The sequence below is a fragment of the Peromyscus eremicus genome, chromosome 12 (assembly GCF_949786415.1).
Source record: "Peromyscus eremicus chromosome 12, PerEre_H2_v1, whole genome shotgun sequence".
Taxonomy (NCBI): Eukaryota; Metazoa; Chordata; class Mammalia; order Rodentia; family Cricetidae; genus Peromyscus; species Peromyscus eremicus.
Genome location: NC_081428.1, coordinates 26837265 through 26909353, shown reverse-complemented (window position 1 = coordinate 26909353; position 72089 = coordinate 26837265). Strand labels below are relative to the sequence as shown.

Sequence of the window (72089 nt, the reverse complement as noted above, 5' to 3'; positions counted from 1 at the left end):
ATTTTATGAGGCCTTTCTGTGCTTTCTTTATTTACACGTCTCCCCAGTCTAAATGAATTGCATATCAAGATTCATTCAGCTGCCATGTTGACTCAGAGCCAGCATCTGCTAGGATTGAAGGGAACCCAAGTAAGGAATGGCTGTGGACTATAGCAGAAAGCAAATGGGTTGTGACACACATAAATTTTTTGCACAATTTCTGACTTAGCTATTTCTCTTGGTTTCATATTCCTTTATCCCCTTGGCATTCCCGTGCTTCAAAATGTAAAGATTTGCTGCATTCCCAGGTACATTTCTGTTCTCTATCCCTTTCCATTTAGTTCCATTCTTTTCTTTTGTACTTGGCTGACTTTATAACTATAGACAGCCCACATGTTTCTCCTGCATCATTGCCATAACTCCAAAAGTTCCTCTCCATGGCTTTTTAGGCACATCGACTCTACTGTGGACCCTCTTCTGTAAAAGTTTTGTGGACAATACTTTATACCTACCAAAGGTATCTATATGAGTAGCTTATTATCCTAGCGCAAGGCATTTGCCATCATTATGTTGCCCACTTTTCATAGTATTTACCCTCTTAAAATGTCATCCATTCCACCTATTCAAATTCAGTAAATGATAAATCTCTCTGACCAATTTATTATTAATGAGTTTATTTTATTCAGAACATTATTTTTCTAAATTAGCATTTACTTTGCCTTGTCTTTATCAAATTTCTTAAAATAGTATCTTCTATCTTTGTGAATCAGTTAATGATTCTTGCAAATCCAGTCATTATATTATTCTACTCCCCTACTTTGTACAAAACTGTAAAATAAATAATTTTTAAAGGTTGGTTTAAAAAAAAGATTTTCTTCATTATGACAAATATTGGCTTGCTATTGTTAATTTATCTTATGCAGGCAAAATGTTTACAAGATGGACATACAAAAGGACAAGGCCTCAGAACCTGTTTGAGGGGTTCTTGCTTGCTTTTTTTCCTCCACATTCCGGCTTTCTTACTCCTCCTATCTATTATATACATTGAAACAGCTTGTCATATCAGAGCATATCACCTCAATGTAAAACATTCCAGTATGGAAGTAACTGCCTTAAGATTCAGGGTGTTCTAAATAGAGGTAAAACATTCCATCCTGCAAATAAACTCATCAAATTCCGAACGCAAACAATGAAAAGGCTTCAGGAAGTCCTTGAAACTAACCAGACTACGTAGGATCCTCCCTCCCCAAGCCTGTATATGCAGTAGGGAATGCAGACAGACAGACACTCTCAGACAAGCTGCTGCCTAGAAAAAAAAAAGGTCAGACCAGACGAGCTGCCTGAAGAGATAATGACCAGCAGAGATCCCCGGAAGAGACACTCTCCAACCTGCTCAGCTGCCTGCATCTTTTGCTGTTTCCAGCTTTTGGAGCTGTCACTGGTGCTGAGGTGGACTCCTGCTGATTTGGCTATCTTTGAGTCATTTCTGTTCCTGTAAGTCAATGCTTCTCAACCTTCCTCATGCTGAGATGCTTTAATACAGTTCAAGCTCATGTGGTGGTGACCCTCGACCATAGAATTATTTCATTACTACTTCATAACTGCAACTTTGCTACTGTTATGAATTATAATGTAAATATCTGATATGCAGGATGCTTTATAGGCAACCCAAAGGGGTGGAGACCCACGGGTTGAAAACCATTGCTGTGATACTCCCATATTCTTGTAAGCTGTCTAAATAAAACTCACTGGTTCACCAAGTTGGTCTTTGTCGTCCTTTCTTTAGGGCTGTCATTAGTTCTCTTTCTAGGGTGAGTAGGTGTTTGCTCATATCTCTCATAAAATGGTGCCATGTGACATACTCTTTTCCCCAGTTTCTGTGATTTATGATTCTAGGGTATTTTTTCTTAAATGACATTTCTGTTCTTTGTTGAAAATGACAGGAGGATAAGAGGATTAGCAGCGACACTGACGGCAGAGGGTAAAAGGAGAAAGCAGCAATAATAATATTTTTTTTAAACAAGTGAGAAGCAGGTTTAAGGGAAACAATGTGTTAAAATATAAACTAGGGGGATAAGAGTTTTGTGAGCTTCTTTGATAAAGGAGGCAGGCTGATAAACTAAAAGAATGAGGTAATATTAAGTTGCTGTGTACAGCTATTATAATCAATCACAAAAGTCTAATCATTGTCCTATTTATTTCCAAAACAGAATTATATTATGATTAATAGAATGCCATTAGAAATCTCTTAGCCCATCTTTAATGCATATTCTGTAGATAAGAGTCAGCCATAAGCCAAACATACTCGTACTCACAGAGGCTTCACCCAGCAACTGACACAAGCAGATGCAGAGACTCACAGCCAAACACCAATCCCACGGAAGATGAGGAGGAAAGACTGTAGGAGCTAGAGGGGTCGAGGCTACCACAAGAACACACCCCACAGAATCAACTAAGTAGGGACTTACAGAAACTGAAGCAGCAATCATTGAGCTTGTACAGGTCTGAGCTAGGTCCTCTGCCTGTATGGTATGGTTGTGTAGCCTGGTGTTCTTGCGGAACCCTGAACAGAGGGAGTGGGGGCTATCTCTGATTCGTTTGCCTGCTCTTGGGACCCTTCTCCTCCTCCTGGGTTGCCTCACCCAGTGTTGGTATGAGAGTTTGTGCCTAATCTTACTGTAATTTGTTTTGCTATGTTCGGTTGATATCCCTGGGAGGCCTGCTCTTTTCTGAAAGGAAACAGAGGAGTGAAACTTGGGGAGAGGAGAGGTGGGGAGGAACTGGAAGGAGTAGATAGAGGAGAAACTGTGGTCAGGCTGTAATATACTAGAGAAGAATTTTAAAAGGGGGGGGGCAGCCATAGAAATAAGGGGTAAGGTTTGCTTCTTGTAATCTGCATGTGTAAGAGAGGAAACAGGATGGAGGAGCTGTCTCTTCAGTCTGCCATGTAACTTCACTTATCTCCCATCAGTCTGCCATGTAACTCCACTTATTTCCCATCTTGACCGAAACTCACCTTTTGTGCCTGAACTGTACTCAGTAAAATTCACAGTTGCATAACGTTTCTCTCTACTTGGGTACTTGTCTGTGAGCCGGTCATGGGAGACAGAACCGGAAGTGTTGATGATTTATCTTTTGATACCCTGAGCATCTAGCTTAATTTATTAAGGAATGTTTGCTCTATGGGTAGGTGAAAGGGCAAGTGAGAGAAGGAGAGGTGATACCATGAAAGATTTCATTCTTGGTTTTTCAAATTAGGAAATAACCAGACTATAATTAATAGATTGAACACTACCATTTTCATGCCAGCAGTTTTAGATTTTTGTGTGAGTCCAAGCCACAGAAGCCATGGAAGGGAACATGGAAGATGTGTACTTCGGATTGTTAAGAAAGAAAAACTCCCAGGACTGGTACTCCATTTCACTGTAATAGTAATGACAATAATTAAATAATTGCTATGGCTAGTATCTGAATGGAAATGTCCTCCCTTTCAAAATGTGTATGTTGAGATATTTAACCTCATTAGGAAGGATGTCTTTTGTGAAATAAGTTAGGTTATAGTACAAAATCTTCTAGATAAAATTAAGTCCAAAAGGAACTTGAAGAGAAGTGCCTCACCCCTTCCACTATGTAAGATCACATCAAAACATTGTCTTCTAGAAAGAAAAAAGAGAGTTTTCTAAGCTTTCTAAAAAACTAAGCTTCTAAGCACTTTGGTCTTTTACTTGCCAGCCTCTTGAAGTGTGAGATATAAATATGATGGTTTTCATGCTAAGCAGTACATAACAGTATTTGTAGCAGTTCACATACCCTCAGAAAAGAGGTAATAGTAACGTGTTCACCATATGCCTGGTGCCATCTTAAGCACCATATGGAATAGTTTATATATTTTCTCTAATTTCAACATCAAAGGCAACAAGCGTTGGCTGCCCAAGAACACAGCTAATAACTTCACTGAAAATTAATAAATGGTAAACAAACTTTACAACCGATAGATGAAATCAAAATATTACAGTGCTATGTCCCTTAATGCTCATTATACTTTGTAATTGCACCTTCTGTTTTAAAATACAATATTGTTTTGTGTCTCTCCTACCAGGTTCTGCAATTTACCAAAAAGGAGTCATGCTTGCCTTTGCTCACACAGGATCTACCACCTGATAGACACTCAGTATTTCTTGAATGAATAACAAGGTTACTAAATCTAAAGATTGCACCATATTGAGGTTGAACAGGGTATGAATAAATTCATGAAACATATTTTGAACACAAGGGATCCCAGGTGTATTATAAAAAGGTTTGAGTCTGAAAAGACATATGAAAGACATCTAGTGGTTATGATAGAACAACATGGAAATCCTCAAATATGATGAATTTGTCTTGGGCACATTCATTTTTTTAAGACACGGGTTTCCTGAGCCTTTCTCCCTTGTGTTAAATATATCAACCTCTATTTCTAGCCCATTTTCTTCTACAGCTTTACTTAATTTCCTCCCATTGTCTCCTTCTGCTGACTTGCCATAAGGTATTCGGAAACTGAAGATTTCTCAGTTTCAAATAAGTATTCTTACCTAAAGAGCTAACAAGCCTCTTTCTATAAAAGTGGTAATTATGTCCTCATTTTTGACACCTGAAATGTTGCTTATCTGCCTTTGATTTGAGTGAATTCTAAGTCATTCTCTGCTTTCTCAGCCAGTCAGGACTCCTCTACTCATCTCCCTCCCCTCACTTGTGCACACGCTATTCCCATTTTACAGCTCTTTATGCCTATAATAAAATAAGCTACGTTTTACTCTCTGAGAATTTACCATTGCATCATTTTGTCAGTCAAGCCCCTTCTTCTTTCCCTATCCACTTCCATTTCTTGAGGGATTTAATCCCGTCTATGTACAGAACATGCCCCTCAAAAGGCCCTTGGGGAGCTCATTCCTTGACTCTGCCTATGAAGAACTTATACATTCTTTTCCATGATTCAAACACCTAGAACAAAATAAAGGATAGAATGAATCCATTTACAATATGCATTAAACTAAAAATAAGAGGTAGAATAAGTCCTAGTTTACAATTCATATAAAAAAATTAAGTAAAATGAAATATCAATACAGACACAAAAACGCTTCACAATGAAGATGGCTGTCATGGAATTTAAAGGGTGTATAAGGCAAGATATGAAGGGAGAGAGAAATCCAAACAGAATGAACACCACTAGTAAATGCATGATGGCCGTGGAGTCCATGATGCGTTCAAAGCCCACTGGAAAGAAAATAAAGACAGCAGCAAGGCTGGGTACATGGACTCGAGGTAAAAACTTCAAGGCCTTCACTGTATTAGCAGAAGTTTTAGACTTTGTAAGCCATGAGAAGACATCTAAACCTTTAGGCATATTCTAATACATTTGTGGCTAATCTGTGACTGGACTACACTACCCTGAGGGGGGAAAAATGGCTTATCCTTAAATGTCAAAACTACACTTTAGTAAAATGAAATTATTTACCCCAACATAAAGGATATCTTTAACAAATACAGGAATAATGGACCTTAATGACAAACCAGCCCTGTGACAAAGGAGCTTTAAGTTCTTTTAGGTTCCTTTTCAAAAGCACTACTTTCCTAATGAAAAATGAGAGACCTTTTTCAACAAAAACCCTCTTTGGACAAGTAGAAATGTTGTCTACAGCTACATTTGCCAAGTAAAGAATAGATAATGCCCAAAACACTCATTTCCAAGCTTGTTGGGTAAAGAATAGATTTCAACTATGTTTCTGAAAAATATTCATTACAAAGCAGTCAGGCTTACATTTTTGAATTGTTAGTTGCTAAGTCACATAAAAAGTTCATATACTAAAGATTTTTGAGCTTGCTGTGAGCAAAATATTGTGTGTGTCAATTCACATTTGACACACTAAAATACTTTTTAACATATTCTGAATTGGCCTTTTAAAACAATTCAGGCATTCAACTTTAGGTGTTTGCCTCTATTCCTACTTAAATATGAACATGTGGAGAAGAAGTTCACCAGGGGATAGATAATATGCAGCAATCTGAAGCCAGGAAACATGACTTGACATCTTGTCTGGTTGACAGAAAAACCAAGTAATAGACAGCTCACAATAACAAAAATGGATGCTAGAATTGTTTCAAAGGATTACATTTGGAAAGCATAAATAAACCTTTGAATCAGTTTCTAAGATGAGATTCAGTAACCTAAGCTGTGCTTCACATCCAGTAGATTGGATAGGCAAAAAGAGAGCCTCACTGTGTTCTTTTCTAAGCCCTAATCTCCATGATGGATACGTGGAAGCACTGACCTCAGAGAGACCTAATATCTTCTAGTCTTGCTATAAGTAATCTGAGCTTGTTTTCTGTTTAGCCCAATAGTCCGCTTTTCCAAGGTGAGGTGTCTATATTGCTCTTTCCTAATTATCCGGCTTGTATTTCTTCTCACACAACTATATGCTTTATCCTATAGAACAATGAAAGTCAATAAAACTAGAGAACAGGGTATAAATGTGATTAGTATACATATATTCCAACTATGTGAAACTTTAGATTCAAAGGACATTTGTGCATATCAGAACAGATGCACTTATTTCATAGAAATTGAAGCATGTGCTAGGTCTCCAACCTTTAAAGACAGATTGCACACTCTTTTCCTACAACAAAGATGTACCCAGTAGACTACTGGTCTTAGAAGATATCTGAGTACATTCTTTATATATCATGGTTTATGATTTATATCTCAGGAAATATTACTTTATCACCTAGCGGTAATCTTTCCAACTATTGCATTTATTTTTCTTAGTATTAAACTTCGGTGCAGAAAGTAAATTCACATCTTCTATTTAAAAATCCTTTCAAGTATTTGAAAATCAAAGCATCATGCTTGCATAATTTGGTTCAGTTTTTGTTTTTGTTTGTTTGTGCTGAATTTACTGAATTTATAATAATTGTTTCCAGTTTTGCTTTCCCAGCCATTCACCATCCTGTCTCGCCTCTGGATCATCTGATTTGCCCATTTCATTCTTTGGTGTTATCAAGAAATATATGTAGTATCCCCACTGTACTTCAGTCTAATAGGAGAATCATTCTCCTGAATTTGGTTGCCACAGTTACATTTCTCAATCTATACAGCTTTGTCTTTTGTAGAATTTGAGGGTGTTTGATGCTGATGACATGTTTGCTAAATCTGAAGCTGTTTTTAAATAATGGATAAACAGATCCTAGTTGGATTCCCAATAGAAAATAATGGCTCCGCACAAAATAACTACCAAATAAAAACTAAAAGTTTCTTAAATTGATTTTTTATTTTTCTCTCATAAATAAGCAAAAATCCAAGCATAGTAGTAGGCTTGTGCTGGTACTTGTGCCCATTGGGAAATCAGAAGAGCCCACTGCTCTGTTATATTCATATTGGCTGTCTTCATCTTTACAGCCACCACCTCATTGTCACCATATAGCTGCTGCACAATACAATGTCCACAGTACAGGCAGTAATGAGAAAGAAGGACTATGAGAACTGCCAAGATAGCCCATTCATTTTTATCAGGAAAATAACAACTAGCCAAACCATATTCTACAAGGAATTGTGAATGGTCAATCCTATCCACAAAACAGCTAACAAAGATCTAGCTATATATATACACAAGGACATATTGTTTCCTCATTGGGGAGTATATTTATTCTAACTACATATGGAATATTAAAATTGTGCCAACTACTGTGGCCAACCCAGACATTCATTTTTAAAAAACCTTTAAAAATAAATTTTCTTGATATAATGGAATAAGGAAAGAACAGCTGCTATCATTTGGCTCTTCCTAAATTGGATTTTAGAGTTTATTCTATTTTATAGGTACTTCTGCCCAGACAGCCTTAGAACTATTGGCTCAGTCCATGAAAAGTATGAGGGAGTACTTAGTGAAGCCATGATTATGTTCTGTCCTTGAAAGAGCTTACAATTGTACAGGCAGTATAAGAAGAAGCAAATATTAAAAATAAAAAGAATCTTTTCTTTACAGGCCATATTTAGACTCAGATGTAATTGTATTGTCGCATGCATACACAATGTATTTCCGGAGTTGTCTGCTTCATTGTTTGCAATAGGTAGCTTTCCTCTCTCTTTTATGAATACACTGTCTTCACTCTGTTGAGTGCTTTAATAATATTTCTCTAGAAAGCTAATAATATTCCGGGAGTTCCCCAGCATTTTTCATTTTTTTCAGGGCATCAGAAGGCCTTCTGTGCAAAGCCAGATCCCTCCCCCACATTGTTAGGAATTGTGCCAGGTTTTCTGCTATGTCTTCACACATCTGCTCCTTCCACGCTTTGGGGATACCAGGAACACAGATGTTCTTGGCACCCAGCCACATTCAGCATTGTTTCCTCTGAAGGAAAATGTTTCACTGCACATTTATCAAAGCATGTCACTTCCTGTTGGTACTCATCCTCAGTGCTGGCTGAGCTGTGTTTCAGCCAATGCCCTTCGCTACTGTCCATTTCCTCTCCTCTCTTCAGTGCCTTCAGGAGTAAACAGTTACCTTCAAGTTTCAGCTCAAAAAAAAAAAATTCTGTCTAAGGAGTGGAAACTTCAGCTCTGTGATGACAAGATCCAATCAACATTATATTGATGCTCATAAAGTACAAAACATTAGGAAGAAGAGTATAGAAATAAGCAACTCAGATATTCACTTCAAAATATGGAGTCATCATTAATTTCTAAAATAATTAATATTATTCACACATAAATCACTTGAAGCCATCTAGAGATATTGAATTAATTCATTTTGAAATTACCAAGTTCAAATATTGGAGAAAAACAAAGAAACCTGTATGTTCACACAAAATTCATGGTCAGAATTTCAGGAAAGCAGTGACATTTGTATGTTCATTTGAAGCAAAGAAAAGAACAAAAACTCACACTTTTCCTCTTAAAAACAGAAGGTTGTTTTACAAACAATGAAGAGAATCTACTGTACTTAGAATTCTATGCTTGGTGGGAGTCTTAAGTTGGATTTCTTTTCTTCCCAGTTTTCATATCATATCAAATGAAAGATTGATTGGAAACACAATAAAAGGGGTAAAAGAATTCTTCATATGGGTTTTCTCAGAAAGAAAAACCCAAGGGAAAGAATGAAAATGTCCTTACCCATGAGTGAGCAATCCCTGCTGATCAATAAGCTTGTTCTAGAAGACTAAGCCTTCCCACCACAGGATGCCACACTGCAGGGGCAGGGAAACAGGACCATGCACAAAGGGTGGGGCTTCTAAGAAAGGACCACAGGTGGGATGCATGGGGAGTCAGACCCAGAGTGCGGAAATCTGCTCCTCTAATCCTTTTCAAAAACACTTTTCAGTTGAAAGCAAAAGAAAATCACAATATTTGGATCCTCCTTTCTCTTGAAATTAATAATATTATTTATTATGGCCAAAGTAAGAACTTCAGTCAAACCCTTAAATTATTTAAATGAAACTATTCCACTTGATTTGGTGCCAATGCTCAAATGGTTTTAGGAAGTAATAATAGCTATTGCAGAGATTTTAAATGCAGAGTTAGAAAAATCTCTGCTGGTATTGTGTGTTCTATTAACCAGAAGTATAGAAGCCTGCTGTCCCCATTATAACTGTAACTCACCATGAGCCATACAGTCAGTAATATCAGCTCTGCTTCCTGTGAGATTCTGGAGGAAACAAAATCCAAATATCTTCTATATAACATTAGTTGGCATATGTGTGAAGAGGATGGACTCTATTTCAGAAGTCATGGACAGATAAAAAGATGATAGAAAGGTAGATAAATACATAGAGAACATTTTAGTTATTATTTTGACATTTGACAGCCCCAGGCAAAGTATGCTTCAAATCTGTAAATTCTCCAAATCTGCTCTGAGAATCTCAAAAAAACAATTGATAGTTTGTTGATTTTTGTGTTAACAAGGTATCAGTGAAGTCTAAAAATAAGGGCAGTAATTGCTGGAGTACAGAGATCTTAAGGTACTTCTGTATTATCCATACTAAAGTACTTCATTAGTATCCATAATATTACTTATATTTATATGTATATCTGTATTGCATAGTTAGCAAATCTTATATCATTTTTGTTATAAACAACTATTTGAAACCATGATAAAAGGGCACAATTCATCACAAACAACATACCTAACTTTCGTGACTTTTTTTTTTAAACAAAATAAATATATCTGTCAGAGAATTCTTTAAACCATATCTATAAAACCATAATGGAAATGCAAGTTGTACTTAAGTAAAGGGGAGCACATGGAACAATTTTCTGTCAATATGATGAAACATTATACAATAAACCTTTTACGTATTTGAGGGATAATAAATAGGTCAAGAGGTGGTTCAGCTGGTAGATAAACTTGCAGTCAAGCCTGTCACTCTGTGGTTGATCCCTAGGACAAATATTGTGGCAGGAGAGATCTGACTCTTGCATGTTGTTCTCTGACCTCCACATGCCCAATATGTTACAAACATACTTACCTAAAAACAAAATAAATATAATAAAAATTTTAAAGAAGAACTAGTTCAATTTATCTTATCTATGCCACAGAATACAGCCAACAAGTATGTTTTTTAAAAAAAAGATAATATATTTGCACACTATGGATGGTGGTTTGAATAGGAATGGCCTCTGTAGACTCATGTCTTTTCATGCTTGGCCCATAGGGAATGGCATTATTAGGAAGTGTGGCCTTGTTGGAGGAAGTGTGTTACTGTGAAGGTCAGCTTTGAGGTCTTCTAAGCTCAAGGTAGGTCTAATATAGCAGTCTCCCCTTCTGCCTGTATATTGTGGATCAAGATGTAGTACTCTCAGCTCCTTCTCCAGCCCTATGTCTGCTTTCCTGTTTCCATGCTTTTGGTCATGGTGATAATAAACTAAACCTCTGAAACTATAAGTCAGTCCCTATTAAATGTTTTCCTTTCTAGGAGTTGCTGTGGTCATGGTGTGTTAGAAATTGTATGAGTCTCAGAAGAGACTTTGACTTTCAACTTTTAAACAACTTTGAGACTATTATAGACTATGGTGGGTTTTTTTTTTAATTTTATTGATTCTTTGTGGATTTCACATCATGCAACCTGATTTCATTCATCTCCCCATCCCTTCATCTCCACCCTCTGCCCTTGCAACTTCCCACCCAAAATAAAATAAAATTTAAAAGAAAAGAAAAAAAAGCTCTCATCACGGAAGCTGTAGTGTGACACAGTGAGTCACACACTGTACCCTTTAATCTATACATCTTTATTTGCAAGTGTTCATTACAATGCATCATTGGTCTGGTTTGAGGCCTGTGGCTTCTACTGAGCCCTCACTGGGAATCCTTTTGGATATTCTGTTATTGTCCTGTGTCACGGAGATCCTGCTGCTTTAGATCTGCAGGACTGGCCCCTTCATATTCTCCAGCAGATAATAGATAGGGTGGATGTTGGAGTGGGCCAACTCAGCCCTGGTTCTGGTCCTGTGTGGTAACTAGGTTGGTTAGCCCACCAACTCTCCCTCACCCTCATCAGGGTAAATTATCCAGCACTTCCCTGGCTAGCTCACCAAATGCAGCAGGCAGCCAGGGGCAGAGCTGGTTCTCCTGCTCACGAACTCTTAGACTGGCTTACCCACACCTACACTACCAGGGCCAGCTCTACTGTGCTGCCTAGGTGAGGTGCAGGGCCTACTCTCCCTAGTGTTGCAGCTGGTGAGGGGCAGGGTTAACTCTCTTGCCTCCTGCAAGTGACTAGGGACAATGCAGGTAGGGCTTTCTTCCTTCACCCTCACCACAACATGGTAGATGATGGGGGCAGGATCAGCGCTCCCACTGTCACACCCTCAGGACCCTTGTCAACAATGTCAGCTCTACTGTGCTGCTCAGGCGAGGTACAGGGCCCCCTTTCTGAGTGCTACAGCCGGTGAAGTGCAGGGCCAGTTCTCCCTAGTGCTGTAGCCAGCGAAGGTCAGGGCCAACTCTGTGCAGACCTATCCTCTTGACCATTGATGGTAACAGGAGCCATGGATATCAACACAGATCATGGCTGTGACAGGACCATGAAGACTTTTAAAGTTGAACTAAATGCATTTCTGCAGTATGGTATGGCTATAAGCCTATTGAGGCCAGGGAATAGAATGTGGTGGTTTAAGTAGGAATGGCCCATAGACTTATGTGTTTAAATGCTTGGACCGTAGGGAGTGGCACTATTAGGAGATGTGGCCTTGTTTTAGTAGGTGTGACCTTGTTAAAGGAAGTGAGTCACTGTGGAGGCAGGCTTTGACACCTTATATGCTCAAGATAGGCCTAGTGTGGCAGTTTCCTTCTGCTACCTGTGGATCATGGATCAAGACATAGAACTCTTAGCTCCTTCTCCACTACCATGTGTGCCTACATGCTGCCATACTTCTCTCCATCACAATAATGGATTAAACCTCTGAAACTGCAAGCCAGCCCCAATTAAATGGTTTCCTTTATAAGAGTTGCTGTGGTCATGGTATCTCTTCACAGCAATAAAACTTTAACTAAGAAACTATGAAAGGGATTAAGAAAAAAAAAATCAAATACCCAAGGAGGTATATTGGTTATATGGCTCCTGTATGCACAGAAATACATCAAGATCTATATTTGGATAAATATGGCTTTCTCCACAGGCTTTCTTACACATCCAGTTCTGTAAGGACAACAATAATCTTCATTCCTAGCCTGTCCTTTTCATCATCCAATATAGTAAAATCATCAGTCCAGGTTTGGACCATCAATAGAAAGACATGTCAGGAGAGATGAGCTTCCAACACCCTCACCATGTAACTAAGCCAAGGATAAGCATAGAACATTTCCATGGACAGATTGAGTGCTTTTCCAGAAGACTGCATGGGCAGTTAGAAAAGGGGTCTATTGTGTTTAGACTAAGGATGCTCATATCTTTATTTCCTATCACAGGAAGTGACCCTACCTGTAGCTTGAGACAATAAAGGCAACATCAAGAAAGATGCAGATACAAAACAAGGAGAGAGAATGAAAGAGGAAATGTTGAAGAGCAGAGGACAAGGAGGAGTGTCATGTGACAAAACTTTTCCTGGGGAGATGCAACACGCATATCTTCTCACCCTAGATAGAAAACCCACAACAGACCAAACTAAGTATATCACACAAAGTCCAATTTGGTGAAACAATGAGTTTTGGAGGAGTTGCATATACAGAAATATGAGTAAGGTGTTACTTACAGTATCACAAACACCTTAAAGACAGCTGTAGCACCAGAGTCCACTCCAGCAAGGCTAACACTTCACAATGCTGGGCACCTGGAGTACACTGTACATCCTACAGGCACCTCAACAGGCTGGAGAGTGTCCTTTCCAGGTTCTTCAGTTGGCCTAAGCTTCTTCCAGGCAGCGTGGCTGGTTTCTGCTTCTTCCAGGCAGGCAATCTTGTCTCAGAGTTTTCTTTGTAGCTTGGTTTGTCTGAGAGGCTTCTTGGTAGCTTAACTCCACTACCCTCAGAAGGACTCTCAGCTTTCATTGCTTACTCTAGCAGGGAGTGGCCTAGTGAATCTAGTCACTTTTAGGAACTTCCTGAAGCTATTTTGAGTTTTTTAACCATCTTGTTTGAGGAGCTTCCCTGCAGAATGGCATGTTTCAATTGAGAAAATTGTTATACAATAAGGAGTTAGCCCTCTTCTTTCTTTTTTTTTCAATTAAGAAATTTTTTTATTCATTTCACATACCAAAGATCCCCCTCTTCCCTCCTCCTGCCCCTCCAGCCTCCCCCTCCTAACCCACACCTCATTCCTGTCTACAAGAAGGTAAGGCCTCCCATGGGGAGGTACGTTCAGTAGAGGCAGGTCCAAGTCCCTCCCCCTGCCTCAAGGTTGTGCAAAACGTCCCATTATAGAAGTGGGCTCCAAAAGGCCTGCTCATGCACCAGAGGTGAATTCTAGTCTTGCTGCCATGGAGTCCCCTAAGCAGATCAAGTTACACAACTGCCTCGCCATGCAGGGGGCCTAGCTCAGTCCCATGCAGGGTCCACAGCTGTTGATTTAAATTTCATGAGTTCTCACTAGTTTGATTTGATTGTCTCTGTAGGTTTCCCCATCCTGATCTTGATGTACTTGTTCATAGAATCCCTCTTCTCTATCTTCAACTGGACTCCTGAAGCTTGGCCTTATGTTTAGCTGTGGAACTCTGCATCTGCTTCCATTAGTTACTAGAGAAGGGGTCTATGATGACAGTTAGGGTATTTATCGATGTGATTACTGGGGTAAGCCAGTTCAGGCACCCTCTCCACTATTGCTGGTAGTCTAAGTTGGGGTCATCTTGGGGATTCCTGGAAACATTCCTAGCATCTGGTTTTTCCCTATTCCCATGATGTCTCCCTCTTTCGTGGTATCTCTTTCATTGCTCTCCCACTCCATCCCTTTTCCAGCTCAACCATTCCATTCCCTTATGTTCTCATCCCCAGGTTACTCATGGGGATGTCATCTACTTCCCCTTCCCAGGGCTATTCACGCATCCCTCTTTGGGTCCTCATAGTTAGCTAGCTTCTCTAGAGCTGTGAATTGTAGTCTGGTTATCCTTTGCTTTACATCTAATATCCACTTATGAGTGTGTACATATCATGTTTGTCCTTCTAAGTCTGTTAGCCCACTTCTTTAGGTCCTGAATCCAACTAAGCCTAGAAGTGTCCTGGCTTAAGCCAGTTTGTGTCAGCCTCATTATGACAAAGATAATTTGACTAGTGCATAAAAAATCCATATCCACCTATCTATAAATAAATCTATCTGAATGAATATACTATAAAACATAAAAGTGTTTATGATCTAAAGATAGGAACGCTCTGTAGATGACACCTTAGATTTGTTTTTCTTATTTTCTTCTAAAGAAGACCTCTGGGGAGATTCTTCTCCTACATGGCTCCCTTTGCAAAGCCAAAAATTGGACTCAAAAATATATTTAAATAAAGGATGAGGTGCTAAATTTGCAGAGGGTCGCTCTCAAGGTTCTTCTGAAAGAGTGCCAAATTGCCCAGACTAGTAAAGTTATGTATCTTCCCCTTGGAAATAAAATATAAAAAAAAAAAAAAATTAGAGAAAAGAGACAGTTATCAACCATGCATACATCTCACAGCAAATGCCCCTAATTTCCCCTTTCTTTCTTCCTTAATCACTTCTTGATAAGTCAGGGAAGAGAAAGGACTGGTGTAGTGAACCAGAAACCTAAGCAGAGGAAGAGAGAGGAAGGTTAACTTTCAGGATAATTAAGTTCCTGGAGTCCTAAGGCATTTCCATGATTATGTCAAAATTAAAGTAAAAGTCACATGAAATCCCCTTCAGATCTATGTCATAATCCCTTTTGGGTGCCTGACAAACCTTGAGAAGCCAGAGTGACAGTTACTGATTTACCTTTCTGTGCTGAAAATGGAAGTTGAAAGTTAAGTGGCAACATAGAAGTAAGTACCTCAGAGACCTAACTTCAAGTCTGGACTAGACAGAAATGACAGAAAATCATTAGGAGCAGAAGGCATTGAAAGGTCAGAAATAAATTGTTATCAAGCCCCGCTTGACTATTTTATCAGTCAGGCTTCCCCCCTTTTTGCTCTCAAAAATGCAGTAACATTTCCTTATTCCTGGAGATGAATAATGATGTTATCAGGGTTGTAGGAACACACAGTCAGATTCTGGGGATGCTTTGTGTAAAAGAAAATGCTGTTTGTGGTAAAATATGGTCTTAAATAGTGGTGTTTTTTTTTTTTTAATACACAGTGGTCTTGTTTTATCTGCTGGACTGTTGCTTTATGTAGAGACATGATGAAGTTTATCCTCAGCAGAAGAGAAAGCCAGCAATGGCTTTGTGTATTTAGGTTTCAATGAGGTGTTTTGGTGGAGTAGATATTTTATCTCCAAGACAGAGTCTTTTTTTTTTCATTTTTCTTTATTAAGAAATTTTCTACTCACTCTACATACAACCCACAGATCCCATCTCCTCCCTCCTCCCACCCCCAGCCCTCTATCCCAAGCCACCCCACAACCCCACATCCCCCAAATCAAGATCTTGCATGAGGAGTCAGCAGAGTCTAGCACACTGAGCCTAGGCAGGTCCAGGCCCTCCCCACTGCACCAAGGCTGCACAAAGCGTCACACCACCAGCACTGGACTCCTAAAAGCCTACCCATGAGCTAGGGACGGATCCCTATCCCTCTATCTGGGTAAGCCCCAAACAGTTTGAGCCAAACAACCGTCTTCTGTATCCAGAGGGCCTAGTCCAGTCCCATAGGGGCTCCACAACCACTACTAAGACAGAGTCTTATGTTAAGCAAATCATTCATCATTTCCCCTCCCATACCTTATCATGACATCCTCCCTCCCCTTATCTTCTTGCCCCTCCTTCACCCTCTCCTTTCTCATCCACACCCCTCACCTTTCAACTTTTCAGTCAAGGATGGTCCTTTGCCTTCTTTGTTGCATAAGATCATAGAAACCTCATGGGAAACTCTCAGAACCAAAACTGATCTTCAACTAAATGAGCACGTTAGTGAATCAAAATTTAGGTAATCTGTATTTAAATTGTGAAAGTAGAAAACAATGGGTTAAGGGATTGAATACAGGAGAAGAAGGGGCCTTAGTCATTTCAACATTTACTGTGTAATGTCCTAAAATGATTCACTAATCGCTCCACAGCTGGTTTGTCAAACAATATAGGTTACAAAACCATGACTCAAAGGTCACATTTCATGAGAGTCAAACCTGAATCATACACTCCTCTGAAGTTACACAAGAGAATTCCAGGCTAACCTAAGTGACCTGTGGCTTAGCTCACTTTCACTGATGGTATTACATTTAAAATTAAGTTGTTTTGTATTTCATCATCTTTAAATGATAGTATGTTTGCCAAGAGGAAAACTTGTATTAAATAGTCAGATGTCATGTCTGAACCTTTAAGTTCACGATTGCAGAGGTCAGCACGGTGGCACATTTCTATACCTGCTAAATCAAAATCTATAAACTCCATTTACATACAGAGTTCTTGCTCATTTTTTGGCTTATAAACTTGACAATTTGGCATTCACACCATTGTGTGAGATATCTCTCTATCAAATCTTTTTACAGTAGCTATGCATTACTCACCTGATATAAAATAAACATTAAAGTTTAAGAAAAAAACAATTCCATCTACAAGTTAGTCATAGTTATGAATCATAACACTTAAGGTATGATACTACCTAGAAAAAATAAACCAAAAAGGAAAAGGAAAGAAAAAGACGAGGAAACAAAGAAATGAAAATAATTAAGAGATGCTTAAAAGTATCATCCAATGACTGAGGGAACTGGATGCAGAGATCCACGGCTAGGCCCCGGGTGGAGCTCTGGGAGTCCAGTTAGCAAGAAAGAGGAGGGTTTATATGAGCAAGAATTGTTGAGGCCAAGGTTGGATAAAGCACAGGGACAAATAGCCAAACAAACGGAAACACATGAAATATGAACCAATGGCTGAGGGGCCCCCAACTGGATCAAGCCCTCTGAATGGATGGCTTGATCTGTTTGGGAGGCATCCAGGCAGTGGGACCAGGTCCTGTGCTCATTGCATGAGTTGGCTGTTTGAAACCTGGGGCCTATGCAGGGTCGCTTGGCTCGGCCTGGGAGGAGGGGACTGGACCTGCCTGGACTGAGTCTACCAGGTTGATCTCAGTCCACGGGGGAGGCTTTGCCCTGAAGAAGGTGGGAATGGGGGGTATGCTGGGGGGAAGGGGAGGGGGGCAGGAGGGGAGAGAACAAGGGAATCCATGGCTGATATGTAGAACTGAATTGTATTGTAAAATAAAATTAAACTAAAAAAAAAAAAGATTCCCCCCCCTCAAAAAAAAAGAGATGCTTAAAAGTAGCATTTAAAGAAAACTGGAGTGGAGCCGGGCGGTGGTGGCGCACGCCTTTAATCCCAGCACTCGGGAGGCAGAGCCAGGCGGATCTCTGTGAGTTCGAGGACAGCCTGGTCTCCATAAGCGAGTTCCAGGAAAGGCGCAAAGCTACACAGAGAAACCCTGTCTTGAAAAACCAAAAAAAAAAAAAAAAAAAGAAAACTGGAGTGTTGATTTCATTGATCACAAACATAATATGCTTCTCAAAAGAGGAGTTGTTGGATTTTGTTTTTGTTTTTCAGTAAGAGTAATTTGAACTCATCCACAGAAAGCTTATGAAAACTGAAGTTTAGGCTAAAAATTTTCCTTGTGTTCCCCAGTATGTATAGGACGCTGAGTTTGAGTCCAGAAGCACAAATGTCGGGGATTAAATCTATCTAACTATCCCATCACATTACTATTCAAATTCCCATGTGGCGGTGCTGTGTTTGTGTGTGTGCGCACATGCACGTGTGTGATGTGTGGTGTGTATGTGTGTGTGTGTGTGTGTGTGTGTGTGTGTGTGTGTGCTATGTAGATGTGAATGGGACATGGCCAATGTGTAAAAGGACAAATTTTGGACGAATAGGTTCTCTGCTATCTCTTGGGTACTAGAGATTAATCTCGGGCCATCAGTCTTGGTGGCATCACCCTTTTCCATTGTGTCATTCTTCTGGCGTCAAGGATATTTTTAATTTTGTTATTGAACATACGGTTAGCTTACCACCATCCTCAATACATTGCTAAGTATACATGACTCTCAAAATTAAAAATAAATCTTAGTGGGGATATCTGAGAGAAGTTGGAGGAGGATAGAAGAGAATAGATATGATCAAAATAAGTATGTGAAATTCTCAAAAAATAATCATTTTTAAAAAGGAAGAAAGGAAAGGAAAATGTTGGCAAGATATTATCTATCTTGTTTTGATTTTTTTTTTTTCTAAATTTAGCGAGAAGTTTTTTGGGCCTTTCAGTCTACCTATCAGACTTGGGATCCATTTTCAAACAATTCATTCATAGCTATATTAAATTTCGAATTTGTTTATTACTTCGTAGGCAGAAAGGGAAATCGTTGTCAGGTTGTTCCCATGGACACAAGAGCCATGGTCAAACACAATGTAAAACTGATTCCTATCACCCAGAAGACCTAAAATTGTCATTGAGAGTTTTCGCATTTAGAGTCAAGGGATGACACAAAGACAGGATGTTGCATTTAGACGACATTGATTACGATGTTAACACCATAGCTAAACTGGGAGACAGCAATACGACAGAGGCTCTAAGGAGAATCAGGCCCAAGTTCAGGCCCAAGTGGCTCAATGATGGCCCTTCTTACAGAATTTAGAGGAAGGGGGAATTTATATTATGGGCTTGACAGATACTCCATGGTACATGCTGACTAATCAGGTTGTCTCTGCCCTTGGCTGCTAGGGTGGAACAGAGGAAGTCTATAGACTGGGGCCTGTTTGCTGACTCACCCGTAAAGTTGATGAGATTAAGAATCAAATTAATGGAAGAGCTTTATAAAATAATGTGACCCTGACTAACAGTAGTCCTATTAAGTCATGGATGTTTTAGTCAGTAGTTCAGAGTTCTCTGTAGGCAGAAAACGTGTGAATAGCTCATGTGAAGACATGAGTGCTACAAAATCACATCCTGATTGTTAACCATTTTTAGAAACTAACATGTGTGTTCGCCACACATTTTGCTGCCCAAAGCTGAGTGATTAATTAACGAACATATTCTTATAGGTCATTTAGCCTACAGCTCATGCCCAAGAACTAATAGAGTCTTGTAAATCTTCAGCTAATTCATTCTTCCTGTCCTCTGAAGAAATATCGTGAGTCATTTCTAGAAAGAACAATTGCTTTTCCCATCCTGTATTTATTTATTTAAGCTTTTGTTCCTGCGTTGCTTGAGAATATGCTGCAATGCCTTCACGCCCCCCAGCTCACCCCCATTACTAGATGGGAAAAAAAAGGCATTCATTCATTCTTTCCTCAATAAAAACAGAAACTCTTTCTCTGTGTATTAGGAACCACCCACCCCACCCCAGGAAATGGTTAATTTTGGCCAGAATAAGTTTAATTGGAACAAAAATAGCATTATGTCCACTGGTCTTTAGTACCATCAAAGGAAAAGAAGGCAGAAGGTAGAAACCCAGAAGTAAAAGGGGCAAGTCTCCATTCCTTGTATAGAATTTCCAGGGATTGGAGGTGAAGAGGACACAGCTGCATTTCTTAACTTTTGAATGAATAGCAATTATGCCAAGAGCCTTCGTTTCAGACTGTCAGCATGAGTCTATGTCATACCCATCCTGACACTCCCCAAATGGAGATTTTAAAGGCCTCCTGCCTTTGTCATTGAGACACCTGTCACCAACGACACTGAATCAGCATCTCTAGATGCTGGGAAATACATATTCAACATGAATCTGGGTAAGACACAACAGTAGGGAGGCTGGAATTCTTCACAATCCTTGAAGGGGAAAAAAATGAAAGGAAAATTTAAGGCTAAAAGTGAAATTGAAGTTGCAAAAGCACTTTCCATCCTATAAGAGAAAATGATAATATTTTCACATGTTTACAGTTGAAATAAACAGTGTTACATTAACAACACTGGTTTCTGCAAATATATTAAAAGTAGATTAATTTTAAAAATGACAGGAAGGAAACCTGAGGAGAGAAAAACAGACGTCTTCATGGAATTGCAGCCATTAAGGTATATTGTTACAGTTAGGAAGATTTCTCTAGATTTCATTTTTATTTTAGGATTGAATAATAATTATTACTAAGTTTGAAAGGATCTATCCATCGCACACCTATTCTTTGGGAAGTATAATGAATAATGAAGACAGACTTCCCAGAATCCAGAGGATGTGTTGATATCCTCTACATGCTAAGCCCCATTTTCAGATGCATTTATTATTTGTCCTCACCCTCTCCATCCTTGTCCTCCCACTTAGGATCACATCTACCAGGCGATTGCAAAGCGGTGCTCATTTCCCGCTTACTCAACTATATCAAGATATTCAATTGATGACTTCTGAATTCAAAAGAGAGGCATCCCCCAGAACTCCAAGTGACATTTAGAAGAATTTAGAATTTTATAGTTCACTAGCTTAAATATCTTTCTAAAGAAAGGCTAATGATTCTTTTTATACCTTATTAGTTATTTGATGACACACACAAATGCACTCAATGTAAAAAATACTGATTTTATCTAACTTGTAGAGTAACAAATTCAAAATGTGTCATATAGTATTTGCCTGCACATGAAGCTCTATATCAAAGCTCCTAAGACATAAAGTTTCATTCATTACTAAAATAGACAGATAAGAGTACATATTTTCCACTATTGTAGCATATCTTATATTGATAAATAATGACTCTCCAAAATATAAAAACATAAGATTTTTCAATTAAAAGACAATCTAATACAACCATCCAAAGGGTCTATATTTCCAGGTATATTTTAATAATCGTGACATCAAATTATATAATAAAACTTCACAATTAGACTAGAACTTCAGATAAGTTCTACTAGAATACAAAGGAAATAGAACACATCCTTTACACAACACAACCAAGGAGAAGAAATTTTTTTAGTATAAAAAATTCTTACCAGCAAGTACTAGCCAATGTGCCTTAAGATTAAAGCTAATAAACGTTACTATGTCAAATTCAGTTTTCATCTATTTTCATCTATCTATAACAACAAACTACTTGTTAAAAGATTAGATTAGTGGTTGGCATTTGGTTTACTTTTTCAACAGAATCTATTAATTGGAGACAATAATATAACTAATGTCCAGTCACCACCTGTGAGATCATAGACTTGACATACTCTAATATTTAATATTTAGTTTTGTGGGGGTTTTGGAGCAGGCGTTTGGTGCTATAATTTCTCAACAAGGAATCAAATCTTCCAATTGAAAGGCTGCCTCACCCCCAACTGCCATATTATAGTTTGTGAGAAGTAGCTTTCAAGAGAACAGTGTACCCTCTTCTCAGGACTACAGCAAGCAACTTATAAGGATTATTTATGACCAACACAAAGCTACACTGAAAAATATATACTGATTTAAGCGACAATGATTAAAACCTCAGCTCTGCCTTAATGTTAATAATTCTGAGCCAAGAAATTATAATGCTGCATGTTGATACAAAAATCAACATCAACCTTCCCAAAGAGTCCTCTGAGGAAAGCCTTCTAAGCTTATCATCCAGGTGACAAAATTGAAGATCAGAAAATTTATACTGCAAATACACAGCACTGACATGATTAAAACATAACCATTGGCCGGGCGGTGGTGGCGCACGCCTTTAATCCCAGCACTCGGGAGGCAGAGCCAGGCGGATCTCTGTGAGTTCGAGGCCAGCCTGGGCTACCAAGTAAGTCCCAGGAAAGGCGCAAAGCTACACAGAGAAACCCTGTCTCGAAAAGCCAAAAAAAAAAAAAAAAAAAAAACATAACCATTGAAAATCCACTTACTTATCACAAATCAGTATCTTTTCTCAACTTTTTATTTCTTTACTTTGGTATTGAAATGCTATTCTATACTTACACACTGAAGATATATTTTTACTTTTCATGTAGGATAACAAAAACAGTGTCCCCCTCCCTGTGAGACATTTATGTCCTAATCCCCCGAATCTCTGACTATATGACCATACATGGGGGAAAGCTTGCTTTTTCAGAGGTGACTAAGGTAAGATATGACAATGATCCTGTAGTAGATGATATATTCTAAAGATTATATCACGATGAAAAGACTCAAAATCTCTGTTCCAGGTTTAATGTCAAGGTCTATGATTAGACTTCAGGACTCAAAGATCTCTACTCCACTGGTTCTGAGGATGAAGAAAGGGGGCCCTAAGTCAAGGAATTACAGATAGCAGCACCGAGAAACTGGAGAGGTCCAGGAAACTGGTTCTTCCCTAAGCTTTCCAGAAAACTGCTTTGCTTGGCTCTTTGACCATGTGTAAGATACTGGGCTGGTACTGCTAGCCTAGAGAAGCATAGAATAATAAATTAGAGTTAAGTCACTATATTTAGGGCAGCTTTTACAACATTGGGAAATATTTACAGGATCTTCTTTCCTGTGGTCTTGACAGTAATGTAACTAACATCTTATAACATCATAATTGGAGCCAATACTCCCACTGAGGCCATGAGGGTTGAGTATCTAGTTTGGCTGTCTGTGTAGCATTTCTTTGACACTCCACTTTTATGCCATGGAGGCCACTTGTCCTCTCTGACAATACCATCCCCAGGATGTCCTATAAATTGGAATTAACGAAAAGCTTGTGCTCAGTGTATCTACTTAGATATAATTAGTGAGTGGGAAAAAGACCAGTTGTAACAGTTTTAGCTGCTTCACCTTCGGGTTAGAACAACTTTTTGCCTTATTCCTTTGGAAAGGTCATTACAATTCTATTTTAAAATCGTAAAGATCACAAAACATTTAAAATGTCTTTCTGAAAAATTTTCAAAGTTCCCCCAAGCTAGGAAGGTCAATAAAGAATTATTATTTAATGTTTGTTAAATACCCACTGTCTGAAAAATATCTCACCAGACAAAGAAAAGAGACAAACACACTAAGGTAGTTACAAGCAGTTCGTTTAAAGAAAATAACCCTCACCTGTAGGTCCTGAGAAGCAATAATTCTGATTGATCAGATGTAATGACTCTGCAACCTCATTACAACTGTGAGGCATGATGAAAAGACATATAATCTCTGTGCTTGGTTAAATGTCAAGGCCTATGATCAGACTACAGGATTCCAAGATCGGAACTATTGTCTGATCATTCTGAGAAAAGGGTCAGGGCATTAGGATATATAATTCAGTAATAGCCTTGCAAATTCTGTGAAGGTTTCCCCATCCTGTACTTACAGTTAATTTATCAACTGTTTTGAACACTGATGATGGAAATTTTGTGCCTTGTGTCATAGCAAAGGCCTTTCTATGATAGCCACCTAATAAAAGTGGCAAAAGTGTGCATGTGTTATCATGCATATGTAGGTATATATACATAAGTGCACATGCTTCTTTTATTCCTTCATTCTTTTATTATAAGACTTAGAAGAACAATGCATTATTAATGAACCTTAGCATAGGACTAATTATGCAATGACACCATAAGGTAGAATTCTATTAAGATCAGGTTGCAGGGACGAACAAATTGCTGTACCTTTTGTTTCCCACTATTGGAAGAAAAGTTAGTTTGTAAAATTGCCGTTGACTAATTATAAAACCATGTCTTAAGTTATATAACCAACCTAAGCTCAAAAACCTTTAAAGTTTAAACAAAAACAGAAGTTCTCAAAATTTAATGATCTTTTGGCTTGACTTCAAAGGAATTCCCACCTCGAAATGGTGACCGGATTGCACGACTTCTCCTTTTCATATTAGAGGAGAATCTGCATCACAGGAATGCATTTGAGACTCCAGTCATTCCCTGTCCAGCAGAGAAAGCAGCCACTTCAAGCTACTATGGTCCTTTGTGTCGATGCCAAACTGCAAGTGCTCCTCGGCACAGTGCTCAGACCCACCCGCAGAGCACATCTTCACCACTAAAAGAAACAGCCTTTCTTTAATTTAATATCAAGTCAGATTATGTTTATGATAACAAGATGATATATATGTACACATGCACATACATGCAACAAGGTCATTAATATACAGCATGTGTAGTTTGTAGCTCAATTTACTTGAGCTACCTGATAAATCAGTAAAGTTTAGCTGTTCTTACACACACACTCATACCCCACACATACAATCATTCACACTTCTTAATTGTGTTTTAATGGCCATGTTAACTTTCTCACTATAGCAACTCTATTACTTTCCATATACACCCTGCAATATCATGCAGTATATATATATATATATATATATATATATATATATATATAAATGAATTTGATTTCTGAAATATACTTATATTTCTGAGCTTTCTTAATTCACCTACCAATAAAATGCCATTATGAAGGAAGAACAGAAGCATAAAATTAATGAATCCACTTAAAACCTTCCCCATGGGATTGGAGCCTAGAGAAACTGTGGACATACATATATATATATATCACACCCAAGGTAAAGCCACATTGAAACTATGGACTCTGGAAGGACACAGACAATAAGACTTCAGCTTGTCAGGGAGGTCATCATTTTCAAGAGTAAGCATTTGGGGCTACTCTCAGATGAAAGAACTTAAAGAAATAGCAATGATCACAAAACTAAAGCCAAAATAAAGGAGATGGTAACCCCATTTCTGTTACGGGACTATTTGAAGTGCTTTTGAAAAAAAATAGAGAATCTCTTGAATCCTGCTGAGCTTAGTTTGGGGAGCTAGGGTGCCAGAAAATTGTACAAACACCAAATCCACCATAAAGCCAATGGCTTTCCAGTTCTTTTCTCCTGAATTTAAAGACTGAAATTCAGAAATCACAAAGGGTGAGTTTTACCAAGTTCATTAAGATTCATAGGTGGGAACTAGATGAGGAGAAGAGAGCAGAGGCCCTGTTCAGAAGAGAGGTCATAGAATAGTATGGAGTGCTTCACTCTAGGGCTTTTAAAAAGACATATGGAGCTAACGGGGCTGAGGTATGGGGAGTGGACCAGCTCGTCAGTACAGTAGGCACAACATGGTGGCATTCAACAGCCTCTTCTTAGTTTTCATCACATCTTCCTGTAGCCTCTACATAGGGGTGCTTATTTAGGAAGAGCGATAGAAAGGAATCAAGAACCAGAACTCTGCTCTGTCTTTCTTGGCCCCTACAAGGACATTCTCAATCCTGCTACTTTGACATCCCTGCCATACCTGATGAGTTTCTGTATCCTTATCTCAACACTTCCATTGTTCACCTTAAACAATGTGGAAAGTCCCTGCATGGTGCAATCATAAGGAAGCCCATATTCACAAGAATTCATTTTTTTTTTCTAATGCTATAACATCTCTAACCACATATACGTACACTGTGCTCTATCAGCCTTTTGGAAGATCTGTAACAGAATGCCATAAAAGTGATTTCTATCCATCCACTTCCTGTACACTGTCAAGAAAAGCCGTCAGTCTTGCCAGACACAAACACAGTCCCCAGAAGAACCTATGCAGAGACCCATAGACAAAGCAAAACATTCTGGGAGGGACATAGCAAGAGATGGTCAAGCTTAAATGTCGATATACCCAATAGAATAGGAGAATCATGCTCCTGAAAATTTAAGTTAAAATGAGGATCATGAACTCTCTGGTTTCCATGATCAAGACCCACAGTAGACTGTCAGTTTGGAACAATAACTCAAAGTCTTTTTTTTTTTTAAATTGGGGGTTGTTCATTTTTTGTCATGCTCAGTAACACCATTCAGTACATCTTCTCATAGTTAAAATTAGACTTTGAAACTGACATTTGCTCATTTAAAGGAGAGTCAAATAAGGAAAACAAAGTGTTTTCCTTCTAGGACTGGACTCCTAAAATAGACTCTTTAAGTCAAACTGGAGAAGAGCTTTGAAAGACCTCAAATTCAATTGCATGAGTCAGTTTTCTTACTAAAATTGTTTTTGGTCCTAACGTCTCTAAAATTAAAATTGATACCACAAAGGAAAGACATGATTTAGTTTTCCCACCCACAAGGATATGAAGTAAACACAGACTGGGGGAGAGGTGCTGATGTGAGTAGAGCAGAATTGTGATTTCCTTTTACAGATCTTGAAGCATCTTGCCTTAGTAGAAGCCAGTCAAGTGTGGCGGTAGATTATTGTGTGCTTTTAATGATCCCATTCATTTCTCGTATTGATAGGTTTTTCCCTTGAACTGTAGCTTGTTATTCCTTGTTTCCTTGATAATATCTGTGTTTTACTTTTGTCTTCTGATCAGTTTTCTGGATTACCTACTCTATGTTCACCAGGAATCTCAAAATAGGGTACCTCAAGGGGGAAACAACTTCAGTGTTTTGGTTTTTTTTTTTAATAATGTCAGTACTAACATAGAGATGTGGATTTCTCATTGTTGCTCTCATAAATTTTAATGCAATGGTGAGAACATTGCAACCGTAAAGGCTTATGGGTTATGGAGCTCTCCCATTAATTTCTTGTTGCCCCCAGGTACACAATTCACTTCTCAGGTTGTTGAGAAAAATGAAACATCCTTTTAATTCACTGCACTTCTTCAGATGCATTAAAAATATGGAGCCAACTCACAACACAATTGAAAATGGCTCCATCAGTAAAAGGAGGATGGCTGGTTCTGCTGCTTGGGCATTATAAAACTAGTGTACTTCAGATGTGACTTAATTCCACAATAGGATGATAGGTAGTAAGATCTTCTTAGAAACTCAAGACTTTTTGTTGTTGATTTTTGTTTTGCTGATGTTTTTGTTTTTCTTCTATCATGGATTTTTTTTTTCTCCTTGAATTTCTGCTTCATCCTAAGGTTGACCTAACTTTCCTCTTGTCACTCTATCCTGAAAACCTACGGTCATCTCTTGGAACTAGCTGCTTCCTGATCTTAGGGAATTTGGAAAATGCATTTTTTTCTAGAAACCTCCTTAGAAGGCAGTAAATGCATATCCCATGAGCTGGTCAGCAATTCTCTTCTCACATCTCATCAGGCCAGGTGAAATCATGAGCTACTTACTACTCCTGAATGAGAGACCCAAGGAAGAGCTTTAGCTTTCAAGGCAGAACCAATATCTAGAAATAAAACTAGTTGTCTCCAAAATGCAGGCTTCATGGATCTGTGAGGAGTTAAACAAAACAGATTCTGAGAGAGAACCACAAAGACTACAATATTGTGTTCTGTTTTGAAAGTCTTGTATCTCCACATCATTTCTTTCCATTTCAGATAGAATACAAGTAAAAATACCTCATAACGTAATATAAGTACTAAGTAAGAGCATAGTGCTTTTAGTATTCAAGGGATTTTTTTAATAGTATAAATAATAGAATATATGGTGAGTATAGTAAAGCACAAATCAGATTTTATTATTTCTTTAATGATCTTAAATTCAAACCTGGATTTAGGTGATTTGGGATTTTTGTTCATAATATGTGTTTACTTTATTCCACAAAATAAATAAGAAATATGCTTTAGAAATGTGTGGAGAATAAACAGTCAACAATACAAAGAGCTTTAAAAAATTAACCATAGTTTTATCTCAGGAAAAACTAACAATATTTTACTTTTTAAAGATATATTATATATAATATATTTTACTATTTAAAGATATATTTGTTTATAAGTATTTCCCTGCATATATGTATATATACTGGATGCCTGTCTGATGCATGCAAAGGTCAGTAAAGGATATCAGATGCCCTGGAACTGGAGTTATGGATGGTTATAAGCTCTATTGTAGATGCTGGAAACTGAACATGTATACTCTGTAAGAGCAGCAAGTGTGCTTAACCATCAAGCAATCTCTCTAGCCTCTGATATTTCACTGATGAGAATGAATTTGCTTCTATCACTATCACCAGAAGTGTCAGCATACAATCTACCAAAACAGAGAGTACTGTGCCTGAATTGAGGTAAAGGTTATATGGACATGTTACTTGAGAATGAATGTTATTAGAATGAACTAGCAGGATAGCCATGGGAAATGGAAGAAGCAGCAAGATTAACTCTAACATGGTTTTGTTTGGATGTTTATGCTTCAATTATTTGGTGTGAGATATACAGAGCAGGAAAAAATTGAACAACTTGTCTTGTACAAAATGTTTAAGAGGCTTAATGAAGAAATTATAAGACCATTGTCTACGCGAGTTTGGAAAAACTGAAACTAGAAACATGCAACTGAAAATTACCTACATTAAGAATTCACACTTGACACTACAGGAGAGGGTCTGCTAATAAGAAAACATATGAAGGAAAGATGGGGGACTCAGGAATGCATCTGATTCTCTGCATGACTTGAATACTTGTACAAGAAGTGTGCAAGGAGGTTCAAAAGGGCCACTACTGAAGTAAGAAGGCAATTAGGAGTGTATGAGTCAGAGCAGGAATGTAGAAATGCACTGAAAAAGAAAGAAAAACACTAACTTCTTCTGAAGGCAAGATAAGGACTTGAAACTGCACGGTAGCTGACACTAAAAGTGAAAGATAATATATTGCAATATATATGTATGCCCGGGACAATCATCCAAATAGTAACAGAGAAGTCAATACTAAAGCTAGTAAAGGACATAGGCCCTGGAAGAAAATTGCTGAGACCTTGATCCTTTTTTCTGGAAAGCATACGCTTGACCACATGACTATTTTAAAATAATTGAGTTACATTATTCCTAAAACATTTGACTTGTGCAGTCAAATTTCTGAACCAAATTTGATTTTGGATGTATTTTATTTCCTCTGATTCTATAACTGATAATTAAGAACTGAATTCTTAGCTGGGCCGTGGTGGCACATGCCTTTAATCTCAGCACTTGGGAGGCAGAGCCAGGTGGATCTCTGTGAGTTCAAGGCCAGCCTGGACTACCAAGTGAGTTCCAGGAAAGGCGCAAAGCTACACAGAGAAACCCTGTCTCGAAAAACCAAAAAAAAAAAAAAAAAAAAAGAAAAAAAAAGAACTGAACTCTTTATAGATCACCAAATTTCTATTATTCTCAGCTAAAGTACAGATAGTTGAGGCATTGACAACTGAGTTGTGGCTAAACCCTCTTGGTCAATGCACATCATATTGCCGCACAATTTCGTGTCCCAAAATAATAACAACAAAAAAGCTTAATTCTTACTTTCCTCTATAATCTTCACATGTACAAATGGACAATGAAATATATAGTCACTCCATTCAATAGTCTTTAGGACGAAGTGCTAAATGGTCTTATTAATAAAAAACCTGGAGTCAAATATTGGGGTGAAAAGCTGAGAGGTCAGAAAAGCAGAAAGAAACCAGCCACATTCTTATCCACTTGGAGAGCCTCCACCAAAGAGACCTATTTCTTATATACCCATACCTGTATGCTTTTCTGTTCTGCCAACTCATTTCCTCTCTCTGCCCAGCTACATCATTTCCTCTTCCTACCCAGCTGTCACTTCCTGTGTCTGTTCAGACCTCCAGACCTTTGTGGTTAGTGCTGGGATTAAAGGTATGTACCACCACGCCTGGCTCTGTTCCCAGTGTGGCCTTGAACTAACAGAGATCCAGATGGATCTCTGCCTTCCGAGTGATAGGATTAAAGGCGTGTGCTGCCTTTGCCTATCTATGTTTACTATAGTGGCTGGTTTTTTCCTCTGGTCCTCAGATAAACTTCATTGGGGTACACAGATAAAATATCACCACTATAGTCAAGTGAAAAGAAATTCTTTCCAGAATGGAGACCTGGCATCTCATTTCCTGGATGAGAGTCAGATAAATACCATTTCACCATCATCTGTGTCCTATTTAATATATGGGAAAGAGAATCAGCTAAAAAAGAGAGTAAAGTAATGAAAGAACATGACAGAGTGCATGTATGTGGTTTGATGTTGTACCAATACAACTGGTTTCTCTAAGTTAATTTTCTATGCGTATTACAAGTTTGGTTGACAACTTTGGTCCCCCCAACCATTAAGGAATGGTTATGGAGTGAAGAGAGGTAGTGACAACAGAGCTGTGACCTTACTGCTGTGAAAAACAAGAAGAATGGGCTATGAGAAGCAGTAGTACGAGAAAACCAGTCAATCTCCTACCTCTTTCATTGTGGGATGGAAAGGACCACATTGTGTTCTGGGAAAACCATACTCCATGATGGCATCCACAGCTTCCATGTGCTTAATGCATATACATTCCCAGTAGTCACAAGCATCTTGGAGGTTACTCCCTGAGCCTTTAATTCTTCCACATATCACTGTTGGTGGAGAAGTGTGAATCAGTAAGGAAGGGAGATGAAGCAACCTCCTGTAATACAAATACATGGCTCCCTATTCCATTCTGGGAGAATAGAAGGTGATAAAATTGCAGTTTAAGAATGGATAAGACCATATCGTACTTTTTAATAACGTAATGTGGCAGGAAAGCTATGGCATTTCCCAGGATGTCATTAGGACTGAGAAGAGAAAATCAAGGAGTCACGGCTAAAAGAAATGTTTGGAGAAAACTAAGGCAACGAGTGTATGCATACCAACACTTAAGATTGCCTAATTATCTTACATTAATTGCAACTGTAGCTACTTTGTCATAACAGCAAACAGCATTTTAGGTTTGAGGACTTTTGGGTATGTGTAGTTCATTTTCTGAGATCATTAATTTAATGTCTATATGACTTGTGAGAGTTAAAGGTGATTCGTAATGAACTCTGAACTATAAATATATAATGTTCCTTAGTAGAATGTAATATATTCAACTTCCAGAAACAATGGTGTGTAACCTAGAAGATTATATATCTGTAAGTGTATATGTATACATGTATAAATTAGGAATCTGTATTTTCATCATGCCCTGCAGGGTACTGGAAGACATGCATAGGTTGTCACTTTTATCTGTTCTAATTCTGAAATCCAGAAGGGGCAAGTCAAGTAGGTAAATGGCCTGTATAGATCTCTCCAAGAAAAAGTGAAATGATCAAGTTCAGGCAGCTAATCTAGCACTGGATCAAAACCCCTTAGGGAAATATTTATGTTTTACCGGTTTACTCAGAGAAACAGCTCTAGGGATCTGCAGACGGCCGCTATGATTTTGACTGAAGGAAACACTGATGCCGGAGCTGAAGCTCCTGATTTAATCATAAAGCAATTCAGCCTTTAGCAAGGCTATCTCCTAAGAAATCAATAGCTACACTTTCAGTTCTATTAAAGGATTTTTAAACTTCTCCACCTAACCAAGATATTAATTTGTATATGTGTTATTGTCTGTCGTTCTGGTTGATATCTTGAAGTGTTGAGAGATAAATTCGATGATTCTGGTTGAAACACTTTTCCCCCAAAGGATTTCCTCTGTCATCATAATCATTATTTTAATTATTTATTGATTCACATACCATTTTTCAAACATTGAAGTGCTTCAACAAATTACCCATAACATTCAATGATAACATTTTACCTCAACCTTCCAAACATGGTCTTCCAGTCACTTGCATGTGGTACAAAATAGCCTTCAAAAACAACCACTCACATTAGATAAAAAAGCAGCAACAAAGAGATAAACAAGCAAAAATTCAGTTACACAGATAGGGAATCAGCAAGTAAAATTCACTTTAATAAACATCTATGTTCTTAGGAACTATAGAAACGCATATTAAAAACAAGTTTGAAGTTTCATCTTACCCTAGCCAGAGTGATGAAGATGAAGAAAACAGCCGACAAAAAAAAAAAAAAATGCTGGCGAGGATGGGGTAGGAAGGGAACCCTTATTCACTGTTGCTGGAGTTGCAAACTGGTGCAGCAGCTCTGGAAGTCAGTGTGGAGAATGCCCAGAAAGTGAAAAACAGATCTCGTTTATGACCCAGCCATGCCACTCCTCACACATTCCCAATAGACTGGACATCCTACCCCACAGACATTTGCTCATTTCTACTCTGCTTACAGTAACTAGGAAATGAAAACATCTTAAATATCCTTCAGCAAATGAACGCATAATGAAAGTGTGGGACATATACATAATGGAATTCTATTGAACTGCAAAGAAAAATGAAGTCAGGAAATCTGCAAGTTAACAGATTCAACTAGAACATAACATACCAAGTGAGGAGACCCAGACCTAAAAGGACAGACATCAAATGTTCTCTTATATTGTGGTTACTATTTCCAAATATTTAGATGTGAATATATAACCTGGAGTAACCAAAGAAACCAGAAAAACAAAATGGGACCAAGTAGAGGTAGGGAAAGAAGAGCTGTAGAGACAGGGACATAGATGTCATGAGGAAGAAAACAGGGAAAATGGGGGGAGCGTATCTGTGGAGAAGTGGACAACTCTGAGGGAAGTGGAAAGAGGAGGGGTATGGAACACCAAGGACAACTGAAGAAACCATAGGGAAATATATTTTAAGTTCACTTAAAAATACATATATCTGTAAGTGTATATGTATACATATATAAATAATTTAAATGATCTTATTCCACTTGTTGTGGTAATGCTTTCTCCAAGAGCCATTTACTATCTGACAAAAACCCCAGTGTCAGAAATGAGAAACTCTCAGTTGTTGTTCTGGGGAGTCCAAGAGACTGCCAAAATAACAGAATCTATTGCAGTTGTCCTTGGTTGCCTCTCAGAACTTGAATGTAAATGCAAAACCCAACAGCTAAAGACACCAGAAGTTGGGACACATGTCTTAGAGGAATCATGCTGGAACTGAGCTGGAAGCCTCCTCCTTGACAACTGCTTCTTATAGTACGAAAGGGGCTAAGCAACTTGCCGAGAAAGAGAAGCAATCAACAGTCCTATTGAGCTATAAACCCTATCAATTGTGTAACAATTTGACTGGTAACATATACACAATGGTGCAATAGTGGTGGTACCTTTACCTTTGGGATAACCAACAGCTGTCTAATTAGAATTAAGGCCAGATCAACTGGAGGGAATTTATGCCTTGTACCATGAACTAATCAATTATCTGTGGATAGAGAGGTCATAGCCCTGAGAGGAGAATCTACTACTGCCATTTTCCTAAACCAATATAATTTTTTTTTTACTGAGAAAGTAATTTATTCAATTATAAACCAGAATTTTTATTTAAATATCTAAACATTACCTTTAATAACATCCTAAATTTACTCATTAAGGATTTAAATTTAGACAAATTTTTAAAAGTCAAGAAATTCCCTGAAAAATTTTTCAGCCTTTTTGCTATACTTTCAGAACAGATCATTTATTTGATTCAGGACTTAAGACATCAAACTCTCCCACTGTAGTGTGGTTCTAGCACAACCTGAATGACAGGGAGGTAGAATTCTTAGCCAAAGGGTGGTCTCCACTTTCTTTTGCAAAGTCCACTAATTGAGGAAATTTATGGAGTTTTTGTTGCTGCTGGGTATATGACTTTTTTAAAAAAAAAAAAAAACAAAAAAACCGTTGAAGAGTAAGAGGTGGTGCAATGTAGACAAAATTTGTACGATGCCTTTTTACTGAAGTCCTTCACACTGCACATCAAGAGAGTGCAATGGCTTTTTAAACACATTGTTTGAGAATGGAAGCAGATGGCACAATAGGAAGACAAGCAAAATATAAATGTATGTAGGCATATATGGAAATATGAACCAACGACCCCCTTACACCGATTTGCTTACATTACCATATAGAGCAGTGGTTCTCAACCTTCCTAATGCTGCCACCCTCTAATACAGTTCCTGCTGGAGGATGTCTTTCTGTATGCTGTGAAGATACGTTGTTACTATTGGTTAATAAGTAAGCTGCTTTGGCCTATGGCAAGGGAGCTTAGAGGCAGGTGGGAAATCCAAGTTTCTAACTGTAATATAAATATTTATCCTTATACCCACAGATAAATGTAGCTCTCAACCCTCATCAGAGAGGTTTCTTTTTGCAACAAATAGAAAACATTACAGAGGACCACAACTGGTCAAACTGCAGAGAATAAGTAACTTTTGAGTGCTCCCCGCAAACTGATATATATGTGTAATACAGTCCTTGCACCTAAATCTCAAGGGAATCCATGCAGAAGAAGGGGCCAAGAAGAGCCAGAAACAAGATATCTGCCATAATATAGTATCTTCTCTATGTGACAGGAGAACTACATCATGAATTTTTAAAAATACGGTTGCCTGACCAAGTCCAGCATAACGGTAACACTAGTTGACATGCCAGTGTGAACAGAGGAAACCCCACATGATCCTACCCTCAGAACAACCTCGGGTGGTCAATGCCTGTTGAAATGGGAGAATTAGTTTCCTCAAAGGACAAGTTCCACATACATTGTTCAATCCCAAGTGATCATCCCCAAGAATATGTATATAAAAACAAACCTAAACAGACTCAGTAAACTATGCATATATATATATATGACACATATATACAAAAAATATACATATACATATGAATATACATGTAACAACAATAATTTAAAAAAGTAATCATTGGGGAGGAGGAGAAGGAGTTGGAGGGAAAGAAAGAGTAAAGACTGATATAATATACTTTTCATGTATGAAGTCTCAAAAAAAGTAAAATTAAATTAAAAATAATGATAATGTCTATCCCTGGTGCATGAGCTGGCTTTTTGTAGCCTGGTGCCTATGGTGGGACACCTTATACAGCCTTGATGCAGGGGGAGGGGCTTGAACCTGCCTCAGCTGAATGTAACAGGCTCTGCTGACTCCCCATGGCAGGCCTTACCACGTAAGAGGAGGGGATGGGGGTGGGTTCCAAGAAAGACTGGGAGAGGAGTGGGAGGAAGGATGAGAGGGGGATCTTTGGTTGGTATGTAAAATGAATAAAAAATTTCTTAATAAAGAAAAAATGGGGAATGATGTATTGAATTTATAATTTCAAAAAATAAAAGAAATTACAAAAAAAATGACTTCATGGCCCAGTTTGTTTGATCCATTGTTTAACTTGCATCAATTATTCTCCAGTTCATTAATGGATGGACTCATTTAACATTTGATTATATTTGAGTTTCATTATATCATATCACATAGTGAACAATAGAGGCATACTGGTATCTTCGTTAAATGACAAGACCAAAGTCCTGAATTCTCCCAACCAAACACTGACTTGTCTACATTATATAACTCGCTTTCTCATATGAAAATGCAGGATGCTAGAAGCAATGATTTTCTAAGCTAAAAAATGTCAGCTCTACAATGATAAGGTTATTATTGGATGACCAGAAATTTTACACATTGTTGTTAAAGCTAAGCATCCTCTTTGCAATGGAACTCTGAAAACAGCTCAATAAACATTGAGTCCTCTCTTGTTGACAATGTTTATAATTAGATCATCTATAAATTATGTCTTTTTATATTACGATCAAAGCTGCAGCTGACTTATTACAAGAAATAGAGTGGCCAATGATAATATCAATTTGGTCTCTGTATTTTGGGGATAGACAAAAGCATTGCCTTCCTCACAGGGAATTGTAATTAGTTTATCTTTATTAAATACTAGCCTGGAAGCAGAGTAAAAAATATCTAACATTTAGCAGGAAAAGTATTTGCTGAAACTATTGGAGTGTGTGTATGTATTATGGATTCGCTAGTCTTCCAGATATCACTAAATACAAAATAAACATCTTTCCATATGTGATGTCTCTTAGTAAGAGAGAAATGCACACTGCTCTGTAAATACGCATTGGTTTTCTACTATATATGAGCTAGTATGCTAGTTATTAAGTATGGAACAGCCAAAGATACACTTTATATTTTCTTCTAATCAAGAAAAGGCACACAGAGAGATAAAGTGTAGCTTAGATTGTGTTCATAACACAGCAGCAGCAGCAACAGAATAATCTCCATCTCTTGGTCAAGCTTGCTCTTGATATACTTAAGAATAAAGAGACTATAAGTATTTTAATTCAAAAGTGTAAGAAATAATGCACAGGTAAAACTAACCTGAGCTTTCATGAGCTGAACCCTGATACAGAATACTTTTAAGAGAACTTGGTCATTAGATTCGGATACAAATGAGCGAATAGTATTCCACACATAAACTATGGAATTGAATTTGCTTCCTTTTCTTTTCTTTTATTTGAAAGTGGATTTTTTCCCATATAATATATCCTTATTACTATTTCCCCTCCCTCTACTCTTTCCAATTCCTCCTCACCTCCCTTCCCATCCAGATCCACTCCTCTTCTGTCTCCCATAAAAAAAGAACAGGCTTCTAAGAGATAATGAAGTAATAAAACAAAATAAAACAGAAACAAACACATCAGAGTAGGGCAAAACAAAAAAGCAGAAGGAAAAGAGACCAAGAAAAGGCACAAGAAACAGATTTAGACAGAGTCCCACTCATTCTCACACTCAGGAATCCCATAAAAATTCAAACCAGGAGCCATTATATGCTATTATATACAAAACACCTAAAGGGTGTGTGTGTGTGTGTGTGTGTGTGTGTGTGTGTGTGTGTGTGTGTGTGTGTGTGTGTGTGAGAGAGAGAGAGAGACAGAGACAGAGACAGAGACAGATAGAGACAGAGTTGAGAGAAATAAATAAAATAAAAACAAAAAGATAATTAAAAAAGAAAAAAGTCTTGACACATTATGAGACAAGGAACCTACAATGGTGCCATTGAGTTCATTTTCTATTGGCCATCTACTGCTGCACACGTAACCTACTCTTATGGGTTATTTGTTTTCCCTTGGAGAAAACTAAATTTTCATTTGCAAGGGGTGTCAATTGGATATAGCTACTGTATTGGGGATGGGGGCATGTTTCTACTTCTCTCAGCTTTAGAACCCGCAACCTCTGTGAGTTCATATGAATGTTGATACTGTTGATTTAGAGGGCCTGGTTTTCTTGGTGTTCTCCATCCCCTCTGGCTCTTAAGCCCTTCCCACCTCCTCTTCTGCTGGGTTCCCTGAGCTCTGAGGGGTTTTGATAGAATTCTTTTAAGGCCAAATGTTCCAAGATCTCTCACTCTGCAAACTCTGGCAGTGGGTTGATGTATTTATTCCCACCTGCTGTAAGAGAGTACTTCTTTGGTAATAGCTGAGAAAATAGAATAGAAAAGAAAGACCTATGAGTATAGCAGAATGTTATTAGGAGTCATTTTGTTATTACTTTTTTTTCTTTTTTTTTTTTTTTAATGGCAGTAGTATTTGGTTTTACCCTTGGTCTCTGGGCTATCTAGTCTCAGGTTCATGGTCACCTAGGCTGCTTTGGGTATGAGTTTCATCTCATTCAATGTGTCTTAAGGCAAACCAGATATTAGAACAAAGCCTTTGTATCTGAGTTGGTGTTTACGTTTCACATTTGGTGGCATGATACATTCCTGTATCAAGAACACCAGCCTACAGGAGGGAAAGCCCTAAGTAGGTACCAGCTCAATTTCTCTACATTCAATGAGTTTTGTACATGTTGTTGTAATGAGTTTAGGGTCTTTACTTTGTGGAGAGAAACCTTCAACATTGGAAACCCCTTGGGTTGGTTGGGAGTTCCAATAGGATCCCCTTGGCCAACAACTCAATTAAATATACCCCATTCCTGATACTGGAAACTTCATTTGGTAACAAAAAATATGCAGTTGGGCTCGGTCTCTCCCATTATTCAGAGATTTCATTTAGATTGCCTTCCTATATGTATATGCTTTAGGAAGATTCTACTGTGTTTTAGTTTCCATTGTATCCCTCAAATGACCTTAATTATAGCTGTCCCTCTGTATCCCCTTCCTTGTCTCCCACTCTCTTTCCCCATCAGCTTGATTTTTCCATTGCAGTGCACCCCATCCATTCATAATTATCAATTCTATGTCTTTCTCCTAGGGAGATCTAACTGTCTCTCCTAGCCCCTTGCTCTATACCTAGCCTCTGTGGTTCCTTGGATTGTAGCTTGGTTATCACTGACTTAACAGGTAAGATCTACAGATAATAGAATGCATACCATATTGGTCCTTCTGGGTCTGGGTTACCTCACACAGTATGATGTTTTTCAAGTTCTCTCCATTACCTGAGAATTCATGGTTTCACACTCTTTGATAGCTGAATAATAGTCCATGGTATAAATGTACCACAATTTCTCTATTCATTAATCTGATGAGGAATGTCTAGATTTTTTTCTAGCTTTGGGCTATTATGAATGGGTCAGCAATGAACATGGCTGAGCAAGTGTCTCTATGGAAGGATGAAGTGTCCTTTGGGCATATGCCCAAGAGTGGTATAGGTGGATATTGATATAGATCAAGTATCATCTTTCCAAGGAACTGACATGCTGATTTCCATAGTGGCTATAGAAGTTTATAGGTTCACTATCAGTGGAAGAGTGCTCCCCTTACTCTACATCCTTGCCAGGATAAGCTATCATTTGTTTTGTTGATCTTAACCCTTCTGAAAATTCTAAGAAGAAATCTCAAAGTATTTTGATTAACATTTCCCTGATGTCTATGAATGTTGATCATTTCTTTAAGTGTTTACAACCATTTGAGTTTCCTCTTTTGGTAATTGTTTAGATCTGCACATTATTTTTTAATTCAGTTATTTGTTTTCTTGATATTTTCTTCATATTTCTTTTCTTTTAGTTATTTATATATTTTAAACATTAGATCTCTATCAGATGTGTACTTGGTAAAAACTTCTCCAGTTCTGTAGACTGACACTTTGTCCAAAGGATGATGTCCTTTGTCCTATGGAAGATTTTCAGTGTCATGGAATCCATTTATTAATTGTTGATCTTAGTGCCTGTGCTAACAGAGTTCTGTACAGGAAGTCTTTTCCTTGTCAATGAGTTCAAGGCTATTCCCCATTTTCTTCTATTAGGTTCAATATATCTGGTTTTATGTTGAGGGGTGATCCATTTGGAGTTAGGTTTTGTGCAGGGCAATAAGTATGGATCTATTTAGATTCTTCTACATGCAGCTATCCAGTTTGATCAGCACCATTTATTGAAAATATTCTTTTTTCAGTGGATATTTCTGGCTTCTTTACCAAAGATCAGATATCAATAGGTGGGAGAATTTATGTCTGATTCTTCAATTTTATTCCATTGATCAATATGTCTGTTTTTTATCAGTACCATGCTGTATTTATCATGGAAGCTCTGTAGTACAATTCAGAGTCAATATAATTTAGAGTCAGGGATGGTGACACTTCCAGCTGTTCTTTTATTTTGTAGGATTGTTTTAGTTATCCTGATTTTTTCTTTGTTTGTTTGGTCCATCCAAAGCTAAAAACTGTTCTTTCAAGATCTGTGAAGAATTGTGATGGAATTTTGCTTTTGGTAGGATGTCTTTCTTTAGTATACTAAACCTATAGATCCATGATTGTGGGAGATCTTTCCATTTTATATCTTCTTTAAGTTCTTTCTTTAATGTCTTAAAGCTTTTACTTTACAAGTCTTTCACTTGCTTAGTTAGAGTTACTCAAGATGTTTTATATTTTGGGGAGATAGTGGGAAATCTGCTGTTTTCCTGATATCTTTATCAGCCCACTAGTGGTTTATATATAGAAGGGTTACTTATTTTTTGAATTAATTTGTAACCTACTACTTTGCTGAAAGTATTTAATAGCTATAGAGGTTCCTTGCCGGAAATTTTAGAGTCACTTATGTATACTACCATAACATCTGCAAATAAAGATACTTTGACTTCTTCCTTTCCAATTTGTATTCCCTTTATCTCCTCAGTTTTCTTATTCTTCTAGATAAAACTTCAAGTTAGAAACATAGAGGGTGAACAATTTTGTCTTGTTCCTGATTTTAGGGGAAATGCTTTGAGCTTCTTTCCGTTTAAGTTGATGTTGGCTGTGGGCTTGCTGTAAACTGTCTTTTTATAGTGATGAATGATCATTGTATCCCTAATATTTCCAGGATTTTAGCGTGAAGGAGTTTTGGATTTTGTCAAGGGCCTTTTCTATATCTAATGAGATGTAGTTTTTATCTTTCAGTTTCTTTATATGATGGACTATACTCATTGATTCATATATGCTGAACTACCCCTCCTACTCTAGAGTGAAGCCTACTTGATCATGGTGTTGTCATAAGCACAATTGGTCAATAGTTTTCTTTATTGGGTCTCTACGTAGTTTGGATATCAGGGTAACAATCACTTCAAAAAAAGAATTGAGCAATGTTCCTTCTGTTTCTGTTTTGTGGAATAATTTGAGGAGTATTGGTGTTAACTCTTCTTGGAAACTCAGGTAGGAATTTTCACTAAGACCACCTTGCCCTGGTCTTCTATTGTTTGTGAGACTTTTAATGACTACTTGTGTTTTAGTAGGGTTATAAGTTTGTTTATATTTCTTACCTGATATTGATTTAACTTTGGTAGGTGATATGCATTGTGAAATTATTCATTTACATTAGTTTTCTAACTTGGTGGAGTTTCTTTTTATTTAAAAAAAAATTATTCATTTTACATACCAATCACAGATCCCCTCTCATCTCTCCTCCAGCTTCCCCCACCCCCACCTAACACCCCCCATCAATCTGTGATCTCCTCCTCCAAAAGAATGAGTTCTCCTATGGGGGGCATAACAAAGCCTGCTACACTCAGTTGAGGCAGAATCAAGCCCCTCACCCCTGCATCAAGGTTGAGCAAGGTGCCTCACTATGGGTAATGGGACCCAGAAAGCCAACTCATGCTCCAGGGATAGATTCTGATCACACTGCCAGGGGCCCCTCAAACAGACCCAGCTACACAACTGTCTCCCTTATGCAAAGGGTCTTCCAGTCCCATGCAGGTTCCACAGCTCTTGGTCTAAAGTTCGTGAGTTCCTATGAGTTTGGTTCAATTGTCTTTGTAGATATCCCTATCATAATCATGACCCCCATTGCTCATATAATCCCTCTTCCCTCTCTTCAACTAGACTCCTGGAACTCAGTCTGATGCTTGGTTGTGGATCTCTGTAGCTGCTTCCATCAGTTACTGGATGAAGGTTCTATGATGACAGTTAGTGTATTTATCAATCTGATTACCCGGGTAAGCTAGTTCAGGCACCCTCACCACTATTGCTAGTACTCTAATCTGGGGTCATCCTTGTGGGTTCCTGGGAATTTCACTAGCAGCAGGTTTCTTCCTTACCCCATAATGTCTCCCTCTCTCAAGATATCCCTTTCATTGCTCTTCAGAAACAGAGGAGATCTCTAGGAGTAAACTGAGGATGGGGGGAGGGCAATAAAGGGGAGGGGATGGGGGATGAGAACTTGGTGGAGTTTTTAATGAGTGTTCTTCTGATTCTCTGCATTGCTAACTTGATAAAGGTCTTGTATGAGCAGTATAGAAATATGTTCTCATTTTCTAAATGTTTGTTTGTTTGTTTATTTATTTATTTTTGGAAACGGGTCTCTGTATTTAGTAGTGGCTGTCCTATAACTCACTATGTAGAGGAGACTGGCCTGAAACTGAGTATGTAGTCTCGGTTAACTTGGAACTCAAGGAGATCCCCCTGCTTCTGCCTCCACAGTGATGGCATTAAAGTTGTGTGCCACCACAACTTGCTCTCCCTGTTTAAATTTATTTCCTAATGGTTTAAGTGCAAGACCTTTTTTTTTTTTGCAAATATTTCAATTTTATAGTTTCATCAATGTGATCTTCAAACTCTGTTCATAGTCATTTTTCACTCTTAATTTATTCTTAGTAATAAAGTGCTAATACATCCTGAAGGCTACTGATAGCTGGATAAATCAGTAAACATTTCCCTAAGGCTAATATATTGGATATGATCCTTTTTGCTATTAACTCTGCCCATGCAAATTTCTGTATATTTAGATATATTGTTGAAGTTACAACAGCTTATGTCAGATATTGAACTCACTGTTTGGGATACAATAGTTAAGAGGTGGCCTATGTCCTTCTCAAGATTGCAATTAACAAGGGGAAACAGAAGACATAGGCATGAAGGAAATAAGAGAAGTGATTAATGAAGCTGTGCTTCAAGTAATATAGAACCATGACAAGGAGATGGATTGTTTCTGAATAGAGGAGTATCACACCTTCAAAGAGACTACATTTCTCTTTCCCCTTAAAACATGAGTATACATTCACTATATAGGGAAGACATCGAGGACAATACAAGCTGTTACAGAGATTTAGAAGTACATAGGTAATTGTGACAGGCCCAGGGCAATTTAAACTTTAAATGACCACTAAAAGAAATGGTTCTTGCAACAAATTTTTAACAAATTGAAAACAAGCAACTTGATAATGAACTATACTCTCCTATAAAGGTCTTGGTTACATGAATAATTTTTAATACATATCTAGAGTGCATAATGCTAATTGTATACCTAGTTATGATCTTTTGGTATAAACTTGCTTCCTTATTACTATGATTCCTTTCTTTTAAAACACTGTATCTGCTGTCCAAAACATTACTTTTGTGACTATTACTGAGAGCATAAAAACAATATGATTGATAAGATTGTTAATCTGTTTTGTATGACAATTTTCATTATATTCAAAATTTAGAAGAGTCATTTAGGTCAAGACATTCATTATTCAGAGAATACAACATGTATACATGTATATATAGGTTCCAGGAACCCAATCACATTTATTTTCTATTATTCAACAAAGAAATGTATATTGGTTTATTTTCTTCAAAGTGCATTAATATTTTCTACTACTTACATTAACAAAGTGTAAAGAAAGGAGAAAGTATCATGAGAAAGAGAACTGAAAGCAAAATCTCAGGATAAGAAAGGAGGTTTCAGTTTTATGTTCAATAGATCTCTAAAGCTTCAAAAATATCCTGCAATCTATCTGCTCAGACAGACCAAGGAGGCATTATAAGAAACCTACAGCAGAAAAAAAAAATGTCAAGGGAACATTCCAGGTATAAAACAGGTTTTAGTCCCATAAAAAAATCATTTCTATGACATATTTTCTACAAATGCCCAGCACTTACCTTGTGTAGGTGTTCTTGACAAATAATTCAGGCAAGGAAGTGTAAGAACATTAAAAATCTGATTTTGATCTATCCTTTCCATACAAGTGAATTTTTAAATTCAAGTTGTAAGTGCTGATGCAGTGTATGGCCTTACTTTTTGCTACTGTCACTAAAAAACAGAGAATTTAAATGTCAATATAAATTATTTTATCAATATGCAAATGCTTTGGAGATCACAAATTGTAAAGTTTTTTATTTCACAGATATGTCAGCACTTTCAAAGATTCTAAAATATGTCATTTGTTCTTATTTCTGTTTTACGGTTTTATGATAACCATTTAAAGCAGCTAGAGACTGTTACTTTAAATTGAGTCTCTCAGAAAGAGATAACCAAGAGAAAACCATAATAACAACAAATTTATTACTAAAAGGAAAGGATTTATTCCCCAAGTTTCCTTGCAAAACTCAATCATGCCTGCAGAGGAATTTGATTAATGGTGCATAATCTACAGATGTTATGGAAGCATTGTAAGTGAGAATGTTAATTATCTAACTTTTTAGCAGGAAGATAAGAGTTTAACCTTTAGAAAAAAAAAGAGAGATAGGACTAAATAACTCATAGGGAATTAATAATGGGTAGTGAGCTTTTTATATTCACAATGGCAACTGAAATCTATCCCAGGTGACAACTGACACAAACACATGAGCATCAGTTTTTACCAAGTCTGGCACTTGAAGTGTTGGCAGCCCCTTCAGTTTCATCCCAAATAAGAGCCTACATCTCTAAAGCGCTCAAGAGTACCAGCATGTATGCTAGAGGCAACTTAGTATGATGGGTTTACTAATGACAATTGAAAGCTAAGAAAGACTCAACAACAGCCAACCAAGGTACCTTCTAATACATTTGTCTTTAAAGAGTGATAGTTTTCTGTGCTCTAATGCACACTACTGGAAGTCTTTGTGTGTGTTTGTCTGTGTGATCCTTGTTTTAGGTGAATAGAGGCTTCTGTTAGTTTTGTTTTTAATAAAACCACTTTGAAATATTTATATATAGTAAAGTGCAAATTCTCCTCCCTGACTGAGGTCAAAGTTAATATCAAAGGAAAATTACAGAAGTGAGTTAGTTTAATTAGGGGAACGATGAGAAGCAGAAAAAAATTTTGTTTTAGCAACATGTGATATTGTAAAAGAAAGCGATATGTAGGAAGTGATCATCCTCTTCAATGAACAAAGGCAAGTCCAGCAAGGCAGTCTAAGACATTCAGATCCTGAAAAGGTTCCCTTGCTATTCTTTAGGCAACCCTCTTCAATTTGTTTGAATTTTGGGCCCTTAAACATTTTTCCCTCCACATGATATAAAAGTAAGCTGATTCTTATTAAGTTTTCAACTCCCACTGATGACTTCCCAGCTAGCTCTATCCAGCTGAGCTTTGATTTGTATGTCATGAGAGCATACTCCACCGCCTACTGTATACAGCAAATATCAACTCCCATCTATGAAAACATGGATCATCTTTAAATAAATTGTACATAATTTCTATGTTACCATCACAACAACTGAATTTCAATCATTTGAAAGAGAAATCTGCTTTCTTCTCCATTTTCCTTTTAGATCCCTGGGTGTCAGGATTGAAGGATACCGTTTGCATGTCCTATCTGTCATTCACTGAGATTCCCATTCCAATCATCACTACAGCCTCACCTTTCATAAATTTCAGGGCTCTTTGGCCTCATGAAAACATATGAGACTGTGTGGAAGTTATTCTTCACACTAACAGGTATGGGAAAGTCTATTAACTACTTGTAGACAATCTACTTAGAGATATTAAGAGATTTCTTCATCCATCTATACTTATAAGAAAGAAAACAAAAACTAGCACTATGCCAAAGCCCCAGACTTAGGGGTTGAATGGAGTCCTTTTCTTTTTTAAAGGTTATAGTTGTTCTCTAATCTTGGAGAAGGGAAAAAAATCACTAAAAATATTTTATCTTTTCTTTTTTGTGATATGTTTCTTCTAATTTGTACTTAATGGCTGAGCCTGAACTTAGAGAAACAAACTTAATAGTTATATTTATCAGCTTTATATGGACACCTCAACTCCACTCGTAGTGAGGATGAAGTGTCCATGCTGCCTTTGTATAGGGAAGCTTCCTTGATTCCAGCATAAAGGATGAAGCTATTATTTCAACTCACAGCAATATCCCAACTCATATTTCACTTCTTATTACCTTGTATAGATAAAACACTCTAAAACCCAGGATCTGCCTCCTAAACTTATCAGCCTCCTTTGTGCGTATTTGAAATAGCATGGTGAGCCCTCTGCTAACTCCAAACAAAAATATCTAAATAACCTAAGACTCCTTGCCATCCCGAAATGTGAGAATACAGTCCTACGAATTCAAATATCACACTAGCTCTCAAATCCGTCTCATATTGTCTCTCTATCTCTTCTACAGTAGGAAAGCTAATTTCTCTCTTTTGTTCCTTTCTTCCCAGACGACTGCAGTAGCTCCAAACTGACCAAGCGCCTTGCAGTTTTGTATTCTACTCACTCTTGAGACCTGTGGAAAAAAATGTTTTCTTGAAAGCATTCTATCATGCCACCCTAAACATTTACTTTGAAGCCTCGCTCTCCTCCAATACTATTTGTCCACTAGGAAACCTCAAGCCTAGACTCACAAGGGAAAGTTTCCTGATTTTGCATTGCAACCAGTCCCCTAAAAAACATCTTTCTTCAAATACATTTTGATGTATTTTTTTCTCGTTGTTTTCCCCTCATGACAATAATATGAGAGGTGAGAAACGGACCATGTGAAGAATGAGTGTTTGGGTACTCTAGGTAACCAACAGACCCTAGCATAGCAAACTAATTAAACCTAAAGGACTCCCAGCCTCTCAAGCCAACATAACTAATTCTGAATTCTCGTATTCCATCTTCATGCTCACTTTTTCTTTGGTATTTTGAATGAGAGTATTCTTATCCCAGCGAACATCCTATATGACTCTCTATTGCATTCTTGTGTATGTGTAATTAATCAAAATGCTAAAAGAAGGCATTAATTAATGCCATGCAAAACAAAAACATTTTTAGGGGAAAACAATTAGCTATCCTAAATGGCTTGGCAGTCAATAGCACCTACACAATAATAATAATGTAAATATCATATATTAATCATCAAAAATGACAGCGAAATTATCAGGGATAGCAAAGTGTACAGGGAAATGAATAATGGGAAGTCAAAAGGTAATATCTGAAAGTGAGAAGGAAGGAAGGAGAACATAAATACATTATTTGGCAATGTAGATGCACATACAAGGGCTGTGAAGAACAGTCCAAAGGGAATCTGGTGGGAGCAAGAGCATCTCAACAAATTTGACAAGCCTGCTTGGCCCACCTTCCCCTCACTCCTGCAGCTCTGCAGGGCTAGCCAGCTTCCCAGCCTTGTAGTAAATCTCTAATGAAACCGAATTGATTGTCTGCACTCCCGGTGTGTGCGAGTCAGAATTCTTGGCTCTGCTTTGTCTGTTACACTTTTGTCCTGCTGCTTTCTAGGCTCTCAAGATTTTGCCGTTGGCTCTCTTATTGCTTCCGCTCCTTTCTATTTGTCCTGGTGGAATTATACCTTCCAATTCCTAAATTTTTTAGTGGGCCTCGCAGATAGCAAGGTGGCCGTTGCATGCAAGCTGCCTGTGTTGCCTGTGATGTGATTTCTCAACCCTTTCAGAAGTTCTCCTGTCACTCTTATTCGCAAAACATTTTCATTCAGTTAATTAAGTTATCTAGTACACGTAGCAGCAAAACGCAGAAATTCGTGTAAATTTGTAGTCGTCACCCAAGTCACTCTCATCTTCTTTACATTGGAACTCACAGGGAGCAAGAGCGTGTGAGAGGCATCTTCTTCCCCTCACGCTTCCTTTTCCCCACTGCTCAACACTCCACTTCCGTAGAGTCAGGAAGGTAGGGAGGGTAGAACAGCTATGGAATGGGAAGGATATTTTCTACTGAATGACTGGTATGCCAGTGATCTGGGATAAGCGCAGGCTACATGTGTGTTTTCAAAAGAGCATCTTGTGGTGATACTTTATTTGTGCTGAAATGTGATATTTTATTTGTATGTTAATAAATAAAGTTTGCCTGGAGTTTAGAGGTCATAGCAAGCCTTAAAACAGAAGTCAGGCAGTGGTAGCACACGCCTTTAATCCGATCACAGGGCAAGCAGAGTCTCTTTGTGGTCAAGGACACAGCCAAGCATTGTGACACACGCCTTTAATCCCAGTACCAACCATAGAGACCTGGAGGTCTATATAGACAGGCGGTGATAAGGAAGTGATGTGGCTGGGCTTAGAGCCAATGAGAAGGCAGAACAGGAAGGCAATAAAAACACAGGTTAGAAGAGAAGAAGCTCTCTCTGGGAAAGCTACGACGAGGTGGTAAGTTAAGGCTAGTCATGGCTATTTGCTATTTCTCTGGTCTCTTCGGCTATTACCTCTGTATTTGGCTCTGTGTTTCTTATTTAATAAGACTGTTTAGACCCCAACTGGATCAGGCCCTCTAAATAGGTGAGACAGTTGATTGGCTTGATCTGTTTGGGAGGCATCCAGGCAGTGAGACCAGGTCCTGTGCTCAGTGCATGAGTTGGCTGTTTGAAACCTGGAGCTTATGCAGGGACACTTGGCTCAGCCTGGGAGGAGGGGACTGGACCTGCCTGGACTGAGTCTACCAGGTTGATCTCAATCCTCGGGGGAGTCTTTGCCCTGGAGGAGATGGGAATGGGGGGTGGGCTGGGGGAAGGGGAGGGGGGCGGGAGGGGAGAGAACAAGGGAATCCCTGGCTGATATGTAGAATTAAATTATATTGTAAAATAAAATTAAATTAAATTTAAAAAAAAGAAAAGAAATTTGTCTACAGCATCTTACCTTTGTGACTTCCTGTACAAGTCCTTTGGGAAAACATTAACCCGACTCTGTATCCACTGACCTCAGAAACACTGAAATGTAGTTCACCTGATGCAGCAAGGACTCTCCTCTACCATAGTGCTTGCCTGTCTCCCCTCAACCTTGAGCAGTCCCTCTGGTACAGATTTCTTGTTCAACTTCCTTGGCCATTCTAGCCAAACCTAGCACACAGCACCTTCTCAAGCCTGGGTGTGGTCTATAGATCCTTCAGTTAGAGAGTTTTATATGATATCTACCATGGCCACATCTCTTCTCAGTGCTTCTAGACTCACCACCAGGACAAAATCCTGGTCTCTAGTACTTTCTGAGAACAAATTCTGACTTCTTTATGACTATAGGTTCAGGTTCTCTAAAGCATCAATATTGATGCTCTTCAGACTTCGAATATGGTAAGAGAGAGCACATTACTGCTATATTACCTGGATGGTAGGAACAGTACTAGAATATAATAAATTTCTCTAAAGAAATATTTTTCTTGGATTCCTCAATATCAAACCTTCATTTCTTCAGATGTGTGTTATTTTCTTTAAAGCCTGTCTGGTATAAGTCAAGTTATGAATCAGTATTAACAAGTCTGAGATAGCCCATTTTATGAATGGCTAGTAATAAGTTCCCACCTTTGGAGTGATTTGTTTCTTATTATCTTTCTTCATATTGAGGCTTCACATACAAAGAACTGTGGGGGTATTTTTGTTTGGTTTTGTTGGGTTTTGTTGTTGTTGTTTGCAGGAATCAAAACTGTTTGATTTATTTTATGAATACAGCCAACAAGAACTACCAGTCATAACATATAGGTTGACTTTTTCCTTGGCCTGTACTCCAGGACACCACTTGTAGTCCTCATGAGTGATCTCCATGGCACCCATGCACAACAAGATTGTGGTAATCTTCACAATAGAACGCTGTTCTATTCTTCACAATAGAATGGTATGCCCTCTATCCTATTGAAGTCATCAGGGTAGAGGGCATACCACTCACATCAAAGCTGATCCTCACCTTTGAGAAATGTATCTGTGTGATTCTAGCCTGGGCCTCCTCACTTGGCCACAAGACCTCAATCTTACTGTCTGGATAACCTGAGCAGAGCAGAGAAGTGTCCAGAATATTGATATTGATAGTATCTGTCATTATCTGTTCTTGGGTATTGAGTTAAAAGCCATACAGCTAGTTCAGAACTTCCACATGGTCCTTTGCAATTCCCATACCCCAGCCTTCTCACTGCTGAAGTATGTGGTCCATGGTGCTGATAGACTCTAGATTAGCAATGAATGTGATAGATGTGACACTTTCGTAGATCAGGGAAAATATGTCCTGTACCGCTTTGACACTTTCTGTGATATGTTCATCATCGTGGGGTTGGTCAGGCAGCACAGGCCTGGGCCATTATTATCTTCTAGTCCCTGAGGGAGACATAGATCAGTCCCGTTTGAAGATTAAATTTCTCAAGATCTCAAATATCTACATGTGGTTCACTGGCAATAAAATGGCACAGCACACACCCACTTCTGGGTCTGCCTGTTCATACCACCAGTGTCATTCTGGGTCACTCTTTTCCACTTCCATGACCTTCAAAGAGGAGTCATTTTCTATAGGCAGGATCTGCAGAATCAGATGAACACCTTTGTTCACATTAACACAATCACAGGATGGAAGTATGTCTGTCATGGCATGGGCTATTTCTCTGTCAGTCCAGGTCAGTAATGGTACCCTCTACACTTTTCATTGAGATCCATGTCTAGAGTTTTATGATGTTCAAGAGGAGGTACAGTGAGTCTTGTTTACCTTTTGTCCACTGCTCTCTCCATCTTATCTTTCACGGATTGAGTTTCATGCCTGGCTCCTAGGATTTCATTTGCCATGATCTGAATTTCACCATTCAGCAGTCATCTTCTCCTTCCAAGTCATGTAAGAGCCACACATTGTTGCTGTTGTTATTTTTACATCTCTTTCCTCCTAACTAGTCACTTTTAACAAATCACTTAAATGAAAAGATTAACTATAATGATCCACAGGAGTCTTTCCATCTACACAAAAGCAAGTGTTTTCTAAGCAGATACTAGAAGTGTTTACATATGTTTACATGATACCTGCCAAGTGTCAAGACAAGAAAACTGAACTGTAGGAAAGTATAGAAAATAGCTTCAGATAAGTTAGATAATGTATCTGAATTTCCCTTATTTAAATCTTTTCTACTCACTAAAATCAAGTGCTGGCTGTGGTTGAGAAAAGCTGAGACATTTGTTTACTGATGGTGTAATTACAATTGGTATATAAATGCCTTCAGTGATAAGAGAGCTGAGAAACCAAAAAGGGATAGAAAAGCAGAAATGGGTAAAACCAAGAATCCAGTGTCATGTATAAGCCAAAGAGGAAAAGGGAGAAGATGACAATATCAGAGCCCAGCCTGAAACTACAGGAACTGAAGCCCACACAGCTACGCAATGTAAGGCACCTAAAGTGGAGGCGGGATGAAGAGACCCTCAGTCCCACCTCCTTTCTGTCTCTAATTCATCTGTCATGGCTCAAGTGGCCTGATACGAGTGCATGGGGGTGGGGGTAACGCAGTAGGTAACACTACCAATGAAGTCCATGTGGGCTGTAATAATGGAACCATGGAGATAATGACCAAGGCCCATGGCAAGGTATTTGGCTGAGAGTAAGTTCATCACCATAAGCAAGTCGTGAATACATGACTACTCATTTTATCACTATTCTTTCAAAATATGCTTTGTATATACAACCTATTGTATATTGTATACTTTGTGGTTTTTTAAAAAGTGTCTTCCTTCTAACACAGGGAGAAATGTTTTGTATAATAAACTATGTAATTTAGAAACACTGTGGTCATAGATGGGCTTTTCCAGTTGAATTTTTTGGTTGTAAGAGTTCATCTTAACTCATAGTTTGTTTGTTTTGCTTTTTAAGACAGTTTTTCTGTATAACTCAGAATGTTCTGGAACTTTCTAGATAGCATTGGCTTTAAAAATTAGGAAGGTGGCATTGATCAATACAATATAGACCTGATACAGCAGTGACTACCAGCCCTTGGGGATCCCACATAATCAACTACTTGTGATCCTCTTGCCCTTTATCTCTTAGGTGCTGGGATTACAGGACCAAAACACCAAATTCAGTTGATGCATGAACTTTTCTTTTTCTTAATTTTATTTTATTTTTCTTTATTAAGAAATTTTCTACTCACTCCTCATGCTATCCACAGACCCCCCCCCCACTCCTCCCTCCTCTCACTCCCAGCCCTCTTTCCCAAGCCACCCCGCATCCCACATCCCCCCAAATCGAGGTCTCCCATGGGGAGTCAGCAGAGCCCAGCTCACTTGGAGCCTAGGCAGGTCCAAGCCCCTTCCCACTGCACCAAGGCTGTGCAAGGCGTCACATCACAGGCACCGGGTTCCAGAAAGCCTGCCCAGATGCATGAACTTTTCAATCCCCAGTCCACTTCTACATCAATAAACCAGACTAACAATATCTTCTTCACAATATTATATTACATGCAAAAAGAAACAGGCCGGGCAACGGTGACGCACATCTTTAATCCCAACACTTGGGAGGCAGAGCCAAGCAGATCTTTGTGAGTTCAAGGCCAGCCTGGTCTACAGAGCAAGATCCAGGACAGGCACCAAAACTACACAGAGAAACCCTGACTCAAAAAGGAAAAAAAAGAAACAGTGGGCATGTGAGGCCCAGCATTTTGCCTAGCACAAATAGAAACTCAGTGAACATGGACAGACCAGCCCCATTCCGAAAGAAACTGTAAAAAAGCTAGCAAGGATATTTCTGAATTCAGGACCTGACCAGAAAAGATGAAATAATCACAAAAATTCTTTCGCTTTTCCAAAGCAGGTAATTAATACGCTTCCATGAGTTTTTTAGTATTGTATTCAGGCCTTGCTGCTGGCATATTCAAAAGCAGGAGCCAACACTAAGAATTACTGCAAAAGGAAAGAAAAAAAAGATGCCACTGTTAATGGTACCCATTCTGCAAAGGGGTTCAAGGAGAAAATATGCTAAGTACATGAGGAAGATTGGCCATTCCTCCCCAAAGAAAAGATTTAAAAGGAAGCAAGAGAGACTTTAAAAATCACTCCCATAAACAATAGCAGGAATGTGTGGTTCATTGAGGACTGAAATAATCCCGCAGCAGTGCAGTGAGTTTTCATTGATGTATAAGTGGTTGCCTATTATTCGTAACAATGAAGAGGACTAATTTAACACAAGAATGTAGACAGAGAGGCGATGCTGGCTTAATAATAGGTTCGTTCTCGGCAGGAATTCTTATGCATGAGCAGGAGTAAGGATTGTTGTGGAGTGGGGAAAGGAAGCAGAGCTAGATGACTGTAAACCCCATGGCCTCTTTGCTTAGAAGTCTCTTACATGAATGTGCTGAGGAGCCGTTTCAGTGCCCTACTGTGTGAGTCAAGAAATGTGACTTCAACTTGACAAACTACAAAAGGTAAAGACTGGGTAAAGCTGATAGACCTCAGGGATGTCTGTTACTGGCTGTTATGTTCATAGTATGGTTGGCAAAAGATGAAAGTAGGCCCTGGTGCACACAGCTGCAGGTGCACAACCTTGACTTGGGTAGAGAGCAGCAGGGGAAAGAAAGGTGTGCCCTTCACTGGAATCCAATTTGTTAAAGGAAACTGTACATTCTGTGAAACTATTTACCCTGATTTGGAAATTAGCGGTTGCCTTAGCAACACTTGAATCCCATGAGGCTCACATACAGTGCTAATTTCAATTCATGGACACCTTCACGGGTGAAAAATGCAAACAGTAACTTGAGCATCCCATTTGGCATGCCTCTCCTAGGAAATGAGATTTTCCTCAGCCAATAAAGCCATCCTGATAGTAGCTTCCACTAATTGATACCTCTCCATGCCAGGTGGTATACTGCTAGCTTCATTTTTGAGACCATGTGAAGGGCATAAGCAAGCCTGAAAAGTTATAGATATGACCCCATTTTACAGATGAGAAATGAGCTCCAGATAGGCTACCTCACATTCCTGAGGTCACTCAGTGGTCACCACTAATTTTAACTCAGACTGATAGACTTCTTTCAAATTTTCATGCTGTTTTTGGACTTCTAACTTGACTAAGAATCATTATGTTTAAGAGCTGCAAAGTCCATTAGGATTATCCTACAATATCCCCAGCTGAAATATGAAATTAGATAAACACAAAGAAAGGGACAAGCAGTTCATTTGAGGCCACAGCCAATAATGACAAAGCTCCAAAGAGAGTAGAGATTTCTGGATTGTGTTTGAGCAATCATTGATTAGAAGCCACTTATGAGCCATCCAAGTCTGTGATCATTTTAATATTGGATGACATCTTCTTCATCTTCTTGAATTTTTCTTCAGACTAAGCAATAAGTGTCTGTTGGATGAAGGAAGGAACAAATGTCAGTTTGTCACACAGTCTTCATTCCTTTTTAACAAAAATGCTAAGGTGGAGGTTTGACAAGATCAGAACTACAGGTGATAGATATTAAGGTACGAACTTCAGCATCACTTTCGCTCAAAGTTATAAGAGACCTAAATAGTCTCCCCTCACCTCTTGTATAATTGTCATTACCACTGACACATGGAAATACTTAGTATTTTGTACCAGATAATGGAACAGAACAAAAACCTTCATTCGATTCTAATTTATATTTGCTTTAACTTTACTTCATCTCTCCTGCTTTTTAAATTTTACTTTATTATGCATATATACTTGTTCCATGTAACTTTATGTGCACCACATTTGTGCAAATGCTGGTAGAGACCAGAGGGTGCAGGGTCCCTAGGAAATGAAGTTACAAGCAACTTTGACCTCCCTGAAGTGGGTACAGAAAACCAATCCTGGTCCTCTGCAAGAGCAGAAAACATTGCTAATGTATAAGCCATGCCTCCAGCCTCCTAATTTTACTTCATAAACCAATTTCTTATTCTGAGGTAAATATATAAAGGTCTTTCATCCTATTTTTAACCACTTTGTACTTGTAGCTTCATAAGAGTTTGATTTGATGTATTGTGTGCTCAGGTAGGCACAGATATCTCAAAAAAGGAAACCTGTGCTTTATTGCAATGATTTTCAAAAACTTGCTGTGTGTATGGATCTCTTGGAGAGCTTATCAAGTCCAAACCAAAATCCACTTAGGTCTCAGTGAGATCTATGCTTAGAATAAGCTCCTGCATGATGCCATTGTCTTATGTGACGCTCTGTAGCCTACACATTGGAAAGTGGGTACTTTAAAAAGTCTGCAGGTTAGGCTGCTATTGTACTCTACATATCTGCACCCATAATAAAATTAGTAAGACTTCATATTTTAAGGTTATTCATAAACTATTAGTATCTATCCCTCTCCATAAAGAACATCTTGATTTCCTAACCTATTTTAGTCTATGAACACTGAAAATTATATCGGGCAAGTGCTGTGGGATGGGACTTTCTGTATGCTGTGAATATGTGTTGCTACCATTGATTAATAAAGAAGCTGCCTTGGCCTATGGCAAGACAGGTTATAGCCAGGTGGAAAATCCAAGCAAGGATACAGGAAGAAGAAAGGCAGAGTCAGGGCAATCACCAGCTCCTTGCCAAGGAACAAGATACCAGCAGACTGGTAATGCCACAGCCATGTGGCAAAATATAGATGAAGAGAAATGGGTTAATTTAAGATGCCAGAGCTAGCTAGCAATATGCCTGAGCCATAGATCAAACAGTTTGTAATTAATATTAAGCCTCCCAGTGATCATTTTAAAAGCAACTGCAGGACTGGAGCAGGACAGAGAAAAGTGTCCGACTATAAACAAGATGTCTTGGTGTAGTTGTTTTCAGGCAGTTTCCCTCTGTAGCCTGGGCTGGCTTTGCTCTCTCAGCCATCTTCCTGATTTGCCTTTTTTGAGTGCTGAGATTATAGACGGGAGTTGCCCTGAGTGGCTATGGGTTTTTCTTCCCCCATCATCCCCCCTATGTTGTAAGTTTGGACCACACATTTCTTGATGCTGAGAAATTAGCATGGTGATAGCATAACTGTCCTGGGAATTAAGCCCTATAGAAGAAAAAAAAATGAATTCCAGAATTGAGAAACCAGAACCCATGGGTCAGCTTACTGCAATGTAGTAGAAAACATCCATCAAAAAAAAAAAAATGTAGTATATCTTGGCTCCCATTTTCTCATCTTTGAAATGAAGTCATTAAGTGAGATCTTCCATAGGCCTCTTTTATTTCTAATATACCTAGTCCATCTCTGTACTGTGGGTATTGCATGATCTTACCAACTATGACATGAATAAAACTAAATGAGAAATAAATACTGGGAGGCTTATGTTGCAATAGTGTGCTCAGCCTTAAATAATTTAAATCCAAAACACTAAAGGTTACTGATTTGCACTTCCAAGCTGGGGGCATGCTCAGCTGCTCATGTCATAAAGCACTCTCAAACACATTTTCTTTCCGTCATGAAGGACTCACATTCACGAGGATCCCATCTGTGTCTGCAGCACTCAGCCTGCAGTTGGTAGGAATACAAGAGTCAAATGGCAGATTCCCTTTTGCCTTTGGGTTTTCACAGGATTAAATGTTATTTTCGGTGCCACTGCCCTGCTTTCTGGGGCTGACATTCCTTTCCCCCATATCACCAGAGTTCCTGTGCCACCATGCTGTCACTCTTGCCATATTGTTGTCTCGCTCTCCAAAGTCCCCTGCTTCAAAATCCCATTAAGACCTGGCCTCCTCCACAGTACCCTTATGCTCCAAAATTACCAGTCATTCTTCCTCTTCCTATCTTTATCCAAATTCCATTTCCTTAGTGCTTTCCGTAAAGCTTAAAATGTATACTCTCAGTTATTCTTCAGTAGAACAATGGAGATAATCCTTACTTAGAATTCTTGATTTAGTCTCCCAACTGCTGGCCTTACAAGTGTGAGTCACACAGACAGACAAACATGGCATGTACTCGCTCATAAGTGGATACTAAATGTAAAGCAAAGGATAATCAGACTACAATCCACAGCTCCAGAGAAGCTAGGAAACAAGGATTACCCTAAGAGGGATGAATGGATCATCTTGGAAAGGGAAAACAGAGGAGATCTCTATGAGTAAACTGTGGATAGGGGGCAATAGAGGAGAGGGAATGGGAGGTGAGAACATGAGGTAACAGGATGGTCGAGCTGGGGGAGGGATGGAATGAGAGAGCAATGAAAGAGATATCTTGATAGAGGGAGACATTATGGGGTAAGGGAGCAACCTGGTACTAGGGAAATTCCTAGGAATCTACAAGGACAACCGCAGATTAGATGACTAGCAATAGTGGAGAGGATGCCTGAACTGGCCTACCCTGGTAATCAGATTAGTAAATAACCTAACTGTCATCATAGAGCCTTTCTCCAGTAACTGATGGAAGCAGCTGCAGTCATCCACAGCCAAGCACCAGGCTGAGTTCTGGGAGTCCAGTAGAAGAGAGGGAAGAGGGATTATATGAGCAGGGGGGCGGGGAAGTCAAGATCATAATAGGGAAATCTACAGAGACAACTGAACCAAACTCATAGGAACTCAGGAACTTTAGACAGACAGTTGTGGAACCTACATGGGACTGGACTAGGCCCTCTGCATACAGAAAACAGTTGTGTAGCTGGGTCTGTTGGGATCAGGATCTATCCCTGGTGCATGAGCTGGCTTTCTGAAGCCAATTATCTATGGTGGGATGCCTTGATCACCCTTGATGCTGAGGGCAAGGGGCAGGTTGCTTGGTCCTGCTTCAATTTAATGTACCAGGTTTTGCTGTGCCTCCCATGGGAGAACTTATCCTTTTAGAGGAGGGGATGAGGGGTGGGCCAGGGGGTTAGATGGGGGTAAGGGGAGCAGGAGGAGTGATGAGAGGGGGATCTGTGGTTGGTATGCAAAGTGAATTTAAAAAATTTAATAAAAAAATAAATGTGAGTCACCATGCCTGATACGTACAATTTTTGATGCATTAATATAGTAAATGTTTTTTTTTTCTTCTGAACCCTCCATTCTACCATGAGGAAGTGCCTTTGTACCTGATCATATGGATGTTTTCTCTGCCTTATTGCAAATGTTTAACCAAGTCTAGGCTTCAAGCTTCCAAAACATTGTTAGGGGAACATGAAAATCAGAATCCCATTCAGCTTGGAGAAATATGTATGAGGAAAGAAAACATTGAACTGAAAGAAATTAGTTAAGGTTTACAAGGTCATTGAGTTAGTAAAGACTTAGTGATTCATTCATTAATCAAACATTTGCTGTATCTTTACATATGCTAAATACTAGACTAAGGTTTATGAAATTTAAAAGCAAAATGTGAACAAAATTAACCTTCAAAATCTATAAGTAGAGAGATATTCCTGTTTTGATAAGACAAGGTGGCAGCTGAATAAAAAAGATGGACTTGGGAAGCACATTAGTTGAACTTGGCCACTGTCCCTGCTACTTACAAGCTTTGTGAGCCACAGTAAGTTACCTTATCATACTGAGAGCCATTTTCCACAACTTAAAGATCCCAAATACATTGATACTCTGAAGATTGTTTGTTGAAAACACATATCAAGAATCTATCCTGGTACCAATGTGCCTTCCACAACAAGCATGACATACCTGGAGACTATTACCATTTTCTATTATAATAATGCAGATAAATTGAGGTCATATTATATGTACACACAAAAAGATCTTCAAAATGCAAAGTGGCTTAGAAGGTATGGAATCTGGTATGCTGATCACATTCCAGAAAATGGACCCATGGGTAGATAGACAGCAAAAATTGGACTTGTCCAAAAATTGGACAAAAATAGGGACATAAAAAGTCAGGGAGAAGGAAGGGGGTAAGGATGGGTCTTGGAGGTGTTAGGGGAATAGGAGGGGAAATGTGATCAAAATGTATAAAAAGTATGAAAATCTCAAAGATTTAATAAAAATATTTTATTTTCTAAAATAGCACTAAAGGACATGAATAAATGTGATGAACAAATGATCAGAGGATTTTAGTGATTGCTGGACAGAGCGTGGAGAGCTAGGAAACTGCTTAATGGGTCTGTGCCACAAAAACACAGCACTAGCAAATTAACTGCTAAGGCAGAAAGTAGACACAGAAGGATGCTAGAGCCATAGCAACACCACATGGCTGATTGCCTGGGACGGGCCTAAGCTGTACCTGCCATACAATTTAATAACTAATAGTGAAATTACTCATTCTTAAGCATAAATGATAAAGCATATGCTTTGTTATTCATTGTGAGTTAGATTTTATTAGTCACCCAATCAAACCGGAACTCACATAAAACCCTTCTGATATCTGTAATGGACTAGAAATGTTATTCTAGATTCAGGTTGCTCAGGAACCCACAGCCATAGATCTCTTCTGAGTTTCCATCCTGGAAAGACCACTTTTGCAAAGCTTAGGTTTGCTTTCCATTCCTAATATAGGGGTTATCAGGGAAATGATACATTTAGCTGCAAAAGAGCATTCTGACAATTCTTCCATATCTAAATAAACAGTTGTCCACCACCATTCCAGTTCACGATGAAAAACACATCCCTGCATTTGAACTTGTTGTTGCAGCTGTTCCATAACTAACCTCCCACAAATGACTGAAAATGCTAATATTCATCCTTTTGTGAATAACGCATACTATCACAAGATGGTGTGGCAGTGGCATATTACCTAAGGCTCTGTTATTAAGTGCTGTGACAGACTACCAAAATCCAAAGGATTAGAATACTGCTTCTGATTTTTTTATACAAGATAACTCATCTTTGATGTTTAGGAAATGGACTGCAGAAGATAAAGAATGGATTGCTTGTGAGAAGTGAGTGAAAAGGAAAAGTCAAGGATGATTCTAAAGTTCTTGTCTTGAATGAGTGGATTTTGATTTCATGAAATTAATTAGGGAGCATAATCAGAAAAATTGCTTAAAGTGTTGGACAGGAGGTAATGAGTTCAGTAAATAATTGTTGATGTGAATAGATGGATTAATGAATCTAACAATCACATATAGCATCACTGAAATGAAAAGATGATGGAGAAGTTCATTTAAAATGGATCCAGTTCAACCAATTATTTCAAGGTTATCTAATAAATTTGAAGCACAAATGACTTGTCTATCTTCTGTTAGGTGGGTAATGAATAGAACAAATGTGAAAGGCAGACATTACAGGTATATGTCATCCTAAAACTGTCTAAAACATGGTCATGGTGCATATGTAAAACATGTACAAGATTCTATTTAATGCATCTATAATTGTGATTTTGGTCGATTAAAACATAATCATTTTTGTTTGAATGTGCTACATGATGCTTTGTTAGGAAAGCATCTCTCCTGCTCCATCCTTTTGGTCTTTGGGGCACATTTGTTCACGGTTTGCTTCACTCTTTGCCTACTATGAAAGTCTTGTCTAAAATGATTGCAAGTCTTTCCACCTTTAATTAGATTTTTACTATATTCCCAAAGATAAATGGATCCCTAGTTGAGATGGTAATTTTTTGAAGTTACTTTTAAAATATCGCTAAATTTTCATTTCCCTGGATATCTTTCCTCGGCCAATGATAACATTCTTGCTGACATACTCATATCGCCACTTTCTATCCCAAAGGTGATGAGGAGATCTGACAGATAGAGACACATCAGCAGCCATGCCAACTGGCTGCCAGCTTGGACATATGTACAGAGCAGAGAGCATACCAAAGTTCCCTACGCAGAGAGCCAAGAGCCCACTGACATTCGCCAATGACTGAAGAACATGTCAATATCGCTACAGCGTAGTCAAGTGTGGAGTGAGCCATGTTAAAGGTTCTGGAGAGGAGAAGATGACCACCTGGGTAGGGCACCACTCTGCTATATATATGTGCCTCATTTGGCATCCACTTTGCATGTCTGCTGCTGGGCTTCCATCTGTCGACTCTCAGCATAATGTCAGAGATAAAAACTGAAGACTCCATGGCTTCCAATGCATTTTTCTGCTGGCTGCCTGATGGCTGTCTGGGGACATAAAATTTAGAAAGCAATCCTTGCTGACGGACCCTCATACGGGTCTGTACATTTTAATTTTAACTCTGCAGAATGTCTATTTCGTCTAATCAACGTACAAATGCAAGAAAAGCCTTGCAAATTTACAGGTACAATCTTAGAAGGACACAGTCCATGACGTATCAGAGTTAAATTGCATATAAGTTTGTGCTAAACTTTAAATTGTCTCTTTTATCTAACATGCACGTAGAAAACATAGTACTAATTGAAATGCAACTTAACATTACTATACATTCAATTATTACTGCACCACCATGTCTAAATATTCCCAGGATAAATAGGAATAGATGAATTTGCTTAGAAATTGTTTTCAGACAAGATTGGGCACGTTCAGGGTGGTATCATAGAACCCTCATTCAGTGACTGAAGGAAGCAGATGCAGAAATCCACGGTTGGGTCCCAGGCAGAGCTCCAGGAGTCCAATCGATGAGAGAGAGGAGGGATTCTATGAGCAAGAGATATTGAGACCATGATTGGAAAAAGTACACAGAGACAACTAGCCAAACTAGTGGAAACACATGAACTGTGGACAAATAGCCGAGGAGCCCCCATGGCACTGGACTAGGCCCTCTGGATAAGTGAGACAGTTGTTTAGCTTGAACTGTTTAGGGGGTCCCCAGGCAGTGGGATTGGGACCTGTCCCTAGTGCATGAGCCGGCTTTTTGGAGCCTAATGCAGATGGTGAGACACTTTGCACAGACTTGGTGCAGGGAGGAGGGGCTTAGACCTGCCTCAACTGAATGTACCAGGCTCTGCTGACTCCCCGTGGGAGACCTTGCCCTGGAGAAGGTGGAAATGGGGGGATGGATTAGGGGGGGAATCCTGAAGGGGTGGGAGGAGGGAGGACAGGGGGATATGTGGTTGGTATGTAAAATGAATAGAAAATCTCTCTTAATAAAAAAAAAAGAACAACAACAAAAAAAACCAAACAAATTGTTTTCAAATTGTATTTAAAATTCCCCAAATTTATCCACATTATTATCTGTCTCTTCCTTAACTGTTTCCATGCATCTGTTATCAAAAAATTAATTTTAAAAAAATCTATCAACAATTCTAGTTATTTATATTTTTCCTCCTTTTGTGTCTCATAGTTTAAAATAACCATAGCAGTCTTCTTCCTTCTTAGATAGTCACAGACATTTTAAGTTGATTTCAGGACTATTCCATAATTGTTTAAACATACCCGTTTGGTTTAATGAGGGGGGATAAGTTCAAGAATAACTTGAGAAAATTGAAAAGCCAAAGAGTCTCTTTGACTAGCAGGAGACAATCCCCGCCCCACCATGGTATCTCAGCTAGTTTTGTGGGAATTAACCTTTCCAAGATAAATAGAAGTTCGTGATCTCTCTTTAGAACTTGATTATAATAGGCTTGGTGACAAAGTAATATTAGGAGGATCTATTTATCCAAGTAACTAATCTGTTCAGTGTGTATGTTTGTGTGTGTGTGTGTGTGTGTGTGTGTGTGTGTGTGTGTGTGTGTGTGAATGCTAATGATAGTGCATTTTGGTTACTATTACATGCATTTGAAATGCTATTATCAACTCCCTCCCCAGGAACAAGTAGTGACTTAGGTCCATATATGATTATTTATGTTTAAGTGTAGGTGAAACCCGTGAATGTCCATAACTGATACGTAATGGTGTGTTACTAGCGTTCTTACCTTACATTATTAAGTAACACTATCTTAGATATTGTCCTGAACTAACAGCCATATTGTCAGAACTACAAAGAATAACCATTCTATAATCCACAGCCCCAGGGAGGCTAGGTAACAAAAAGGGCCCAAGGAGGGACACATGAATCTCCTGGGAAGAGGAAAAGAAGAGATTTCCTGGGTGGACTGAGGGAGGCTGGAGATGGGAACTTGAGGGATCATGTTGTCTGGTGGATGGAGGGGAGAGTATTGAAAGAGATGACTAGAACAGAGGGGTGGGCATTTCAGAGTCAAGTAGAAACGGAATGCAAGGGTAACTCCCAGGAATCTACAAAGATGACCCAACTAAGACTCCTGGCAATAATGGACATGTAGCCTGAACGGGCCATCTCCTGTGATCAGATTGGTAACTACCTGAGTTGTCAGTAGACAGCCTTTATCTGGTAATTGATGGAAACAGATACAGAGTCCAACAGCCAAACCTTAGGCTGAGCTAGCTCAGCCTGCTAAAAACAGGGAGGAAGAGGAGCCAGAAAGGTCAAGGACACCACAAGAAAACCCTACAGAGGGCTGGAGAGAAGGCTCAGAGGTTAAGAGCACTGGCTGCTCTTCCAAAGGTCCTGAGTTCAATTCCCAGCAACCACATGGTGGCTCACAACCATCTGTAATGAGACCTGGTGCCCTCTTCTGGCCTGCGGGCAACACTTTGGGTGGCTCTTGGCAACCCAGTCCCCATAATGGATTGCCTTGCCCAGCCTTAATACAAGGAGAGGTGTTTAGTCTTACTGCAACTTGATATGCCATGCTTTATCGATACCCATGGGAAACCTGCATCTGTCTGAACGGAAACAGAGGAGTGGATGGGGGTGAGCAGAGTGGTGGGGAAGGAATGGGAGGAGAGAAGGGAGGAGGAACTGCAATCAGGATGTAATTTTTTTTTTTTAAAGAAGCAGTACTAAACACGAAGCTGAGAAGAGCCCAGTCATCTAGGGTAAAGGACAAAGGTGTAGGGGAACTTCCATCATATAATTAGAAGGAAATAAATTTTGTCAGTGACCTGCCCTGAATAAGCTTCAAAGTTGATTTGTCCCCTCATCGAGCCTTTGTTTTCAGGCTTCGGGGAAGTGAGCAGAGGATCGGCTAACCTGTACCTGGCCACTTAATCTGCAGAACTGTGAAATAATACACGGACACCATTTGAAGCTGTTAAATTGTGACATTTTATTTCACAGCAATAGTCCCCTAGTACAAGTTCATATTCAATTCCTCAGAATGTGAATACTAATGAATACTACGGCATTGTGTTATTTTTTCCTAGAAATCACTGTGGACTGCTGTCTTAAAATACGGAATGTTACATATACTTCAGAGCTAGAAGGCTGTGGCAAGGGGTGATTCCTTTTAAGAACTCTGAGGGAGAATCTATTCTAGGTATGGCTTGGAGGGTCTGTGATTTGCTGACGATCTTTGTCATTTCTATAGATGTATCATTTCCATCTCTGCCTGCAGATTTACAATGTCCGTGTGTTCCAGAAATACATTAGGCATAATGTTCCAGTTCAATTATATTTTCATTAACAATCAGATTTGTGTCTATCTTATGTTTCTTCATTTGATTTTCTATGAATTACAACTCTATAATATTATACACTAAATAAATGGTTTTTAATGAACATGATTCCTTTTATTACTGCAATAGCTTAATCTGGAAATGCAATCATTGAAAATCACTCTGATTGAAGATCAGCATTGATATTACAATAAAAGGTGACATAACAATACCATAGACTTAAATGCATGAATTTTATATTTCCTAAGAATCATGTAACTTTCCTGTCCTTTTGTGTTATGATTAATAATATCATTATTTGAACACGCTTCATGACAATTTAGGACTAGTAACAGTCTTACAAAAAAGAAAATCTATGCTAGGGCTCTTGGCTTACACTGTTCACGGGCATTTAATACCACACAATTTACATATCTAGATTAAGTGGCCTGGAATTCAAGTATGTAAGAGAAAAATAGGATGATGTAACCTACTGCAATCATATTGTGCCAATATTCAGGCAGGGCACAGAAGAAATACACAACAGGTTTTGAAATCAATCAAATTAATCACAGTCTAAGCTTAGAAAGAGAGAGAAAGATTGCTACTCATCAGGTCATTCCATGATGATGAAAAAATAGATCTGATCATTTGATTACTGGGCTAGAGATACAGAATTGTGGAAATGCTTCCAGCGTAACTAACCTCTTACAATATATGTGTGGGCATTCCTACAGCTTGAGAAGGTGAATTGAATGTCTCTCACAATTCATACCCTAGTTCATGGTGAAAGTCCCAAACTCAGGCAAAACCATTCTAATGGGAGATCTGGCAATGTTTGATGATACACAGAAAACAATGAAGACAAAGAAGCTAGTCATGTGAACTTGGAAAATGGCACATTATTTCAGTAGCTCTTGAAGAGTAAGTCAAGAACCTATTAAAAGACACATTTTTGAAAAGCATATAAATAATGATATATTGAAAGGTAATACAGTAAAGAATCTCCTTAGAAAATGGAAGAATCTAAAACTCCACATTCCTCCATGTGATTTGGGGCATTGCTGAGTCTCTTTTCTTTAGTTCCTTATTTATTAAATGATATGTTAGCACCTATTTCATATGATTTATCTGAAAATACATATATGAATTATTTATTGGAACACTTTTTGTTTAGAAGCTATTAATTGTTCACTGAGTTTTCTATAGCCACACAGTTGTTCTCACTATTAAAAACATCTTCATTTAGAAATACTGTCTTATAATAGATGCTGTCTTATAAATGATAACAAATCAAGTTTCATATTATTTTCTGTTCTAAATGTGTGATATAAAACAAGACACCGCTAAGGAAATATTGGTAGTTTACAAAGACTTAAATAATATCCAAATTCTGACTATGTAGTAGGGGCACACAATAGCATGAACCATGACAAGTACATGTGTATACATAATAAGTAAAGCTGGTGCCACAACTTTTAAAGGAATTTTTTTATACTTAGTATGTGTATGTGAGCATATGTCTGTGCATCACATACATGTCTGGTGCCCACACAGGCCAGAAGAAGTGTTAGATTACTTGGAATTAGATTTACAGGCAGTTGTAAGCCACCATATGGGTACTGGTAATTGAACTTGGGACCCCTGAAAGAACAGCCAGTGTTTTTAATCACTGAGCCATCTCTCCAGTCCCCAGTACCATAACTTTTTGGGTCATTTTACATTTCCTTGGTTCCAGTCATTAGAAAAACCATCTATTCAAAGAAATATATTTTAAATGCCAGATTTGAATGTTTTTGGTGCCCACTCTCTTTGAGCCAGGATAAACAAATGAAATGGCTGGAAATAAAGCTTATTATTTATAAAAAATAACCCATTAATTTGAAAATGGGTGTTTGTGTGTAGATTTTGTGTTTTCTGTTATTTTTGTTATTGTTTTTGCGTTCTCGGATGTTTCTTCTACACAAAGGTGTAAACACACACTACAGATTGAAATTTATTCTCTCAAAGTTAATACTTTCTAATTGCTCTGCTCCAATTTTGTCAATATATTTTATAACTTGTTTTGTTATTAAGATTACTGATTAGTCAACATGATGCTGCAATATCTAAACATTACTCACTTTTTTCACTTTTTTTTTCAGTGAAAGTATAATCTAGGTCAGGTTTGCCCTGAGCTTGTTCTGTAGCTGCTGTGTCTCTCACAGACTTAAATCTTAGCTCATAAACATAAACTTTTAGGAAATCTATGGTCATTTCAAAATAGAGGTCTATTTTAATCCTTATAGAAGAAGGTCTCAGGACACAATATGTGATCCATAAAATTAAAGTGATTATTTCATTAGTTACATGACTTTAATTCAATAACACTTTAGAACCTTCTTCCAAGGGCCAGTTGCTGTGACACTCTACAGAGAAGTTCTGATGATAGTAGATATAGATATGGGGGCATAGGTATCATCAACAGTTTTAGTCTGCTTTCTCTATTATCATATTCTTTGTTTTCTCTGTGCTTTAATAATACTGTATATATTTGCATGTATGAAATAAAGACAATTTATAAAACATATATCATTTTATTTTTATAAGTTCTCTTTCAATGCCTTCCATTCTACTTCTTAATTTGAATCTCATTAATAATTGTCTTTCTATATTTTGTAGTATTTCCTAAATTTTGGTCTTTATTTTCTATTATATTTCTCTGTAATTTAAATATATATATATATGACTGTCAAAATAATAATCCTGATTGCTGAGTTTTTATTTCAAACATAAATACTATCTAAACAGTTACTTCAGAGAAATAAACTTTCATTTCAAATAGATGAATTTACAGATCATAAAGTGATGCCATTCCAACTCTCATTTCTTTGGAAAGCTTACTCATGGCTAGACTGAACACCTGTTGCAAGGTAAGATGTTTCTATTTCAAACATTTAATTTTTGTGACCTTTTATGTGTAGCTGTGAAATTATCAGTTGAGTATATGGCAACCAGCTGTAATGAACACAAGCAATACTATAACAATATATGCAAATGCTCAAGCTTGCAAAAATGAGAGATTGACAATGAGGGAACAGTGAACATGAATAACTGAGCAGAGAAACTAAAATAGAAAGAATTATGGTGTTATCCTTCCTTCTGTGTTACACAAAACTGCACAATATACTGACTTAGATCTCTCTGTTAGTAGCCAACAGAGCACTGCTGTATTTTTCCTGCAGCATATGCACAATGTGATACAATCAGCCCTTATAGTCTCAGAAACAATAGCCACAGAGTTCTCATGTTGTGCTTTGCGTTGTCGATGAGCTATCTTTATTTGTACCTAGAAATTTTAAAAATTCCATCTCTTCTGATGATTTATACTGAGAAAAGAGAGAAGACAGAAAGACTTAGTAGCAAATATCAGATTAATTTGCTCCTTCCTTTTGTTTTCTATACAAGGCTCTTGCAATATAGGCCACACTATCCCCAAGCTCACTGTAGCCAGTGCTAGCTCTGAACTCACAGTGTTTCTCCTGCCTCACACTTTCAAATGCTGGGATTGCAAGTATGTATCCCCACATACAGCAAATAGCTTATTTTTGTTTGTTTGTTTGTTTAACCAAAAAGGGATTGATATGTTTTTCAATAACTTTTCATAGTGTCATTTAAATTCAGTCACAAACTCTCTGATGTCACAAATGGATTTATCCAATTGAAAGTATTATGAATATTATCAACAATATGTTTTGTTTGCCAGGAGTATTGGAGTTTTTCATGCTTTCAGTTTGAAAATAAGAAACTCAAATTTTAAGGAAATATGTTTTTAAAAAACAATACCAGGATGTTTATGAAAACCATAAACGTAAGTACTCTATCTTAAATTATTTTTTAAACAAGAAGATAAACCTACTTAAGAAAAAGCACAAAGATTTCGGAAGCCCACCAAAATGCAATGTGTGACCTCCCCCTACTGGCTCACCAGAATAATAAAAATAAGGAAAAAAAAAGAGAGAGAAGTTTTTAAACTTCAAAACTAAACTGAAATCCTATTAATTTAGCAAACCTAGGAAAGATCTCTCTCCAAAGTTACAAAATATGGACCAATACCAGTGACATCAGTGTACGCAGCAAATCCAGAGACCTGTTGATCCTCACACAGAATTAGATCTCACATTCATACCCAACTAGATCCCAGACCACACTAAACGGAGGCCATATAGAACACTTGTGTAGGCATAGGTTACATATACACGCAAAGAAATGTTTAACCCCTCCCTCATTTTCTACTGATATATTGTGGCCTTGCTTTAATCTCCCCATGTTCTCCAGTCCTCCTTCTCTAGTATATGGACACATGCACTAGCTTCCAATTCCTTTCTTCTATCTACTCTGTGTTAGCCCTCATAGCTGAGCATGTAGCTAGAATCTCATACGCAAGGGAGTCATTGCTGCTGATCAACTAGTTGAGTACTAAATTATATATTTTAGATCACTTAATTATTGTTGCATCTTATTAAAATTAAAAATAACTCAATCTGATGAACAAGAAATAATAGATGCATATTTTATATAACTTTGAATAAAATTTACATGTTAATCAACTAATTGCTAAATGCCAAGAAATAACTTTTCTGTTGCGCCCTCCCCCTCTACTTTGGGTGTGAACTGAAGTTGACCCAAATTATAGGTTTTTACATATAAGAAACAACAACTTTGAATGCAAGTTATTTTAGCCTAATTCTTCCAGAAATTTCTACAGATGAATTGATCCTTTCTTGGAAGGAAATTGTACCCATGTAAGAAGCTAGTGCATACATTTGATGAATGAATCAAAGAGTCTAAAAATCAAGAAATAAAATTAGTTAAGTAAATATTGAGTCTGTATATTAACAGTAAAAAACCCAAGTACCTTTCATCCTGTAACTTTTATTCTATTAAATGGATAAATAATGTGCTAGTTAGCCATTTAATAACTGATTTGTCCCTGTTTAAGAAGGAATTCTGTAGCAAGCCAACTATCCAACAAAATTATACCTGATAATTGCTGCTTCAGGTTGAATTATGTCTCCTAAAAGATGTGTTAAAGCAAGGCATGGTGGTGCATGACTTGAGAGATTGAAGCATGAAAATTGCTAGTTTGGGGTTAGCCTCAGGATAGCAAATTCAGGGGCAGCATGGGCCACATAGCAAGACTGTCGTATCACTTGGAGTAAAAGGCAGGAGGGTTTTGAAGCCAGTTTGAACTGCACAGCACCCCTTTATGAAAGAAAAAGAGAAGACAAGTATAAGTCACAGTGAAGTAATAGATCTTGGTACATGTAAATGTTCCTTTATTTGTGAATAGGCTATCTGCTAATGTTATCAGGTAGAATAAATCCATAAACTGGACCCTTTCCTAGTCATAACTGGCATCTTAGGAGAAGAGAAGAAAGACACAGTTCACGAATGAAGCTGTATGAGGAGATTTCTGAGAGCTTGCGAGAAAACTTCAAGCAAACAAGAGCAGAGTCTTGTAATCGCTGTTCCTCCATAACATGTGCTGTTCTTGGAATGGGCTTCTGTGCCCCTCACAGGTGTAGCAGACAGGAGTAAGTTGACTTCAGCTGTTGTTATTCATGTGCCTCTATGGAAAAAAAAAAACATGTTTTTGCTACATGCAGCCTGTCCTTGTGATTATATACAGCTTGAACTCATGTGAACTTTACTCATGTGACCTTTCTTAACCCTCATGGTATAAATTGTCTGATACCCCAAATAAAGGCTTTATTTGGTCTGCCTCATTTTTAGGATCCACTCTCCTAGGTTCATGCCACCAACTACTACAGTGAATGAGACCCAAGGACAAGAGAGCACAGCAGAGGAAAAATGGGAACAGTCTGGTGTGACTGAGAACTAGACCAACCAAGAACTGCTGGCAACCACCAAGTTATCAGAGAGGTTCTTCCATAGAGCCTCCAGTAGGAACCGACCTAGTCAAAACTTTGTTTTCCTATGTAGCTTCAGGAATGGGATAAAATACATGTCTGCTATTTTAGCCACACAATTTGTGGTATTTTGTTACATTACCAGGAAATGAGTTATTAAACATAATATACGTCATAGATCTACTAGAGGCCAAGCACTAAATGAGTCTTCAAACCTATGGAAGATATGACTTTGGTGTTTCCTGTTTGTTTTTTTTTTCTTTTTTCTTTTTTCTTTCATTTTTGGCTTTTTGAGAGAAGATTTCTCTGTGTAGCTTTGATGCCTGTCCTGGATCTCACTTTGTAGATCAGACTGGACATGAACTCACAGAGATCTGCCTGCCTCTGCCTCCGGAGTGCTGGGATCAAAGGCATGTGCCACCGCTGCTCAGCTGACTCTGGCGTTTTCTTTATGGACTCCTTACCTGGAGGTCAACACATAAGTGAACCAAGCAATGAAATTACTTTCAATGGATTCTATAGAAACATGATGGCAGAGCCTTTGTTGGATTTTGCGAAAGCAGTGCAACCTCCCAGAGAACTTGTTAGGTCAATTAAGATCCTGAAAAAAAAAAAGTTCATAGCAAACTAAAGAATGGTGTTTACATTCCAAAATGTAAAAGTTGGATAGGGATGAAGACATACCATCATAATAAATTGAGACATTATAAATTGAGACAACAACCTGTTGAAGGTTCAATAGCAAGAGAAAAGTATAGGAAGTTCATTAAATTTCTAGAACCCTAAATCCACTGATTCACTGCAAAGGTCATGTGTGTTATCTGTAGCAAAACTCAACTAAGAGCCCAGCAAAATCCAATTTACATAATTTGAGATACTCAGCCCCCTAATAACTAGCTGTGATATTGCCTATAGAATACACTAGAATGACATATTCATCAAGTAGCAGAGCTTCCTTGTTTTGAGGGATTTTCTGAAAATTGGAACTCTCATTGCACAGTTACTTAATCCAATATTCTGTAACAACTTTTTGGTTATTTCCAAAATCTTTTCAAAAGTGCTTTTAAATTATTTCCACCTTTGAAATTTCACAAACATCCAAGGCACTTGGCCTATATTATAAACAAATGTTCTAAAAGAGACTTGTATAATCAGCAAAAATAATTTCTTTGCTGTGGTGTAAAATTCAAGAAAGCATCTGAAATCAGTGTAGCTGATAAAGGAGATCAGATGAAGAACTACATGAATGTCAGAGGTTATAGCCATAGAGTGTTCAAGACATAGCCATTACTATGGTAACCTAATTTTTTTTTATTAATTAGTAAATAGTCTTACAAATCTTCAGTCATCTGTTGTAAATTAAGGTTAGCCAGAATAAAATTAAACTATAAAGCTCTTTTTAAAAACAAATTCAAAAGAAAAAATTAGTGGCCAGTGCTCTTCAGAAGATATGCATAGGTACTTAGAGAGAAAAAACAAAAGGGTTGAATTGCTTCACTTAGAGGTCTGATTTAGAATGCATATTGAAGTTTCACAGTAACCCATTGCTGACAATCACGTAAGTGCATAAATTGAGACTATCTTGCTTTGTATCATCCCATCATAAACCTACCCATGTTATTTGTTCATTTATTAGTTTTGTAAACTTTGCTCTTTGACAGTTTCATACATCTGTGTATAGTGCACTTTTATTACTTCCCCCTCCTTTTGTTTCTCCTTTCCCAACCAACATTTTCCCACTCGTTCCTTTCCTAGATTGAAGAATTTTAGTTTGGTGTTGTGACCCATTTAGTTTAATCAGAATTTGATGTGACCATTCGATTGGGACGAGCCATTGTGTCCTGATGGGGCTCTTAACAGAAAGTTTGGAGAGAATAGCCAGAAATACCATACAATACCAAGGATGTCAAGCCTTGGTTTCCTAGGTTGTTAGTCTCCTTAAGAAAATAATTTTAGAACAGACTCAAATAAAAGAGTGAGGACATTTTTTTTTTAAGAGATTAAAAGAAAACTTCCCAGGGCAGGTAATCTGTAGTGCTCCCTGATAAAACAAGGTGAAGAAGAGGAAAAGAGGAAACCAAGGCAGCATGGGCATCAGCCACATGGCAGGGAGGGAAGCTTTGGAGAAGAATAAAAAAGTATGCCCCCAACCTGCTCCTCTGTCCATGCTTGGCTTCAGATGGGCCCATCCAATGCAGGCATCTCCAGATGCTGTGAGTTTATGATTGCACTGCCTATGTCTTGTCCAGCATAGACAGCCCTTTTCAGCCTTCTCCTCCTCCTCTCCATTCTCCTCCTCTCCCTCCTGCTCCTCCTCCTTCTTTTTCTTCTTCTTTTCCTTCTTTCCCTCTCTCTTGCTCTATTTATTTATTTATTCATTCATTCATTTATTTATTTATTTATTTATGCTCTTACATTCCTTTACTCTCTCTCTCTTTCGTAATGTTCCCTGAGACTTAATGGGGATGATTTAAATGTCTTCTTTAAGTCTGTCACTTATTCTCAATACCTTGTGCAGCCATGAGTCCTTGTATTCATTGCTGTTCACTGGAAGATAAGGCAACTCTAGTTAAGGCTGAAAGTAACCAAACTTATTCCTGCCTGCATTCTTTGCCCATCAAAAAAAAAAAAAAATGATTTCAATGAACCGATGCCAGAAACCCAAATAAAAATGTCCTGTAGTATATAGTAAAA

At 38.2% G+C, this 72089-nt stretch overlaps 1 long non-coding RNA gene across 2 annotated transcripts; it reads left to right on the top strand.

Annotated features, from left to right (window-relative positions):
• The first annotated feature begins 47583 nt into the window (after positions 1 to 47583).
• LOC131922616 (uncharacterized) lies at positions 47584 to 66467 on the top strand. 2 transcript variants are annotated; one of them, XR_009382346.1, is made up of 4 exons: positions 47584 to 47706; positions 59845 to 60070; positions 63253 to 63365; positions 66308 to 66467. It is a non-coding gene; the product is annotated as an uncharacterized LOC131922616 (long non-coding RNA). The 2 variants fall into 2 exon arrangements; XR_009382345.1 differs by lacking the exons at positions 63253 to 63365; positions 66308 to 66467 and having other exon boundaries at positions 59845 to 60433.
• The last annotated feature ends 5622 nt before the right edge of the window (positions 66468 to 72089 follow it).